The sequence below is a fragment of the Telmatherina bonti genome (genome assembly GCF_933228915.1).
Source record: "Telmatherina bonti genome assembly, chromosome: 8".
NCBI lineage: Eukaryota > Metazoa > Chordata > Actinopteri > Atheriniformes > Telmatherinidae > Telmatherina > Telmatherina bonti.
In genome coordinates this window covers 105640-177728 of record NC_136626.1, presented here as the reverse complement: position 1 = coordinate 177728, position 72089 = coordinate 105640, and the positions used below count along the sequence as shown (strand labels likewise).

General features: G+C 46.7%; 1 protein-coding gene across 2 annotated transcripts; it reads right to left on the bottom strand.

Annotated features, from left to right (window-relative positions):
* Nucleotides 1–34037: 34037 nt before the first annotated feature.
* Nucleotides 34038–49934, bottom strand: LOC306759078 (ELAV-like protein 1). 2 transcript variants are annotated; one of them, XM_079244572.1, is made up of 8 exons: nt 49799–49934; nt 45654–45715; nt 43281–43352; nt 42922–43090; nt 38427–38530; nt 37762–37915; nt 36297–36522; nt 34038–34686 (listed from the first exon to the last, which is right to left on the bottom strand). In XM_079244572.1, exons 2-8 carry the CDS (start codon nt 45687–45689, stop codon nt 34368–34370), a joined length of 1080 nt encoding a protein of 359 aa, XP_079100698.1. In that variant the 5' UTR covers nt 45690–45715; nt 49799–49934; the 3' UTR covers nt 34038–34367. The 2 variants fall into 2 exon arrangements, with proteins under 2 accessions (XP_079100698.1, XP_079100699.1); XM_079244573.1 differs by lacking the exons at nt 38427–38530; nt 43281–43352; nt 45654–45715; nt 49799–49934 and having other exon boundaries at nt 42922–43057.
* Nucleotides 49935–72089: the final 22155 nt, after the last annotated feature.

The following is a 72089-nucleotide window of genomic DNA, read 5'->3' as shown; positions in this document are numbered from 1 at the left end:
GAATGTCTTTCCCACTGTGCCATCAGCTTCCTTTCCCCCCCCCTCCCTCCCACCCAAACTTTTTTTTTTTTTTTTTTTTTTTTTTTTTTTTTTTTTTTTTTTTTTTTGTCGTCACCTATAACCTCCACCATTCTGGATTTTTCCAAAATTGTTCTTCCTCACTTCCCCCCCCCCTTTTTTTTCCCTTTTTTTTGAGGGGGAGGGCATCCCATGCCAGGCATGGGGATCGATCCAGTCCTGCCCGCTTGGCAGGCGGATGTCTTCCCCATCTTACCACGTGCATTGCTGATTGAGTATACATCTCCAAATTACCATTTTCCGTTCCAATTCCCCCCCCTTTTTTCCCAAAACCCCCCCTCCCCCCCCTTTTTTCCTTTTTAACCAATCCCTCCCCACCATTTTCCCTCCAAAATTCAAACTGGTTCAATTATCCTATGGCCTTCTTGCCTGAACCACGGCTCCGCCCGGGAATTCTTCCTCCTCCAATCATCATAGTTCGGGGATGGGTATCACTATGATTTCCCATCCCTGGGCTATATATATCAGTTACTGAGGCCAGCATTCCCTTTAATACCTCTGATGAAGCAGCATCTCTGCGAAACGTCAGGTTTCACACTGCTCAACTGACCCTCACCCTTGGTTTTTTATAGCCTTTTAGTGTGTTTCACCACACACTATTTTAAATTGTTTTAATACTTTGTTTTTACCAGTTTTTTACCTTTTTTAATTAATAAAGATAGTTTTTAATTGCTAGTGGGGGTTTCGGCCTCCTTGGGCCCCCGGGCTCCTCCCTGTGGGATCTACATCTGCCTCACTAATCCTCTTTTGAGTATCAGTCTGCTGCAATAGCCTACAACCATCAGCCATCAACTCCATCTACGACCTGGAATGTTGACCCGACCAAAAGAGGACAACGCACCGACTCCGTGCTAAGGTAGGCCACCCCCTAGCAACTAACATGTTTTTTTCCAGGACCAGGGCAGGCCAGGTGAGCAGTGGGGGGACCAATGCTCGGCCTCAGACACACTCACCACCAACACGACGCGAACCACTGTTACCACCACCACCGCTCATGTCACTACACCCAAACCCCCACTCACACTCTAGTACAGTGAATAGATACCATCAGAAAAATACTTACCATCACCAACATTCCTCGTCACACCATCTTAGACATACCATACACACACCCTATCAAACACTTGACCCAGCCACACGAAACATCACCAAACAATACTTCAAACTCATCCAGGCAGTTCACCACAAAGAAATCATAGACACTTCCATTACATCCCAAACATTCCCTGTAGGAATGATGCGTCAGGTCCATAAACTCACGGACTTCATTAAACCATCTACGCCCTGCGAAGCCACTCAAGCTAAGGTAAAACAAAACACAACAGTATGGATGCGTAACAATATGACTATATTACATGAACATTATACTTCTGTCATCTCATCCCTGATAGACACACCACGGAACCCACTAGCCCTCCAGATAGCCATCAGCTGGGCTAGGAAACGATACTACACTCGCCTTACATCTGCAACCATAAAAACAGTAGAAGACATTCTCAACATTCACCCTGCGGACACACAACCTGTAATCAACACTGCGCACACATTACCGGATCCACCTCATAACCCAGCAGTTTCTAGGATTATATCCAACCCACCACCTCCTCTCCGCACAGGCACCCGCTCAGACAGACCCCTCACCCCCATTTTGGAAGAGGAGGAAGAATTCCCGGCACTCCCACGAGCAAAAATTCCCCATAAACTGTCCCTATATCTTGGCCCCAAACCAACCCTCACAGAGGATTTCACCCGCCATTTTAGACAAACAGAACTGGATCAGAACCCATTATCTCGACCCACAGCCCTGACAGATCTCCCCAGATGCTCCTCCCATCACCTCTCACCCATAGCGAAGTTAAAGCCACCTCAGGACCATACTGATACAGTTAAGGCCCCACGGCAGACCCCATCACATCAATTACCCATATATAGGGAGACCTCTCAAAGCCTCCCTCACCAGACCATCAACCCTACCAGACCCAGAATTACAGCAACATCTTCCCCAGTTCCTTCCATGCCACAGGCTTCTACACCCCTACCCCAGAGACCTAGGCGCCTCACATTCTCTTTACATACACAGAAACCGCCTGAGTCTACCTATTTGGATCCAGAACTTTCTCCCATCTCCCCCGCAACCAACCACATTACAGTACTTACACCTTCTTCATCTGTAAACTGCTCTTTTCCGCCATCTTCTGTTCCACAGCCCAATAACCAGGAACCACAGCTAGACTCCAACCATTCCTTTATCACAGAGCCAACTAGGGCCCGGACGGTTGCAGCCCAGGTCCATGAAAGGTCCACAAAACAGGTTAAATTCATACAGAATCAAATCTTGGACACCATTTCATTGTCAAAATCCAACCCTTCTGTAATATCTAATGTTTCCACAACAGCTAATGATCTCATCTCCTTTGATTCACCCCCAACAGAGGTGGCGGAGGGCCGGATGACTGTGCATGGGCAAACAGATTCCCGGGGCTACAACAACCGCAGGGGAGGGGAAACACATATGATGATTGGGCCCATGAAGGTCAGAATGACCACCCATGCCCACTCTGAACCCTCCCCTGCGACTAGCCCTGGTCCTGTCCCAGTGCCCAGTCGGACTGCCCCTGCCTCCTCTGGCCCCTCCCACACTGATCAACCCGTGCCGGACCTGGCCGGCAACCGCCCGGGCCCCCCCATTTTACAGTCCACACTACTTTCCTCCCCTCCAAAATTCAAAACAACAACACACTTGGCCAGACCCCACAGGAAGCTACAGGACTGGTCCTTCAGGGTGAGGAGGCCTGTAGTCTTCCTGGGGGACTCCAATATTAAACGGATTCCATATTACACCAACCCCAACCTTCAACTGGACAGTTATCCCGGAGCAAACCTCTATCATTTCGTAAAGATATGTGAAAAGACAGTACCCAATCCAGCCACCAAAATTGTAATATTTTCCATAGGAATTAACAACAAGGATCAGGACCCTAAACAAACATCTATAAAACAGCTTAAAGCTCTCTACAAACAGGCACAGTCTACCTTCCCCAATGCAGATATCTACTTCCCAATACTTAACTTTTCACCTCACCTTACAGACAGACAACAGGAAAACCTCAAGCTAATCAACAATACCATTGCAACCCACTTTCCGTTCTTGGCTGAAATTCCCCACGATACATTCCAGACTGCCGACGACAATATCCACTGGACTACCGCAACTGCCCAAGCCATCTTCCAGCACTGGTGCAAACAGCTAAATTTATAGATACTTCCCAAACCAATCCGGTCACTATTCATGCTCACACTTCACAGTCTGATATACGGCATTTCTTTCCACCCCAAAAACCCACCCACCAGGGCACCGTCGTTACCCCCCATCCAACAACTCCAGTCTCAACCAATACAGTCTCAAACAGGACCCCACCCCTTGCACCCCTCAATTTAGGATGGGATTCCACTTCAACAGTCTTGAATTTGTCAAAATTATTCACCCCTTCATCCACTCAGGTCTCCGTCCTGGAAAGGGGACTTTCTTTTATTCCCAAACCTAAGCACGCAGACTGGGAGGAACTTCAGAGGGACCTCCATAAATATCACAGGCGCTTGAAAATCATTGATCACTTCCACAAATCAGCTAATAGCAATAAAACTCTGTTCACATCACCATCCACCTGGGAACCAGCCTTATCCCAGGTCAACAAAGCCATCCAAACTCTCATTCTATCTGACAGGCAGTCATTTCATTCGTACCACCCCCAAAGGGACATCCCGGATAATTTGACACCCCATGAGCGGAGAGCTCTGAAAGAGCTTTCCCATAACCCCAACATAATCATAAAACCGGCAGATAAAGGTTCTAAAATTGTTATTTTAGATAGACAACAATACCTTTTCGAAGCCAATAGACAACTCACGGATTCAAAATACTATAAACCCATCACAGAAACCGTACAATTACACGCCCAGTCACAAATCAGAAGCATCATTCATTCTCTCTATCAGCGCAAACTCATCACAGCCAAACAGAGGGATTATCTATTTGGACCGGATCAACCACGCCCCCGACAGTTTTACCTTCTACCAAAAATCCATAAAGACCCCTCCACTTGGACCATTCCCTCTGAGGTTCCTCCCGGCCGTCCCATTGTCTCGGACTGTGGTAGCTCCACTTACAACATCTCTCAGTACATAGACCACTTTTTAGGCCCCCTCTCCACAAAACATCCCAGTTATATAAAGGACACCTATCATTTTCTCAACATAATCAGACCCATGGCGGTCCCAAATAAGGCCTTCTTGTTTACCCTGGATATTGATAGCCTTTACACAAACATAAATACTCAACACGGCCTACAAACCATTCATTCTATTTTCCACAGATACCCAGACCACAATAGACCAGACAGACATATTTTGGACCTCCTCAAAATTTGTCTTACCAACAACGACTTCACGTTCAATAATAAACTATACTTACAGATTCATGGGACCGCCATGGGCCAAAGATTTGCACCTTCATATGCAAACATCTACATGAGTGAGTGGGAGCGAGGAGCACTCGCCAAGTGTCCCCATAAACCTCTGCTCTTCCTTAGATTTCTAGATGATATCATAGGTATATGGCATCATGACATTTCTCTCTTCCAACAGTTTTTGGACATCCTCAATAACCATCATCCATCCATCAAACTCAAATCCACCATTGATCCCCACCAAGTTAATTTTCTTGACACTACAGTATATTTCGAACCCTCCAATAATTCATACAATCGCCTATTTACAAAAGTTTTCTTCAAGGCTACGGACACACATGCACTTCTCCATAAATCCAGTTATCATCCCAAACACACCTTCCGGGGTATCATCAAATCTCAGATCATCCGTTTTCACCGCATCTGTTCCAAACCCTCGGATTTCTCACACGCCACTCAAACTCTCTTCAAAGCCCTCAGACACAGAGGCTATTCCAAACGGTTTCTGCGAAAAATAAAAAACGCCACTTTGGCAGCACTCGCTCCCACTCACTCTCCCAACTCTTCACAACACTCATACCCCCCCAGGGGGAGGCAACCACTACCTAACGATTCCACACCCTTTTCCACTAACCCCAACCATTTCCCATCCCTTTTCTCCGTCCCTAACCCCAAGCCCCTCCCTCTCTTTTCCACTCCCACACACTCTGCTGACCCATCGTCCCTCTTCTCCAACCCCAACCCCAACCTCCCGCCTTCCTTCCCTTTCTCTTCCACCCCCACACACTCTCTTGACCTACCGCCCCCCTTCTCTAACCCTAACCCTAACCCACCCCTTCCATCCATCCCTAACCCCAACCTCCTGCCTTCCTTCCCTTTCTCTTCCACCCCCACACACTCTCTTGACCTACCGCCCCCCTTCTCTAACCCTAACCCTAACCCACCCCTTCCATCCATCCCCAACCCCAACCTCCCGCCTTCCTTCCCTTTCTTTTCCACCCCCACACACTCTCTTGACCTACCGCCCCCCTTCTCTAACCCTAACCCTAACCCACCCCTTCCATCCATCCCTAACCCCAACCTCCCACCTTCCTTCCCTTTCTCCTCCACCCCCACACACTCTCTTGACCTACCACCCCCCTTCTCTAACCCTAACCATTCCCCACCCCTTCAATCCATCCCTGACCCCAACCCCCTCCCTTTCCTCCCTCTCCTTTCCATCCCCACACACTCCCCTGACCTACCTTCCCCCTTTTCTAACCCTAACCACTCCCCACCCCCTTCTTGCTCCCCTAACCCCCTCCCGTCCCTACCTCTCCTTTCCATGCCCCAACACTCCCCTGACCTGCCTCCCTCTTCAAACCTTAACCATCCCCCACCCCCTTCTTCCTCCCCTAACCCTAACCCTTCCCTACCTTTTCTTTCCATCCCCCAACACTCCCCTGACCTGCCCCCCTCTTCTAACCCTAACCACCCCCCACCCCTTTCTTCCTCTCCTAACCCCGTGCCTTCCTTACCTCTCCTTTCCATCCCCCAACACTCCCCTGATCAGGCCCCCTCTTCTAGTCCTAACCATTCCTCGCTCCCTCTTTCCTCCCCCAACCCCAATTATTCCCCTCCTTTACCTTCTCTATCTGTGCACCTTACCACTGACCCCTTCCTTGCAGAACCTGACCTGGACCCATCCCACTCCCCAACACAACCTACCCCTATTGCCCTCACCCTTACTAGCTGCTCCCCAGCACAAGGGATCGGCCCCATTCCTCAGCACTCCACCTCCCCGCTCAAACTTCTTCCGTTTGTCAGCACCTTCTCTCACAGATTCACAACCCTTCACAAAACTATTAAGTCCCACTTCCAGGACCTGAGACTCCAATATCCACCAGTCCATAATTATAGATTCATCACAGCCTATAGGAAAAACTCAAATCTCCAAAACATTCTGGTTCACTCAGCTTTCACTGAAAATAGAAAAACGGCCCCCACACAATATGAGCACTTATACATTTCTCGTAAATTTATTTCCAACCCCCATAGTGGCAAAAGTCTACCCGTATCTCTCGCCCATTCCTTGCAATCTAGAAATACAGTCTATGCCATCATCTGCACAGTCTGCAATAAACTTTACATAGGGGAAACCCGACATTCCATCCTCACCCGTCTCAAACAGCACCTGTACAACATTGGGGAAGGTAGACTATCCACCCCCTTAGTCAATCATTTTCAGCTACACCCAGTTCACAATCTCAGAATCTCCGGCTTGGAATCTAATGACAGATGGTCTACATACCAACGGAAAAGAGCAGAAAAACACTGGATCCACACACTAGCAACACTCACCCCACATGGACTGAACCTAGCATCATAACATCTTCTGATATCTCCATTACTTCAACAGTGCCTTCCTTTGGTCATTCCTTTTTTCTCCTCTCAGCATTTCTTTCTCCTCCACTTTGCCCCTCCCCTCAGGGGTGGACGTCTCCCGCTGCGCCGGGGGACCAAAACATCCCCTCTGGTGCACCTGGGAGAGGTCCACCCCACATTCTCCCTTCCCCCACCCTTTTTTTTTTTTTTTTTTTTTTTTTTTTTTTTTTTTTTTTTTTCTTCTCTTTCAGTACAGCTCTCTGGGGCAGGTGTCCTCCACTGTGCCAGGGGATTGAACCAGGTCCCTCTGGCTCACCTGGCGGGCACCTGCCCCATTTGGCCAACAACATTGCTCCCTTACCACAATCACTCACATTACAATTCCTCTCCCCTTCTTTACAGATAAAACATTGTTTATTTCTTTTGATGCAGTGCCCCCCCTTTTCTTTCGGTGCGGCTCTCTGGGGCGGACTTCCGCCACGGTGCCGGGGGATCGAACCAGGTCCCTCTGGTTCTCTTGGCGGGCGCCCGCCCCATTCTGCCACCAACATGGTCAACAGCTCCACCTATTAAATATCAACCACTACACAACTACTACAACCCTTGCAATAATTTCCAAGTCAGTAGGCCAGTGCCATAAACCATAAACATGGTAACCCTGAACCCCAACCCCAACCCCAACCCTAACCTAGCCCGTGCCACTGACTTGGACCTGGTTCATACCACTATTTATCATCTTTTCCATAAATAGAAACCTCAACTCCTGTATATTCTACCTGAAAGTTCTGGATCCATGCCTCTCAGTTTAATAACCTTGACTTGGGGAAATTGCACCAGTGATGAATGTCTTTCCCACTGTGCCATCAGCTTCCTTTCCCCCCCCCTCCCTCCCACCCAAACTTTTTTTTTTTTTTTTTTTTTTTTTTTTTTTTTTTTTTTTTTTTTTTTTTTTTTTTTTGTCGTCACCTATAACCTCCACCATTCTGGATTTTTCCAAAATTGTTCTTCCTCACTTCCCCCCCCCCTTTTTTTTCCCTTTTTTTTGAGGGGGAGGGCATCCCATGCCAGGCATGGGGATCGATCCAGTCCTGCCCGCTTGGCAGGCGGATGTCTTCCCCATCTTACCACGTGCATTGCTGATTGAGTATACATCTCCAAATTACCATTTTCCGTTCCAATTCCCCCCCCTTTTTTCCCAAAACCCCCCCTCCCCCCCCTTTTTTCCTTTTTAACCAATCCCTCCCCACCATTTTCCCTCCAAAATTCAAACTGGTTCAATTATCCTATGGCCTTCTTGCCTGAACCACGGCTCCGCCCGGGAATTCTTCCTCCTCCAATCATCATAGTTCGGGGATGGGTATCACTATGATTTCCCATCCCTGGGCTATATATATCAGTTACTGAGGCCAGCATTCCCTTTAATACCTCTGATGAAGCAGCATCTCTGCGAAACGTCAGGTTTCACACTGCTCAACTGACCCTCACCCTTGGTTTTTTATAGCCTTTTAGTGTGTTTCACCACACACTATTTTAAATTGTTTTAATACTTTGTTTTTACCAGTTTTTTACCTTTTTTAATTAATAAAGATAGTTTTTAATTGCTAGTGGGGGTTTCGGCCTCCTTGGGCCCCCGGGCTCCTCCCTGTGGGATCTACATCTGCCTCACTAATCCTCTTTTGAGTATCAGTCTGCTGCAATAGCCTACAACCATCAGCCATCAACTCCATCTACGACCTGGAATGTTGACCCGACCAAAAGAGGACAACGCACCGACTCCGTGCTAAGGTAGGCCACCCCCTAGCAACTAACATGTTTTTTTCCAGGACCAGGGCAGGCCAGGTGAGCAGTGGGGGGACCAATGCTCGGCCTCAGACACACTCACCACCAACACGACGCGAACCACTGTTACCACCACCACCGCTCATGTCACTACACCCAAACCCCCACTCACACTCTAGTACAGTGAATAGATACCATCAGAAAAATACTTACCATCACCAACATTCCTCGTCACACCATCTTAGACATACCATACACACACCCTATCAAACACTTGACCCAGCCACACGAAACATCACCAAACAATACTTCAAACTCATCCAGGCAGTTCACCACAAAGAAATCATAGACACTTCCATTACATCCCAAACATTCCCTGTAGGAATGATGCGTCAGGTCCATAAACTCACGGACTTCATTAAACCATCTACGCCCTGCGAAGCCACTCAAGCTAAGGTAAAACAAAACACAACAGTATGGATGCGTAACAATATGACTATATTACATGAACATTATACTTCTGTCATCTCATCCCTGATAGACACACCACGGAACCCACTAGCCCTCCAGATAGCCATCAGCTGGGCTAGGAAACGATACTACACTCGCCTTACATCTGCAACCATAAAAACAGTAGAAGACATTCTCAACATTCACCCTGCGGACACACAACCTGTAATCAACACTGCGCACACATTACCGGATCCACCTCATAACCCAGCAGTTTCTAGGATTATATCCAACCCACCACCTCCTCCGCACAGGCACCCGCTCAGACAGACCCCTCACCCCCATTTTGGAAGAGGAGGAAGAATTCCCGGCACTCCCACGAGCAAAAATTCCCCATAAACTGTCCCTATATCTTGGCCCCAAACCAACCCTCACAGAGGATTTCACCCGCCATTTTAGACAAACAGAACTGGATCAGAACCCATTATCTCGACCCACAGCCCTGACAGATCTCCCCAGATGCTCCTCCCATCACCTCTCACCCATAGCGAAGTTAAAGCCACCTCAGGACCATACTGATACAGTTAAGGCCCCACGGCAGACCCCATCACATCAATTACCCATATATAGGGAGACCTCTCAAAGCCTCCCTCACCAGACCATCAACCCTACCAGACCCAGAATTACAGCAACATCTTCCCCAGTTCCTTCCATGCCACAGGCTTCTACACCCCTACCCCAGAGACCTAGGCGCCTCACATTCTCTTTACATACACAGAAACCGCCTGAGTCTACCTATTTGGATCCAGAACTTTCTCCCATCTCCCCCGCAACCAACCACATTACAGTACTTACACCTTCTTCATCTGTAAACTGCTCTTTTCCGCCATCTTCTGTTCCACAGCCCAATAACCAGGAACCACAGCTAGACTCCAACCATTCCTTTATCACAGAGCCAACTAGGGCCCGGACGGTTGCAGCCCAGGTCCATGAAAGGTCCACAAAACAGGTTAAATTCATACAGAATCAAATCTTGGACACCATTTCATTGTCAAAATCCAACCCTTCTGTAATATCTAATGTTTCCACAACAGCTAATGATCTCATCTCCTTTGATTCACCCCCAACAGAGGTGGCGGAGGGCCGGATGACTGTGCATGGGCAAACAGATTCCCGGGGCTACAACAACCGCAGGGGAGGGGAAACACATATGATGATTGGGCCCATGAAGGTCAGAATGACCACCCATGCCCACTCTGAACCCTCCCCTGCGACTAGCCCTGGTCCTGTCCCAGTGCCCAGTCGGACTGCCCCTGCCTCCTCTGGCCCCTCCCACACTGATCAACCCGTGCCGGACCTGGCCGGCAACCGCCCGGGCCCCCCCATTTTACAGTCCACACTACTTTCCTCCCCTCCAAAATTCAAAACAACAACACACTTGGCCAGACCCCACAGGAAGCTACAGGACTGGTCCTTCAGGGTGAGGAGGCCTGTAGTCTTCCTGGGGGACTCCAATATTAAACGGATTCCATATTACACCAACCCCAACCTTCAACTGGACAGTTATCCCGGAGCAAACCTCTATCATTTCGTAAAGATATGTGAAAAGACAGTACCCAATCCAGCCACCAAAATTGTAATATTTTCCATAGGAATTAACAACAAGGATCAGGACCCTAAACAAACATCTATAAAACAGCTTAAAGCTCTCTACAAACAGGCACAGTCTACCTTCCCCAATGCAGATATCTACTTCCCAATACTTAACTTTTCACCTCACCTTACAGACAGACAACAGGAAAACCTCAAGCTAATCAACAATACCATTGCAACCCACTTTCCGTTCTTGGCTGAAATTCCCCACGATACATTCCAGACTGCCGACGACAATATCCACTGGACTACCGCAACTGCCCAAGCCATCTTCCAGCACTGGTGCAAACAGCTAAATTTATAGATACTTCCCAAACCAATCCGGTCACTATTCATGCTCACACTTCACAGTCTGATATACGGCATTTCTTTCCACCCCAAAAACCCACCCACCAGGGCACCGTCGTTACCCCCCATCCAACAACTCCAGTCTCAACCAATACAGTCTCAAACAGGACCCCACCCCTTGCACCCCTCAATTTAGGATGGGATTCCACTTCAACAGTCTTGAATTTGTCAAAATTATTCACCCCTTCATCCACTCAGGTCTCCGTCCTGGAAAGGGGACTTTCTTTTATTCCCAAACCTAAGCACGCAGACTGGGAGGAACTTCAGAGGGACCTCCATAAATATCACAGGCGCTTGAAAATCATTGATCACTTCCACAAATCAGCTAATAGCAATAAAACTCTGTTCACATCACCATCCACCTGGGAACCAGCCTTATCCCAGGTCAACAAAGCCATCCAAACTCTCATTCTATCTGACAGGCAGTCATTTCATTCGTACCACCCCCAAAGGGACATCCCGGATAATTTGACACCCCATGAGCGGAGAGCTCTGAAAGAGCTTTCCCATAACCCCAACATAATCATAAAACCGGCAGATAAAGGTTCTAAAATTGTTATTTTAGATAGACAACAATACCTTTTCGAAGCCAATAGACAACTCACGGATTCAAAATACTATAAACCCATCACAGAAACCGTACAATTACACGCCCAGTCACAAATCAGAAGCATCATTCATTCTCTCTATCAGCGCAAACTCATCACAGCCAAACAGAGGGATTATCTATTTGGACCGGATCAACCACGCCCCCGACAGTTTTACCTTCTACCAAAAATCCATAAAGACCCCTCCACTTGGACCATTCCCTCTGAGGTTCCTCCCGGCCGTCCCATTGTCTCGGACTGTGGTAGCTCCACTTACAACATCTCTCAGTACATAGACCACTTTTTAGGCCCCCTCTCCACAAAACATCCCAGTTATATAAAGGACACCTATCATTTTCTCAACATAATCAGACCCATGGCGGTCCCAAATAAGGCCTTCTTGTTTACCCTGGATATTGATAGCCTTTACACAAACATAAATACTCAACACGGCCTACAAACCATTCATTCTATTTTCCACAGATACCCAGACCACAATAGACCAGACAGACATATTTTGGACCTCCTCAAAATTTGTCTTACCAACAACGACTTCACGTTCAATAATAAACTATACTTACAGATTCATGGGACCGCCATGGGCCAAAGATTTGCACCTTCATATGCAAACATCTACATGAGTGAGTGGGAGCGAGGAGCACTCGCCAAGTGTCCCCATAAACCTCTGCTCTTCCTTAGATTTCTAGATGATATCATAGGTATATGGCATCATGACATTTCTCTCTTCCAACAGTTTTTGGACATCCTCAATAACCATCATCCATCCATCAAACTCAAATCCACCATTGATCCCCACCAAGTTAATTTTCTTGACACTACAGTATATTTCGAACCCTCCAATAATTCATACAATCGCCTATTTACAAAAGTTTTCTTCAAGGCTACGGACACACATGCACTTCTCCATAAATCCAGTTATCATCCCAAACACACCTTCCGGGGTATCATCAAATCTCAGATCATCCGTTTTCACCGCATCTGTTCCAAACCCTCGGATTTCTCACACGCCACTCAAACTCTCTTCAAAGCCCTCAGACACAGAGGCTATTCCAAACGGTTTCTGCGAAAAATAAAAAACGCCACTTTGGCAGCACTCGCTCCCACTCACTCTCCCAACTCTTCACAACACTCATACCCCCCCAGGGGGAGGCAACCACTACCTAACGATTCCACACCCTTTTCCACTAACCCCAACCATTTCCCATCCCTTTTCTCCGTCCCTAACCCCAAGCCCCTCCCTCTCTTTTCCACTCCCACACACTCTGCTGACCCATCGTCCCTCTTCTCCAACCCCAACCCCAACCTCCCGCCTTCCTTCCCTTTCTCTTCCACCCCCACACACTCTCTTGACCTACCGCCCCCCTTCTCTAACCCTAACCCTAACCCACCCCTTCCATCCATCCCTAACCCCAACCTCCTGCCTTCCTTCCCTTTCTCTTCCACCCCCACACACTCTCTTGACCTACCGCCCCCCTTCTCTAACCCTAACCCTAACCCACCCCTTCCATCCATCCCCAACCCCAACCTCCCGCCTTCCTTCCCTTTCTTTTCCACCCCCACACACTCTCTTGACCTACCGCCCCCCTTCTCTAACCCTAACCCTAACCCACCCCTTCCATCCATCCCTAACCCCAACCTCCCACCTTCCTTCCCTTTCTCCTCCACCCCCACACACTCTCTTGACCTACCACCCCCCTTCTCTAACCCTAACCATTCCCCACCCCTTCAATCCATCCCTGACCCCAACCCCCTCCCTTTCCTCCCTCTCCTTTCCATCCCCACACACTCCCCTGACCTACCTTCCCCCTTTTCTAACCCTAACCACTCCCCACCCCCTTCTTGCTCCCCTAACCCCCTCCCGTCCCTACCTCTCCTTTCCATGCCCCAACACTCCCCTGACCTGCCTCCCTCTTCAAACCTTAACCATCCCCCACCCCCTTCTTCCTCCCCTAACCCTAACCCTTCCCTACCTTTTCTTTCCATCCCCCAACACTCCCCTGACCTGCCCCCCTCTTCTAACCCTAACCACCCCCCACCCCTTTCTTCCTCTCCTAACCCCGTGCCTTCCTTACCTCTCCTTTCCATCCCCCAACACTCCCCTGATCAGGCCCCCTCTTCTAGTCCTAACCATTCCTCGCTCCCTCTTTCCTCCCCCAACCCCAATTATTCCCCTCCTTTACCTTCTCTATCTGTGCACCTTACCACTGACCCCTTCCTTGCAGAACCTGACCTGGACCCATCCCACTCCCCAACACAACCTACCCCTATTGCCCTCACCCTTACTAGCTGCTCCCCAGCACAAGGGATCGGCCCCATTCCTCAGCACTCCACCTCCCCGCTCAAACTTCTTCCGTTTGTCAGCACCTTCTCTCACAGATTCACAACCCTTCACAAAACTATTAAGTCCCACTTCCAGGACCTGAGACTCCAATATCCACCAGTCCATAATTATAGATTCATCACAGCCTATAGGAAAAACTCAAATCTCCAAAACATTCTGGTTCACTCAGCTTTCACTGAAAATAGAAAAACGGCCCCCACACAATATGAGCACTTATACATTTCTCGTAAATTTATTTCCAACCCCCATAGTGGCAAAAGTCTACCCGTATCTCTCGCCCATTCCTTGCAATCTAGAAATACAGTCTATGCCATCATCTGCACAGTCTGCAATAAACTTTACATAGGGGAAACCCGACATTCCATCCTCACCCGTCTCAAACAGCACCTGTACAACATTGGGGAAGGTAGACTATCCACCCCCTTAGTCAATCATTTTCAGCTACACCCAGTTCACAATCTCAGAATCTCCGGCTTGGAATCTAATGACAGATGGTCTACATACCAACGGAAAAGAGCAGAAAAACACTGGATCCACACACTAGCAACACTCACCCCACATGGACTGAACCTAGCATCATAACATCTTCTGATATCTCCATTACTTCAACAGTGCCTTCCTTTGGTCATTCCTTTTTTCTCCTCTCAGCATTTCTTTCTCCTCCACTTTGCCCCTCCCCTCAGGGGTGGACGTCTCCCGCTGCGCCGGGGGACCAAAACATCCCCTCTGGTGCACCTGGGAGAGGTCCACCCCACATTCTCCCTTCCCCCACCCTTTTTTTTTTTTTTTTTTTTTTTTTTTTTTTTTTTTTTTTTTCTTCTCTTTCAGTACAGCTCTCTGGGGCAGGTGTCCTCCACTGTGCCAGGGGATTGAACCAGGTCCCTCTGGCTCACCTGGCGGGCACCTGCCCCATTTGGCCAACAACATTGCTCCCTTACCACAATCACTCACATTACAATTCCTCTCCCCTTCTTTACAGATAAAACATTGTTTATTTCTTTTGATGCAGTGCCCCCCCTTTTCTTTCGGTGCGGCTCTCTGGGGCGGACTTCCGCCACGGTGCCGGGGGATCGAACCAGGTCCCTCTGGTTCTCTTGGCGGGCGCCCGCCCCATTCTGCCACCAACATGGTCAACAGCTCCACCTATTAAATATCAACCACTACACAACTACTACAACCCTTGCAATAATTTCCAAGTCAGTAGGCCAGTGCCATAAACCATAAACATGGTAACCCTGAACCCCAACCCCAACCCCAACCCTAACCTAGCCCGTGCCACTGACTTGGACCTGGTTCATACCACTATTTATCATCTTTTCCATAAATAGAAACCTCAACTCCTGTATATTCTACCTGAAAGTTCTGGATCCATGCCTCTCAGTTTAATAACCTTGACTTGGGGAAATTGCACCAGTGATGAATGTCTTTCCCACTGTGCCATCAGCTTCCTTTCCCCCCCCCTCCCTCCCACCCAAACTTTTTTTTTTTTTTTTTTTTTTTTTTTTTTTTTTTTTTTTTTTTTTTTTTTTTTTTTTGTCGTCACCTATAACCTCCACCATTCTGGATTTTTCCAAAATTGTTCTTCCTCACTTCCCCCCCCCCTTTTTTTTCCCTTTTTTTTGAGGGGGAGGGCATCCCATGCCAGGCATGGGGATCGATCCAGTCCTGCCCGCTTGGCAGGCGGATGTCTTCCCCATCTTACCACGTGCATTGCTGATTGAGTATACATCTCCAAATTACCATTTTCCGTTCCAATTCCCCCCCCTTTTTTCCCAAAACCCCCCCTCCCCCCCCTTTTTTCCTTTTTAACCAATCCCTCCCCACCATTTTCCCTCCAAAATTCAAACTGGTTCAATTATCCTATGGCCTTCTTGCCTGAACCACGGCTCCGCCCGGGAATTCTTCCTCCTCCAATCATCATAGTTCGGGGATGGGTATCACTATGATTTCCCATCCCTGGGCTATATATATCAGTTACTGAGGCCAGCATTCCCTTTAATACCTCTGATGAAGCAGCATCTCTGCGAAACGTCAGGTTTCACACTGCTCAACTGACCCTCACCCTTGGTTTTTTATAGCCTTTTAGTGTGTTTCACCACACACTATTTTAAATTGTTTTAATACTTTGTTTTTACCAGTTTTTTACCTTTTTTAATTAATAAAGATAGTTTTTAATTGCTAGTGGGGGTTTCGGCCTCCTTGGGCCCCCGGGCTCCTCCCTGTGGGATCTACATCTGCCTCACTAATCCTCTTTTGAGTATCAGTCTGCTGCAATAGCCTACAACCATCAGCCATCAACTCCATCTACGACCTGGAATGTTGACCCGACCAAAAGAGGACAACGCACCGACTCCGTGCTAAGGTAGGCCACCCCCTAGCAACTAACATGTTTTTTTCCAGGACCAGGGCAGGCCAGGTGAGCAGTGGGGGGACCAATGCTCGGCCTCAGACACACTCACCACCAACACGACGCGAACCACTGTTACCACCACCACCGCTCATGTCACTACACCCAAACCCCCACTCACACTCTAGTACAGTGAATAGATACCATCAGAAAAATACTTACCATCACCAACATTCCTCGTCACACCATCTTAGACATACCATACACACACCCTATCAAACACTTGACCCAGCCACACGAAACATCACCAAACAATACTTCAAACTCATCCAGGCAGTTCACCACAAAGAAATCATAGACACTTCCATTACATCCCAAACATTCCCTGTAGGAATGATGCGTCAGGTCCATAAACTCACGGACTTCATTAAACCATCTACGCCCTGCGAAGCCACTCAAGCTAAGGTAAAACAAAACACAACAGTATGGATGCGTAACAATATGACTATATTACATGAACATTATACTTCTGTCATCTCATCCCTGATAGACACACCACGGAACCCACTAGCCCTCCAGATAGCCATCAGCTGGGCTAGGAAACGATACTACACTCGCCTTACATCTGCAACCATAAAAACAGTAGAAGACATTCTCAACATTCACCCTGCGGACACACAACCTGTAATCAACACTGCGCACACATTACCGGATCCACCTCATAACCCAGCAGTTTCTAGGATTATATCCAACCCACCACCTCCTCTCCGCACAGGCACCCGCTCAGACAGACCCCTCACCCCCATTTTGGAAGAGGAGGAAGAATTCCCGGCACTCCCACGAGCAAAAATTCCCCATAAACTGTCCCTATATCTTGGCCCCAAACCAACCCTCACAGAGGATTTCACCCGCCATTTTAGACAAACAGAACTGGATCAGAACCCATTATCTCGACCCACAGCCCTGACAGATCTCCCCAGATGCTCCTCCCATCACCTCTCACCCATAGCGAAGTTAAAGCCACCTCAGGACCATACTGATACAGTTAAGGCCCCACGGCAGACCCCATCACATCAATTACCCATATATAGGGAGACCTCTCAAAGCCTCCCTCACCAGACCATCAACCCTACCAGACCCAGAATTACAGCAACATCTTCCCCAGTTCCTTCCATGCCACAGGCTTCTACACCCCTACCCCAGAGACCTAGGCGCCTCACATTCTCTTTACATACACAGAAACCGCCTGAGTCTACCTATTTGGATCCAGAACTTTCTCCCATCTCCCCCGCAACCAACCACATTACAGTACTTACACCTTCTTCATCTGTAAACTGCTCTTTTCCGCCATCTTCTGTTCCACAGCCCAATAACCAGGAACCACAGCTAGACTCCAACCATTCCTTTATCACAGAGCCAACTAGGGCCCGGACGGTTGCAGCCCAGGTCCATGAAAGGTCCACAAAACAGGTTAAATTCATACAGAATCAAATCTTGGACACCATTTCATTGTCAAAATCCAACCCTTCTGTAATATCTAATGTTTCCACAACAGCTAATGATCTCATCTCCTTTGATTCACCCCCAACAGAGGTGGCGGAGGGCCGGATGACTGTGCATGGGCAAACAGATTCCCGGGGCTACAACAACCGCAGGGGAGGGGAAACACATATGATGATTGGGCCCATGAAGGTCAGAATGACCACCCATGCCCACTCTGAACCCTCCCCTGCGACTAGCCCTGGTCCTGTCCCAGTGCCCAGTCGGACTGCCCCTGCCTCCTCTGGCCCCTCCCACACTGATCAACCCGTGCCGGACCTGGCCGGCAACCGCCCGGGCCCCCCCATTTTACAGTCCACACTACTTTCCTCCCCTCCAAAATTCAAAACAACAACACACTTGGCCAGACCCCACAGGAAGCTACAGGACTGGTCCTTCAGGGTGAGGAGGCCTGTAGTCTTCCTGGGGGACTCCAATATTAAACGGATTCCATATTACACCAACCCCAACCTTCAACTGGACAGTTATCCCGGAGCAAACCTCTATCATTTCGTAAAGATATGTGAAAAGACAGTACCCAATCCAGCCACCAAAATTGTAATATTTTCCATAGGAATTAACAACAAGGATCAGGACCCTAAACAAACATCTATAAAACAGCTTAAAGCTCTCTACAAACAGGCACAGTCTACCTTCCCCAATGCAGATATCTACTTCCCAATACTTAACTTTTCACCTCACCTTACAGACAGACAACAGGAAAACCTCAAGCTAATCAACAATACCATTGCAACCCACTTTCCGTTCTTGGCTGAAATTCCCCACGATACATTCCAGACTGCCGACGACAATATCCACTGGACTACCGCAACTGCCCAAGCCATCTTCCAGCACTGGTGCAAACAGCTAAATTTATAGATACTTCCCAAACCAATCCGGTCACTATTCATGCTCACACTTCACAGTCTGATATACGGCATTTCTTTCCACCCCAAAAACCCACCCACCAGGGCACCGTCGTTACCCCCCATCCAACAACTCCAGTCTCAACCAATACAGTCTCAAACAGGACCCCACCCCTTGCACCCCTCAATTTAGGATGGGATTCCACTTCAACAGTCTTGAATTTGTCAAAATTATTCACCCCTTCATCCACTCAGGTCTCCGTCCTGGAAAGGGGACTTTCTTTTATTCCCAAACCTAAGCACGCAGACTGGGAGGAACTTCAGAGGGACCTCCATAAATATCACAGGCGCTTGAAAATCATTGATCACTTCCACAAATCAGCTAATAGCAATAAAACTCTGTTCACATCACCATCCACCTGGGAACCAGCCTTATCCCAGGTCAACAAAGCCATCCAAACTCTCATTCTATCTGACAGGCAGTCATTTCATTCGTACCACCCCCAAAGGGACATCCCGGATAATTTGACACCCCATGAGCGGAGAGCTCTGAAAGAGCTTTCCCATAACCCCAACATAATCATAAAACCGGCAGATAAAGGTTCTAAAATTGTTATTTTAGATAGACAACAATACCTTTTCGAAGCCAATAGACAACTCACGGATTCAAAATACTATAAACCCATCACAGAAACCGTACAATTACACGCCCAGTCACAAATCAGAAGCATCATTCATTCTCTCTATCAGCGCAAACTCATCACAGCCAAACAGAGGGATTATCTATTTGGACCGGATCAACCACGCCCCCGACAGTTTTACCTTCTACCAAAAATCCATAAAGACCCCTCCACTTGGACCATTCCCTCTGAGGTTCCTCCCGGCCGTCCCATTGTCTCGGACTGTGGTAGCTCCACTTACAACATCTCTCAGTACATAGACCACTTTTTAGGCCCCCTCTCCACAAAACATCCCAGTTATATAAAGGACACCTATCATTTTCTCAACATAATCAGACCCATGGCGGTCCCAAATAAGGCCTTCTTGTTTACCCTGGATATTGATAGCCTTTACACAAACATAAATACTCAACACGGCCTACAAACCATTCATTCTATTTTCCACAGATACCCAGACCACAATAGACCAGACAGACATATTTTGGACCTCCTCAAAATTTGTCTTACCAACAACGACTTCACGTTCAATAATAAACTATACTTACAGATTCATGGGACCGCCATGGGCCAAAGATTTGCACCTTCATATGCAAACATCTACATGAGTGAGTGGGAGCGAGGAGCACTCGCCAAGTGTCCCCATAAACCTCTGCTCTTCCTTAGATTTCTAGATGATATCATAGGTATATGGCATCATGACATTTCTCTCTTCCAACAGTTTTTGGACATCCTCAATAACCATCATCCATCCATCAAACTCAAATCCACCATTGATCCCCACCAAGTTAATTTTCTTGACACTACAGTATATTTCGAACCCTCCAATAATTCATACAATCGCCTATTTACAAAAGTTTTCTTCAAGGCTACGGACACACATGCACTTCTCCATAAATCCAGTTATCATCCCAAACACACCTTCCGGGGTATCATCAAATCTCAGATCATCCGTTTTCACCGCATCTGTTCCAAACCCTCGGATTTCTCACACGCCACTCAAACTCTCTTCAAAGCCCTCAGACACAGAGGCTATTCCAAACGGTTTCTGCGAAAAATAAAAAACGCCACTTTGGCAGCACTCGCTCCCACTCACTCTCCCAACTCTTCACAACACTCATACCCCCCCAGGGGGAGGCAACCACTACCTAACGATTCCACACCCTTTTCCACTAACCCCAACCATTTCCCATCCCTTTTCTCCGTCCCTAACCCCAAGCCCCTCCCTCTCTTTTCCACTCCCACACACTCTGCTGACCCATCGTCCCTCTTCTCCAACCCCAACCCCAACCTCCCGCCTTCCTCCCTTTTTTTCTCTCCGCCTCCTTCTATTTTGTCCCAATTAATAATAATGTCAGCTGCAGGTCTTTCCTTTTTGGGGGGGGTGTCCTCTACCACGCCGGGGAATTGAACCATTCCTTCTGGCTTGGTTGACGGACACCCACCCCACTTTCCCACTTACGCCATTGACATAGCTCCGCTCACACCCCCATTCACCGTCCACACCACCATTTATGACAGATTTTTTTTTTTTTTTTTTTTTTTTTTTTTTTTTTTTTTTTTTTTTTTTTTCTCTCTCTTCTTTCAAAATTCTTGTTCTTTTGCCTCCTGCAGTCCCATTCTGGCACTTGGGGCGGGCATCCTCTGCTGAGTCGGGGAGTTGAACTCTGTCCGGCCGTGTGCAGGGGTGGATGCCTGCCCCACTTGGCCACCAACACAGTTGCCCTACAAATCCATAGTTATGGGCATATCGTACCTCTTTCTTTTTATTTTATTGATCACTTTTTTTTTTTTTTTTTTTTTTTTTTTAAATATTAAAACAAAAAATTGGAATTCGTCAAGGCTCACAAAACAGTATTTCTTGGCCCTATCGGTTTTATGTCAACTTTCTGGGGTGGGCGTCCCATGCCATACCGGGGAATTGAACCATTCCAGCCGGTGTGGATGACGGACGTCCACCCCACTTCACCGCCTCATAGTCACCGTCTTCTCTTCAGTTTCCAATTTCCATTCCAGGATTGAGCACAACTTCATAATCTTTACATATCTTACAATAATCCTCAAGTCAGTCGGCCAGTGCCCAAAACCCTAACAGGGGCAACCCCAAACCCCAACCCAAACCCCAACCCTAACCCCTAACCCTAACCCTAACCCCTAACCCTAACCCTAACCCCTAACCCCTAACCCCTAACCCTAACCCTAACCCTAACCCCTAACCCTAACCCTAACCCTAACCCTAACCCTAACCCTAACCCTAACCCCTAACCCTAACCCTAACCCCTAACCCTAACCCTAACCCTAACCCCTAACCCTAACCCTAACCCTAACCCTAACCCTAACCCCTAACCCTAACCCTAACCCTAACCCCTAACCCTAACCCTAACCCTAACCCCTAACCCCTAACCCTAACCCCTAACCCTAACCCTAACCCTCAGACACAGAGGCTATTCCAAACGTTTTCTACGAAAAATAAAAAACGCCACTTTGGCAGCACTCGCTCCCACTCACTCTCCCAACTCTTCACAACACTCATACCCCCCCAGGGGGAGGCAACCACTACCTAACGATTCCACACCCTTTTCCACTAACCCCAACCATTTCCCATCCCTTTTCTCCGTCCCTAACCCCAAGCCCCTCCCTCTCTTTTCCACTCCCACACACTCTGCTGACCCATCGTCCCTCTTCTCCAACCCCAACCCCAACCTCCCGCCTTCCTTCCCTTTCTCTTCCACCCCCACACACTCTCTTGACCTACCGCCCCCCTTCTCTAACCCTAACCCTAACCCACCCCTTCCATCCATCCCTAACCCCAACCTCCTGCCTTCCTTCCCTTTCTCTTCCACCCCCACACACTCTCTTGACCTACCGCCCCCCTTCTCTAACCCTAACCCTAACCCACCCCTTCCATCCATCCCCAACCCCAACCTCCCGCCTTCCTTCCCTTTCTTTTCCACCCCCACACACTCTCTTGACCTACCGCCCCCCTTCTCTAACCCTAACCCTAACCCACCCCTTCCATCCATCCCTAACCCCAACCTCCCACCTTCCTTCCCTTTCTCCTCCACCCCCACACACTCTCTTGACCTACCACCCCCCTTCTCTAACCCTAACCATTCCCCACCCCTTCAATCCATCCCTGACCCCAACCCCCTCCCTTTCCTCCCTCTCCTTTCCATCCCCACACACTCCCCTGACCTACCTTCCCCCTTTTCTAACCCTAACCACTCCCCACCCCCTTCTTGCTCCCCTAACCCCCTCCCGTCCCTACCTCTCCTTTCCATGCCCCAACACTCCCCTGACCTGCCTCCCTCTTCAAACCTTAACCATCCCCCACCCCCTTCTTCCTCCCCTAACCCTAACCCTTCCCTACCTTTTCTTTCCATCCCCCAACACTCCCCTGACCTGCCCCCCTCTTCTAACCCTAACCACCCCCCACCCCTTTCTTCCTCTCCTAACCCCGTGCCTTCCTTACCTCTCCTTTCCATCCCCCAACACTCCCCTGATCAGGCCCCCTCTTCTAGTCCTAACCATTCCTCGCTCCCTCTTTCCTCCCCCAACCCCAATTATTCCCCTCCTTTACCTTCTCTATCTGTGCACCTTACCACTGACCCCTTCCTTGCAGAACCTGACCTGGACCCATCCCACTCCCCAACACAACCTACCCCTATTGCCCTCACCCTTACTAGCTGCTCCCCAGCACAAGGGATCGGCCCCATTCCTCAGCACTCCACCTCCCCGCTCAAACTTCTTCCGTTTGTCAGCACCTTCTCTCACAGATTCACAACCCTTCACAAAACTATTAAGTCCCACTTCCAGGACCTGAGACTCCAATATCCACCAGTCCATAATTATAGATTCATCACAGCCTATAGGAAAAACTCAAATCTCCAAAACATTCTGGTTCACTCAGCTTTCACTGAAAATAGAAAAACGGCCCCCACACAATATGAGCACTTATACATTTCTCGTAAATTTATTTCCAACCCCCATAGTGGCAAAAGTCTACCCGTATCTCTCGCCCATTCCTTGCAATCTAGAAATACAGTCTATGCCATCATCTGCACAGTCTGCAATAAACTTTACATAGGGGAAACCCGACATTCCATCCTCACCCGTCTCAAACAGCACCTGTACAACATTGGGGAAGGTAGACTATCCACCCCCTTAGTCAATCATTTTCAGCTACACCCAGTTCACAATCTCAGAATCTCCGGCTTGGAATCTAATGACAGATGGTCTACATACCAACGGAAAAGAGCAGAAAAACACTGGATCCACACACTAGCAACACTCACCCCACATGGACTGAACCTAGCATCATAACATCTTCTGATATCTCCATTACTTCAACAGTGCCTTCCTTTGGTCATTCCTTTTTTCTCCTCTCAGCATTTCTTTCTCCTCCACTTTGCCCCTCCCCTCAGGGGTGGACGTCTCCCGCTGCGCCGGGGGACCAAAACATCCCCTCTGGTGCACCTGGGAGAGGTCCACCCCACATTCTCCCTTCCCCCACCCTTTTTTTTTTTTTTTTTTTTTTTTTTTTTTTTTTTTTTTTTTTCTTCTCTTTCAGTACAGCTCTCTGGGGCAGGTGTCCTCCACTGTGCCAGGGGATTGAACCAGGTCCCTCTGGCTCACCTGGCGGGCACCTGCCCCATTTGGCCAACAACATTGCTCCCTTACCACAATCACTCACATTACAATTCCTCTCCCCTTCTTTACAGATAAAACATTGTTTATTTCTTTTGATGCAGTGCCCCCCCTTTTCTTTCGGTGCGGCTCTCTGGGGCGGACTTCCGCCACGGTGCCGGGGGATCGAACCAGGTCCCTCTGGTTCTCTTGGCGGGCGCCCGCCCCATTCTGCCACCAACATGGTCAACAGCTCCACCTATTAAATATCAACCACTACACAACTACTACAACCCTTGCAATAATTTCCAAGTCAGTAGGCCAGTGCCATAAACCATAAACATGGTAACCCTGAACCCCAACCCCAACCCCAACCCTAACCTAGCCCGTGCCACTGACTTGGACCTGGTTCATACCACTATTTATCATCTTTTCCATAAATAGAAACCTCAACTCCTGTATATTCTACCTGAAAGTTCTGGATCCATGCCTCTCAGTTTAATAACCTTGACTTGGGGAAATTGCACCAGTGATGAATGTCTTTCCCACTGTGCCATCAGCTTCCTTTCCCCCCCCCTCCCTCCCACCCAAACTTTTTTTTTTTTTTTTTTTTTTTTTTTTTTTTTTTTTTTTTTTTTTTTGTCGTCACCTATAACCTCCACCATTCTGGATTTTTCCAAAATTGTTCTTCCTCACTTCCCCCCCCCCTTTTTTTTCCCTTTTTTTTGAGGGGGAGGGCATCCCATGCCAGGCATGGGGATCGATCCAGTCCTGCCCGCTTGGCAGGCGGATGTCTTCCCCATCTTACCACGTGCATTGCTGATTGAGTATACATCTCCAAATTACCATTTTCCGTTCCAATTCCCCCCCCTTTTTTCCCAAAACCCCCCCTCCCCCCCCTTTTTTCCTTTTTAACCAATCCCTCCCCACCATTTTCCCTCCAAAATTCAAACTGGTTCAATTATCCTATGGCCTTCTTGCCTGAACCACGGCTCCGCCCGGGAATTCTTCCTCCTCCAATCATCATAGTTCGGGGATGGGTATCACTATGATTTCCCATCCCTGGGCTATATATATCAGTTACTGAGGCCAGCATTCCCTTTAATACCTCTGATGAAGCAGCATCTCTGCGAAACGTCAGGTTTCACACTGCTCAACTGACCCTCACCCTTGGTTTTTTATAGCCTTTTAGTGTGTTTCACCACACACTATTTTAAATTGTTTTAATACTTTGTTTTTACCAGTTTTTTACCTTTTTTAATTAATAAAGATAGTTTTTAATTGCTAGTGGGGGTTTCGGCCTCCTTGGGCCCCCGGGCTCCTCCCTGTGGGATCTACATCTGCCTCACTAATCCTCTTTTGAGTATCAGTCTGCTGCAATAGCCTACAACCATCAGCCATCAACTCCATCTACGACCTGGAATGTTGACCCGACCAAAAGAGGACAACGCACCGACTCCGTGCTAAGGTAGGCCACCCCCTAGCAACTAACATGTTTTTTTCCAGGACCAGGGCAGGCCAGGTGAGCAGTGGGGGGACCAATGCTCGGCCTCAGACACACTCACCACCAACACGACGCGAACCACTGTTACCACCACCACCGCTCATGTCACTACACCCAAACCCCCACTCACACTCTAGTACAGTGAATAGATACCATCAGAAAAATACTTACCATCACCAACATTCCTCGTCACACCATCTTAGACATACCATACACACACCCTATCAAACACTTGACCCAGCCACACGAAACATCACCAAACAATACTTCAAACTCATCCAGGCAGTTCACCACAAAGAAATCATAGACACTTCCATTACATCCCAAACATTCCCTGTAGGAATGATGCGTCAGGTCCATAAACTCACGGACTTCATTAAACCATCTACGCCCTGCGAAGCCACTCAAGCTAAGGTAAAACAAAACACAACAGTATGGATGCGTAACAATATGACTATATTACATGAACATTATACTTCTGTCATCTCATCCCTGATAGACACACCACGGAACCCACTAGCCCTCCAGATAGCCATCAGCTGGGCTAGGAAACGATACTACACTCGCCTTACATCTGCAACCATAAAAACAGTAGAAGACATTCTCAACATTCACCCTGCGGACACACAACCTGTAATCAACACTGCGCACACATTACCGGATCCACCTCATAACCCAGCAGTTTCTAGGATTATATCCAACCCACCACCTCCTCTCCGCACAGGCACCCGCTCAGACAGACCCCTCACCCCCATTTTGGAAGAGGAGGAAGAATTCCCGGCACTCCCACGAGCAAAAATTCCCCATAAACTGTCCCTATATCTTGGCCCCAAACCAACCCTCACAGAGGATTTCACCCGCCATTTTAGACAAACAGAACTGGATCAGAACCCATTATCTCGACCCACAGCCCTGACAGATCTCCCCAGATGCTCCTCCCATCACCTCTCACCCATAGCGAAGTTAAAGCCACCTCAGGACCATACTGATACAGTTAAGGCCCCACGGCAGACCCCATCACATCAATTACCCATATATAGGGAGACCTCTCAAAGCCTCCCTCACCAGACCATCAACCCTACCAGACCCAGAATTACAGCAACATCTTCCCCAGTTCCTTCCATGCCACAGGCTTCTACACCCCTACCCCAGAGACCTAGGCGCCTCACATTCTCTTTACATACACAGAAACCGCCTGAGTCTACCTATTTGGATCCAGAACTTTCTCCCATCTCCCCCGCAACCAACCACATTACAGTACTTACACCTTCTTCATCTGTAAACTGCTCTTTTCCGCCATCTTCTGTTCCACAGCCCAATAACCAGGAACCACAGCTAGACTCCAACCATTCCTTTATCACAGAGCCAACTAGGGCCCGGACGGTTGCAGCCCAGGTCCATGAAAGGTCCACAAAACAGGTTAAATTCATACAGAATCAAATCTTGGACACCATTTCATTGTCAAAATCCAACCCTTCTGTAATATCTAATGTTTCCACAACAGCTAATGATCTCATCTCCTTTGATTCACCCCCAACAGAGGTGGCGGAGGGCCGGATGACTGTGCATGGGCAAACAGATTCCCGGGGCTACAACAACCGCAGGGGAGGGGAAACACATATGATGATTGGGCCCATGAAGGTCAGAATGACCACCCATGCCCACTCTGAACCCTCCCCTGCGACTAGCCCTGGTCCTGTCCCAGTGCCCAGTCGGACTGCCCCTGCCTCCTCTGGCCCCTCCCACACTGATCAACCCGTGCCGGACCTGGCCGGCAACCGCCCGGGCCCCCCCATTTTACAGTCCACACTACTTTCCTCCCCTCCAAAATTCAAAACAACAACACACTTGGCCAGACCCCACAGGAAGCTACAGGACTGGTCCTTCAGGGTGAGGAGGCCTGTAGTCTTCCTGGGGGACTCCAATATTAAACGGATTCCATATTACACCAACCCCAACCTTCAACTGGACAGTTATCCCGGAGCAAACCTCTATCATTTCGTAAAGATATGTGAAAAGACAGTACCCAATCCAGCCACCAAAATTGTAATATTTTCCATAGGAATTAACAACAAGGATCAGGACCCTAAACAAACATCTATAAAACAGCTTAAAGCTCTCTACAAACAGGCACAGTCTACCTTCCCCAATGCAGATATCTACTTCCCAATACTTAACTTTTCACCTCACCTTACAGACAGACAACAGGAAAACCTCAAGCTAATCAACAATACCATTGCAACCCACTTTCCGTTCTTGGCTGAAATTCCCCACGATACATTCCAGACTGCCGACGACAATATCCACTGGACTACCGCAACTGCCCAAGCCATCTTCCAGCACTGGTGCAAACAGCTAAATTTATAGATACTTCCCAAACCAATCCGGTCACTATTCATGCTCACACTTCACAGTCTGATATACGGCATTTCTTTCCACCCCAAAAACCCACCCACCAGGGCACCGTCGTTACCCCCCATCCAACAACTCCAGTCTCAACCAATACAGTCTCAAACAGGACCCCACCCCTTGCACCCCTCAATTTAGGATGGGATTCCACTTCAACAGTCTTGAATTTGTCAAAATTATTCACCCCTTCATCCACTCAGGTCTCCGTCCTGGAAAGGGGACTTTCTTTTATTCCCAAACCTAAGCACGCAGACTGGGAGGAACTTCAGAGGGACCTCCATAAATATCACAGGCGCTTGAAAATCATTGATCACTTCCACAAATCAGCTAATAGCAATAAAACTCTGTTCACATCACCATCCACCTGGGAACCAGCCTTATCCCAGGTCAACAAAGCCATCCAAACTCTCATTCTATCTGACAGGCAGTCATTTCATTCGTACCACCCCCAAAGGGACATCCCGGATAATTTGACACCCCATGAGCGGAGAGCTCTGAAAGAGCTTTCCCATAACCCCAACATAATCATAAAACCGGCAGATAAAGGTTCTAAAATTGTTATTTTAGATAGACAACAATACCTTTTCGAAGCCAATAGACAACTCACGGATTCAAAATACTATAAACCCATCACAGAAACCGTACAATTACACGCCCAGTCACAAATCAGAAGCATCATTCATTCTCTCTATCAGCGCAAACTCATCACAGCCAAACAGAGGGATTATCTATTTGGACCGGATCAACCACGCCCCCGACAGTTTTACCTTCTACCAAAAATCCATAAAGACCCCTCCACTTGGACCATTCCCTCTGAGGTTCCTCCCGGCCGTCCCATTGTCTCGGACTGTGGTAGCTCCACTTACAACATCTCTCAGTACATAGACCACTTTTTAGGCCCCCTCTCCACAAAACATCCCAGTTATATAAAGGACACCTATCATTTTCTCAACATAATCAGACCCATGGCGGTCCCAAATAAGGCCTTCTTGTTTACCCTGGATATTGATAGCCTTTACACAAACATAAATACTCAACACGGCCTACAAACCATTCATTCTATTTTCCACAGATACCCAGACCACAATAGACCAGACAGACATATTTTGGACCTCCTCAAAATTTGTCTTACCAACAACGACTTCACGTTCAATAATAAACTATACTTACAGATTCATGGGACCGCCATGGGCCAAAGATTTGCACCTTCATATGCAAACATCTACATGAGTGAGTGGGAGCGAGGAGCACTCGCCAAGTGTCCCCATAAACCTCTGCTCTTCCTTAGATTTCTAGATGATATCATAGGTATATGGCATCATGACATTTCTCTCTTCCAACAGTTTTTGGACATCCTCAATAACCATCATCCATCCATCAAACTCAAATCCACCATTGATCCCCACCAAGTTAATTTTCTTGACACTACAGTATATTTCGAACCCTCCAATAATTCATACAATCGCCTATTTACAAAAGTTTTCTTCAAGGCTACGGACACACATGCACTTCTCCATAAATCCAGTTATCATCCCAAACACACCTTCCGGGGTATCATCAAATCTCAGATCATCCGTTTTCACCGCATCTGTTCCAAACCCTCGGATTTCTCACACGCCACTCAAACTCTCTTCAAAGCCCTCAGACACAGAGGCTATTCCAAACGGTTTCTGCGAAAAATAAAAAACGCCACTTTGGCAGCACTCGCTCCCACTCACTCTCCCAACTCTTCACAACACTCATACCCCCCCAGGGGGAGGCAACCACTACCTAACGATTCCACACCCTTTTCCACTAACCCCAACCATTTCCCATCCCTTTTCTCCGTCCCTAACCCCAAGCCCCTCCCTCTCTTTTCCACTCCCACACACTCTGCTGACCCATCGTCCCTCTTCTCCAACCCCAACCCCAACCTCCCGCCTTCCTTCCCTTTCTCTTCCACCCCCACACACTCTCTTGACCTACCGCCCCCCTTCTCTAACCCTAACCCTAACCCACCCCTTCCATCCATCCCTAACCCCAACCTCCTGCCTTCCTTCCCTTTCTCTTCCACCCCCACACACTCTCTTGACCTACCGCCCCCCTTCTCTAACCCTAACCCTAACCCACCCCTTCCATCCATCCCCAACCCCAACCTCCCGCCTTCCTTCCCTTTCTTTTCCACCCCCACACACTCTCTTGACCTACCGCCCCCCTTCTCTAACCCTAACCCTAACCCACCCCTTCCATCCATCCCTAACCCCAACCTCCCACCTTCCTTCCCTTTCTCCTCCACCCCCACACACTCTCTTGACCTACCGCCCCCCTTCTCTAACCCTAACCATTCCCCACCCCTTCAATCCATCCCTGACCCCAAGGTCATCCGTAAGGTTATCCAGAATTCATATAGCAGAAAGAGTTACCCTATTTTTGGTTCATTATCCATTTCCACAACCAATGTGGTTTATGCAATAACCTGTTCCCTTTGCAATAAACTCTACATAGGTGAAACACAGCACTCTGTACACACCGGTTTATCACAACATCTATACAACATTGGGAAGGGTCGACTTACCACTTATTTGGTTCAACATTTTCAACTTCATCCACTTACTCACCTTTCAATTTCTGGCATAGACCACAATGATCGGTGGACTTGCGGGCAGGAGGAGAGCAGAGAAAACATGGATCCATAGATTAGGGACCACTGCACCAGGCGGCCTCAATAACCCTTGAAGCTCCATGTACTACAAATTTAGCTGCCGCCTGCCTCTTTATCCCCCCTCAATTTCTTTGCCAAAGAACCCCCCCCATATTAACCTTCCCCCCCGCTCCCCCGGTTTTTTTTGTTTTGTTCTTTTTTAGCACCTTTAGTTTTACTCGGGAGGACAGAACACTATACCTTGTGTTTGTTTTTTTTGCATGTTTCAACTGTGGCACTTAATTTTATCACATTTATGTAGCTTTTTAATATTTAGTACCTATTGACGATTTTATTATTGCTTGCTTTTTTATTCTTGCATAATGGCACTTATTCTTTTATTCCAGGTCCTCTCCTCCCCCAGGCGCTACCTTTCTTTTTTTTTTTTCTTTTCACTACTCTAAAACAGGACTTCTTCCTCTTGCTCCTCCTCCCCTGCTCAGTTACTCTGCTTGGGATTTGAACCAGAGCTCCCCACGTTGTGGGCCCATGACTATCCTCTCTGCCAAATTCCTGATCAGTAGACTTGTGCTTATGCGAGTTTTATCAAAAAAGAACTAACCCCAACCCTAACCCAATCCTAACCTGAGCCCCCCAACCCTTACCTCCCCTCTAACCTTAACCCTTCCCCTCTCCCCTATCCTAACCCTAACCATCTTCCATCCCAGCACGCCTCCCTCAATCCTAACCTGAGCCCCCCAACCCTTACCTTCTTTCTAACCTTAACCCTTCCCCACCACTTTCTCCTAACCCCAACCATCTTCCATCCCAGCCCACCTCTCTCAATTGTAACTTGAACCCCCCTAACCCTTACCTCCCTTCTAACCCTAACCTTTCCCAATTCCTCTATTCTAAGCATAACCATCCTCGACCCTTGGAAAGGCCAGCCACGCTCCCCTTACACGACCTGTTTCAGCGCCCAGACTCCTCCCCTTCATTAGCACCTTTTCTCACAGATTTACCCCTCTTCAAAAGGCAATCAAAAATAATTTCCAGAATCTAAAACTTAAACACCCACCCTTCCATAACCATAGGTTCATCACAGCATACAGAAGGAACCCCAACCTTTACGATATCTTAGTTCATGCGGCCTTCACAGAACATAAACACCCCCACCATCAACTCGATCATTTATTCATCCCAAGGAAATTCATCACCAACTCTCACAGTGGCAAAAGCCTCCCCGTACTAGCTGCCTACTCGCTTTCTTCCAGGAACATAGTCTATGCCATCACCTGCACAGCATGCAATAAACTCTATATTGGCGAAACTCAACATTCCATACTCACCCGTCTCAAACAACACCTGTATAACATTAGGGAAGGTCGACTGTCCACCCCCCTGGTCAATCATTTTCAGCTTCACTCCATAGAACACCTCACAATTTCTGGATTAGAATCAAATGAGAGATGGACCATCAGACAGCGGAAAAGAGCAGAAAGACATTGGATTCATACACTGGTTACACTCACCCCATATGGCCCCTTAATAACCCCACAACCTCTCTTCCCCCTTCGGTTTTTTTCTTCTTCTGCCTTTTTCTCCAAAATACACTCCTTTCTTTTCTCCTCCCTGTGTTAGGAGCTTTGTTCCCCAGCAGACACTGCTGGACCTTTCTGGGGTGGGCATCTTTGGCCATGAGAGGGGGGGGGGGGGGGGGTTGAACCTCTACCCTCCTGCGTGGCCGTCTGATGCCCACCCCATTTTGCCAACAACATGGTTGATTTAGCAGCCTCTATATCGGCCTTTATTTCTCTCCCACTGCCCCCAAATATATATTTATATATACTTTTTTTCCCCTCAAAAAACAAATCCCTTCTTTTTTCTCCCTGTGTCGGGAGCTTTGTTCCCTGGCGGATAGTGCTGGGCCTTTCCAGGGTGGGTAATCTTGGCCGTGACCGGGGCTCGAACCTCGCCCGCCTGCATGGCTGTCTGATGCCCACCCCACCTTGCCAACAACATAGTTGATGGAGCAGCCTATATATCGGCCTTTATGTCCCCCCAAAATCTTTTTTTTTTGTTTTTCTTCCCTCTTCTTTCATTTCCAGAACCTGGCTCTTTACCATCTGTCCATAACTCACAATAACCCCCAAGTCAGTAGGCCAGTGCAAAAAAACCATAAACATGGTAACCCCGAACCCTAACCCTAACCCTGTTGGCCTGTCTAATCCACTTTAATGCTAAAATGTGCAGATTCTGACTGTTAGGTGGCGATTCTGGATGTGTATGTCCAGTAGGTGTATTTGTTTATGTTAATTCCTTTAATTATCTGATGTGGATAGCTTGTTTATTGTTAATATTTACAGAACTGTTACAACACTGAGTGACCATAATAAAGTGCCTGGCCGTTAAGCCTGGTTAAACAAGATACCTGCGCTGTGTAGTTAATCTGTGTCCTGACCGACACCCTCATCTGGTCTTCTGCAAACTGCAATATGAATTGGCGCCCAAGTGCTTTCCATCATAACAATGATCATGTCTGTTAATGTTGGAAATGGCAAGTGTATGTGCAATCACTTACTTAAATGTGTTACATTTTATCTGGATATGTATCAGCTGTTCACCTTTACCAGACTGCTACACTGTCAACACACCACCTTCTGATATTCTCTGAAAACATTCCTTTTCTAACAGCTGAGCAATGTGACGACCAAGATGAAAATGTTGGCTCATGGAGGCTACAATGATTATTAAAAAAAAAAAAAAAAAAGCAGACCATGACGGCCATTAACATAAAGGGGCCATACTCTGTCACAGCTGGGTCTACTGATAACATCAGGAGGAGGGTGCGTGGTCAGCCTGAAGGATCTATCAGGTGGAATAGGCTGGCCCTGTGCTAAACAGCAGACACAACACAGTCTAGGTCACAGGTGTCAAGCTTCAGTCCTCGATTTTGTAAGTTGTGTCCTGCAGGTTTTTGTAGTCTCCAACACACCTGACTGAAATAAAGAGGTTGACAAGAAGCTGTTGGACCAACTGATTTGGATCAGGTGTTTGTAAAGATAAACAACAAAGACCTGCTGGATACCAGCCCTCAAGGACTGGAGTTTAACACGCTGGTGATTCTTTTGGAGGTTTTGGATGACAGCTGGGAAATCTTAAACATATTTGCATTTAGGAAACTAAAAGAAACTGAAATGAACGAATAACTCAATACAGCTTGAAAGGTTGTGCAATAATGGCATTGTTTCAAACAGGACGTAACTACTGAGGCCTGTTTACTCAGTAAATAAAAACTGTTTCCATGAACAGGTTTATTCCAGTCAGGATGGACAATAAAAGAAACCGAGCTGCATGTCAGTCAGCTGCTCATTTGTTTTTAATGGAAAATATCAATCACAACTCAGGTCTAAAATGAGTCTCACCTTGATCTGTGAGGAATCCAGAAGTGTGTGTGTGTGTGTGTGGGGGGGGGTGTCAGATGAATAGGATGTAAATAAATTCAGGAGGGTCGACACAGTGTCTTTGGACCAACAGCTATCAATGGACCTGTCAATCACCCTGCCAGGGGAAATGACAGCTGGGAGCAAACAAAGAACTGCATGCTGGGAACAAAATAACTTGCACTAAAGTCACAAAATGAACCACTATTTAACTACAATGTGACGGTCCATCCTCCCTTCACTGGCTCTTCACTTGTGTCCCTTGCTGGTTTTGAAGGACACCTGCAGGACTTTGTCTCCTAGACGGTACCCGTTCAGGCTGTGGATCGCCATGGCAGCTTCTTCGTAGTTTGACATGGTGACGAAGCCGAAGCCTTTGCACTTGCTGGTGCTGAAGTCTCGGATAACTTTCACGTTGACAACGGCACCGAACGGCCCAAACATCTGCCAGAGCATGGCCTCATCTGCATCCTGCCCCAGGTTGTAGATGAAGATGCACCAACCAGAGGATGCGCTACCGGAGGCTCCGCCCCCTCCTCCCATGTGGTCGACGCTCATTGGAGAAAATCTAAAAAACAAAAAGAATCATATAACTGAAGCCGGTTGTTTTATTCCTAAAATATAAACTTAATTAAATCCTGATCTCGCCTATGAATCCAACTGGCTGCTCTACATCATTCAACCAATCAGAGAAGTATCTGAAAGTGATAAGCGGGGGACTTAGCATTTCTTTAAATATCGTTTCCATTTTTCTGACAGTATATATTACATATTATGGCATTCAGTTATACAAAACATTTAAATCACACCAGAGACCTGAGTTAACTCCAGATTAATCAGATTTATTATTCGTTTCCAAATATTGCATTACAGGTGATTCAGTGGTTTTTTATACGTGCCATTGGATGAGGACCCTGTACCAGCAGGTGGTATACAAGTCATGACATGCTACAGTAAAAACTCAGTCACACTCCCTGTTCACTGCTTGAGGGAAAGCAGAAAGAGGCTGAAACAAAGTGAAATCAGCGGCGTCAGCAGCTCAGGCTAGCTGAAGCGTCAGGCAGTCACATCAGACAAAACCACAACAGGTCAAGTCCTGCGAGTCCACAGAACACACACACACGACACAACTTGTACACAATGTGCTTCAAACCCATCCTTGTCAGATACGTTTCACACCGAGACGTGTCTCCCAGAGACGACGCAATCCATAAACCCTGTCCTGTCCAATGTCCTGCACGCCGTCCACATCCTCTTACCTTCCGTCTCTGGAACTGCAGTAAATAAAACAGAGTTCATGATAGGTCAGGTCCTGGTCCTGACTGAGACCTGGATCCGTCCAGAAGACACAGCTACTCCTACTGTCCTCTCTGTCGATGCAGGATTCACCCAGACACCTCGCTCTGCTGGACGAGGACGTGGAACGGGCGTCTCGGTTCCTAAAACATGAAGCTTTACCTCTTCGTCCCATGGTGACCTGCTCATCACGCAGTAAAGGTCTCTGCAGCATCACTGCAGACATTCTGGACATCTAGCGCCTCCAGGAGGCAGCTGGACATGTTACTGACATACCTGATGATGGACATCACTGGTTGTCATGGAGACATAAACATCAGCTAAACAGGAAATGACTTTCTGGATCTCAACTCTTTCAGTCTCACACTGGTCCAGACTCATCCAACACACTAAGCTGGCAGCACTATGGATCTGGTCCTGACCAGGAACTGGTCCACAGCTGATCTGCCAGTCCCCCCCCCTGCATCTCTCAGACCACCTCCTGGTCACATTCTCAGCCCTCCTTCCTCATGACACTCAGGAGGCTCCAAAGCTGGTTTCCTAGCACAGAAAGCTGGGATCTCTAAGCCTTTAACTGTCTGCTCAGCCTCCCGCCACGCTGACTGCAGACATGTTGGCTTCCTGTTTTACTGAAAAGGTTGCTACCATCAGGAATCACTTCTCTGAGCCCGATTGCCCCTATATGTAACAGTACAACTTATGCCAAGTCGGGCAAACGGTCCAAAAACATCACAAAGACTGCGACTTCTTGTGTGGCTGAGGACATCAATACAGTCTGCAACATCGTCATGGAGATGTTCTAGAAAAATATCATAGTATGTTTTGACAATGTTGCCCACCCCTACTGATGACCTGCTTCAGTGATGAGCGAGTCAAACAGACCTGAATCTTTGTGCCTGGTGATGAACTGGACCTCCGAAGCGTCGCGATTGGCCATGGTACATCTGTGACATCATCTGGGAGTTCCTTGCTTGATTGGGGTTGGCAGCAAACTTGACTGTGATTGGTTCAGAGCTACCAGCAGGCGTGTGTCCATTCAGATGTTTGACTGCATCCTCAGCCTCAGACCTCTTATCAAAGCGGATAAAGGCCACGCCCCGAGACACACCTAAACAGCCAATGAGATGGTAGATGATCATTAAAGGGCTCTATTATGCTATTTAGAGTTTTTTACAGTGTTTTTGTGATGAATACTCAGGCAAGTATGCAACGTCTCGATCACATAAACACGTCTGAGCTTTCCAGCATGTCTTCAGTTCCCATGCCACTGAAAGCGACTGATTTTACAGGGTGTTTTTCTACTTCAACATCCCAATGACATCTAAGGCATTTTTATCTGTGACCGGCACTTCACTGCAGACTGCTGGATGAACAGGGTCCAGCATGACGGGATTTGCTACCAGGCTTCTGCTGAAAGGAGGGTCTGTTCCGACAATCAAGGACCACATTTCCCATCCTGAGACACAGGCTGGAAGTAAAACCGAATTACTTAAACGTTGGTTTTGTTTGATCAGGATAAAAACATCCCGGTGATAAGCTACTTGAGACAACAGATGTACACGGCATTGTGCTACTTTTGCCACTTGTACACTTGGTAACGGGAACATTTACAATTATAAAAAGCGAGTGAAAAACGGCAAACGACATTATTTCAGACTATAGCTGGAAAGCCAGGGTTAAACAGATACGTCCTGCTGCATTGTTAATACAGGTTGGATGAGTTCACTCATTTTTGGGGTCCGATTCGGGATCAAACGTACAGCTAGATGTTTGGTGTTTACATCATTTCCAGAGTAACTACTTTGGGTTTGTTTTCCATGTCTGCCAGTGTTTCTATGAACACTGGCAGACATGGACTCGGCCCTATAGTTGACCAGTTACTGTGGTACCGTGCAGGGGAAGACCTGGCTCTCTTTCTGGAATGTAAAACTCAGTTCCCCTCAACTCAGGATTAAAAAACTCAGTTGTCACACAAACTGGTTTCTGGAACAGGTCCCAGATGCTTGTTCTGGTTCAGACACTGATGTCTGGTCTGGTTTTGGGTTTCCTACCTGTATCTAAAGATTAGTGGTTATGTCAGTGTCGTAATGGGGAATGCCAAGTCATTATTGATACATCGTAATTGGAGAAAAAGAGTCTGGTTTTATTTCAAGACTTCAGCTGTGAATTAAACCGGGTTATCAGTTTCCACTGACCCATGACTTTCAGTCGCAGCATTATTGAGGCACTGTCAACAGGATGATTACTAAGTTTGTTCATTCAATTTAATCATTTAATCATTTAAATAATTAATAATAATTTGTTGGAGTAAGGTTCTATATACACTCTGATAACATCAGTGAATTACCAGAAGCCTGGTCCACCAGAACTCTGGAGTTGATGATTCGTCCAAAGGAAGCAAACATGTCTTCGAGGTCCTGCTGACTCAATGTTCTTGGCAAACCGCTGATGTAAAGATTCGCATCTTTGATCATGTCTGAACTCGGCCGGGCGTATGAAACCTACATAGAGGTGAAAAGACATTACTCAGATCATCAATCTCTGACAAAAAACAAAATAAATTGACAAAAAAAAAATAAATTCAATACAAAAATGCACAGTTGCAGTCTTAAAATAAAAAAACATTATTTAGAATAAATTCAATAGGTAAAAATAAAATTAACAGTTATTCAGAATTTTTTCAAGCAAAAAAACAAAAAAAAACAAAAACAAACAAACAAACAAAAAAAAAACAATATAAAAGCACCCAAACAAGCTCGGGTTCATTTTAAAATAAATAAAATAAAGCATTACTTGACAAAAAAAAAAAAAAAAAAAAAAGTTTGGCACATAATCTGACTGAACTCAAGAAAGTCCCAGGATCAGTGCCAACGTGTCAGAAACACAGAAACATGACAGTTTGAAAAATACCTTCATCCGTCAGACAGTTTGCTGGTGAGAGCGCCTTCGACTGTCCAAGGAACATAATATCAGGTCAGACAGGAAAATAAAAGAGCACCCGTGGCACATTACCTTGATAGTTTTAGACTGTAGCCTCAGGCCATTGAGGGTACTGATAGCCCTCTCTGCATCACTAGGGTTAACAAAGTTAACAAAGCCGTAACCTAAACTGTGGCCTAGAGAAACACAAAGGAAAACAATAAAATAACAAAACTGTCCACTGCAGCCGTTACAGATTCTGGACAGAAAGAAACAAAAACACAGAGTTCAGATGTCTTCCAGAAATAAACAGTTCAATAGGAGTACAGAATTCAGCTCAGACTTTACAGCGTTGCAAAAACAATCTGAACAAACCCAGAAAGCTCGTCTTCCGCCCGGCAACATCAACATATTAGCGCCACAATGAAAAACTACAACCGCCAGGTAAAAACCACAAACGCCCCAAATTGGCCCAAAACTAAACATTGTACGGAAATGTCCCGACGATTTCTTCATTTGTTCAGATTTAAAACTTCAGGATAATAAACTCTTACAAACATCGTGAAAACCTGAAAAATAAACAAGAAAGGTGAAAAACAAACATATGAACAATTGCAAATTAAAACATTTTTTACAAAAAAAAAAAAATTCCTTTTGATAGAAACAAAATATCGATCATATCTGTGATTGGAAGATTTTACATCATCTTGAAGAATTAAACTGATTTCACTCACATCTGACAAAAACCATGAATATCAGAAAAACAGGAAAACATCAAATCTTTTTAAATACAGGTGTTTAAATTAAATTACAACAAATTCACTAGTGGAAAAAAAACAATACTTTTATTCAATACATCCGTCCTGACAAAAAAATTAATCTTAAAAGACAAAATTACTGAGTTTAAAAAGAATAAAACCAAAACATGGAAGTGGAAATTTCTCCAAAATCACAGTGAAATCGAATAAAATGAAATCATGAAAACCAGAAATATTAAACACTGTTTATTTGTTTAGTGGAAGAAAAGTAAAGATTAGGAATGCCGCAAGCTTTTCCTGGTTAAATTAAACTTTGGAAAATCTGGGATCTTCTCCTGGTTGAACGGAGATGAAATTCTGAAACACTACAAAACAAACACATCCGTCCTGATGGAAAAAAAACAAAACAAATTTATTCTAAAACAAAATAATCAAGTTTTTTAAAAAAAAAACAAAACAAAAAAAACAAACAAAAACACATAAAGTGGAAATATTTAGAAGACCAGCTGAAGAACAGAACCCAGAGAAAGTAAACAGAATATTTGTCAGAATAAAACTAAATTAGCCTCGGGAATGCCGCAAGATCATCTTGCTCTAACTAAATCATGCTCAGGGATGCCACAAGCTTTTCCCATTTAAGATCAGGAACACCGTCGGCTTATTTTACTGAAACATTCAGGAACGCCGTCGGCTTCTTTTACTGAAACATTCAGGAACGCTGTCTGCTTCTTTTACTGAAACATTCAGGAACGCCGTCGGCTTCTTTTACTGAAACATTCAGGAACGCCGTCGGCTTCTTTTACTGAAACATTCAGGAACGCCGTCTGCTTCTTTTACTGAAACATTCAGGAACGCCGTCGGCTTCTTTTACTGAAACATTCAGGAACGCTGTCTGCTTCTTTTACTGAAACATTCAGGAACGCTGTCTGCTTCTTTTACTGAAACATTCAGGAACGCCGTCGGCTTCTTTTACTGAAACATTCAGGAACGCTGTCTGCTTCTTTTACTGAAACATTCAGGAACGCTGTCTGCTTCTTTTACTGAAACATTCAGGAACGCCGTCTGCTTCTTTTACTGAAACATTCAGGAACGCCGTCGGCTTCTTTTACTGAAACATTCAGGAACGCCGTCGGCTTCTTTTACTGAAACATTCAGGAACGCCGTCGGCTTCTTTTACTGAAACATTCAGGAACGCCGTCTGCTTCTTTTACTGAAACATTCAGGAACGCCGTCGGCTTCTTTTACTGAAACATTCAGGAACGCCGTCGGCTTCTTTTACTGAAACATTCAGGAACGCCGTCGGCTTCTTTTACTGAAACATTCAGGAACGCCGTCGGCTTCTTTTACTGAAACATTCAGGAACGCCGTCGGCTTCTTTTACTGAAACATTCAGGAACGCCGTCGGCTTCTTTTACTGAAACATTCAGGAACGCCGTCGGCTTCTTTTACTGAAACATTCAGGAACGCCGTCGGCTTCTTTTACTGAAACATTCAGGAACGCCGCCAGCGTATTTTACTGAAACACGCCGGCGTATTTTACTGAAACATTCAGGAACGCCGTCGGCTTCTTTTACTGAAACATTCAGGAACGCTGCCGGCGTATTTTACTGAAACATTCAGGAACGCCGCCGGCGTATTTTACTGAAACATTCAGGAACGCCGTCGGCTTCTTTTACTGAAACATTCAGGAACGCCGCCGGCGTATTTTACTGAAACATTCAGGAACGCCGCCGGCGTATTTTACTGAAACATTCAGGAACGCCGCCAGCGTATTTTACTGAAACATTCAGGAACGTCGCCAGCGTATTTTACTGAAACATTCAGGAACGCCGCCGGCGTATTTTACTGAAACATTCAGGAACGCCGCCGGCGTATTTTACTGAAACATTCAGGAACGCCGTCGGCTTCTTTTACTGAAACATTCAGGAACACCGCCGGCGTATTTTACTGAAACATTCAGGAACGCCGCCGGCGTATTTTACTGAAACATTCAGGAACGCCGCCGGCGTATTTTACTGAAACATTCAGGAACGCCGCCAGCGTATTTTACTGAAACATTCAGGAACGCCGCCAGCGTATTTTACTGAAACATTCAGGAACGCCGCCAGCGTATTTTACTGAAACATTCAGGAACACCGTCGGCTTCTTTTACTGAAACATTCAGGAACACGTCGGTTTATTTTACTGAAACATTCAGGAACGCCGTCGGCTTATTTTACTGAAACATTCAGGAACGCCATCGGCTTCTTTTACTGAAACATTCAGGAACGCCGTCGGCTTCTTTTACTGAAACATTCAGGAACACGTCGGTTTATTTTACTGAAACATTCAGGAACGCCGCCGTCGTATTCTACTGAAACATTCAGGAACGCCGTCGGCTTATTTTACTGAAACATTCAGGAACGCCATTGGCTTATTTTACTGAAACATTCAGGAACGCCGTCGGCTTCTTTTACTGAAACATTCAGGAACGCCGTCGGCTTATTTTACTGAAACATTCAGGAACGCCGTCGGCTTATTTTACTGAAACATTCAGGAACGCCATCGGCTTCTTTTACTGAAACATTCAGGAACGCCGTCGGCTTCTTTTACTGAAACATTCAGGAACACGTCGGTTTATTTTACTGAAACATTCAGGAACGCCGCCGTCGTATTCTACTGAAACATTCAGGAACGCCGTCGGCTTATTTTACTGAAACATTCAGGAACGCCATTGGCTTATTTTACTGAAACATTCAGGAACGCCGCCAGCGTATTTTACTGAAACATTCAGGAACGCCGTCGGCTTCTTTTACTGAAACATTCAGGAACGCCGTCGGCTTCTTTTACTGAAACATTCAGGAACGCCGTCGGCTTCTTTTACTGAAACATTCAGGAACACGTCGGTTTATTTTACTGAAACATTCAGGAACACGTCGGTTTATTTTACTGAAACATTCAGGAACGCCGCCGGCGTATTTTACTGAAACATTCAGGAACGCCGCCGGCGTATTTTACTGAAACATTCAGGAACGCCGCCGGCGTATTTTACTGAAACATTCAGGAACGCCGCCGGCGTATTTTACTGAAACATTCAGGAACGCCGCCGGCGTATTTTACTGAAACATTCAGGAACACCGTCTGCTTATTTTACTGAAACATTCAGGAATACCGCCGGCTTTTTCCACTTGAAGATATTCAGGAACGCTGCAGCGTTGTCCTGGTTAAACTGAAGTAGTGCACAGGAAAAGTAAATATAGCAGACCCGTTTTTGAAGTTTGGGAGTAAAAAGTACTACGACAGACGTACTGCGGTGGTACTGCGAGTAGTACTCGGTCAGTACTACAGCGGTGCTGTGTGAGTAGTAGTACTCCGTCAGTACTACAGCGGTGCTGTGTGAGTAGTAGTACTCGGTCAGTACTACAGCGGTGCTGTGTGAGTAGTAGTACTCCGTCAGTACTACAGCGGTGCTGTGTGAGTAGTAGTACTCGGTCAGTACTACAGCGTGCTGTGTGAGTAGTAGTACTCGGTCAGTACTACAGCGTGCTGTGTGAGTAGTAGTACTCGGTCAGTACTACAGCGGTGCTGTGTGAGTAGTAGTACTCCGTCAGTACTACAGCGTGCTGTGTGAGTAGTAGTACTCCGTCAGTACTACAGCGTGCTGTGTGAGTAGTAGTACTCGGTCAGTACTATAGCGTGCTGTGTGAGTAGTAGTACTCGGTCAGTACTACAGCGTGCTGTGTGAGTAGTAGTACTCGGTCAGTACTACAGCGTGCTGTGTGAGTAGTAGTACTCGGTCAGTACTACAGCGTGCTGTGTGAGTAGTAGTACTCTGTCAGTGCTGGAGTTACCTGCTACTTTGTCCCGGATCAGTTTTGCCGACTCCACCTCGCCGACGCTGCTGAACAGGCTCCTCAGCTCGTCCTGACTCATGCTCTGAGGCAGGTAGTTGACGATCAGGTTGGTGCGCGAGTCTTCGTCCTCCATCACCTGCTCCACGTAGCCGTTATCGTACAGCTCCTGAAGCCATGACATCATCGTGTTACATCATCAACACACCTGTGGCTCTCACACAGCAGCCCGACCAGCACAAGGTCTGATGGCAGGATAACGTAGACTATTCCGTAACCAGGATCCAGATCAGATCTGATGTAGGTCCAGTTGTCAGAGCAGGTAACGTGTCTGCAGCCAATCAGAAGGCAGCACTCACCTTTGCAGCAGCTCCTTTTGAGATGAGCTGGGTGTCTCTGGCTTCGCTCTGAGATGTCTGGACTTCACACACCTGGAAGGACAGGTAAGGTGTTACAGATCAGATACAGAACCGAGCAGGTTTGGAGGAGGAGCTGGACTGAATGTCCTCATCTGTTAGCAGTGAGGTCCACCTTTCCACCAATGGCAGATAAAAAGAGTTTATTTTTGCCGCTTTGGCTCGTGAACCGCGGTGTCTCTGCCTGAAGTCACCAATACAGCTGTGGAACGATGCCCTGCCTACAGCCTCCTCTGATTGGCTGCCACATGCTGTGTAGCCAATCAGCACTGAAGCTTCTCCATGCCGAACGATGCAGCTCCATGGCGCCATGACTGAAGGCAACAGAAAGTAATAATCCTCCTCTATGCTGAAGTTTTAATTACAGACATGATCCAGTTCAACGCCAAGACGCCACATATGGACCACACTAATGCCCCAGCACCATTTTGCTAGTTGCCCAAATTACAAAGAACGTTCCACTGGGTAAAAGCTGGAACGTTCCACTGGGTAAAAGCTGGGCCGTTCCACTGGGTAAAAGCTGGGCCGTTCCACTGGGTAAAAGCTGGAACGTTCCACTGGGTAAAAGCTGGGCCGTTCCACTGGGTAAAAGCTGGAACGTTCCACTGGGTAAAAGCTGGAACGTTCCACTGGGTAAAAGCTGGGCCGTTCCACTGGGTAAAAGCTGGAACGTTCCACTGGGTAAAAGCTGGAACGTTCCACTGGGTAAAAGCTGGGCCGTTCCACTGGGTAAAAGCTGGAACGTTCCACTGGGTAAAAGCTGGAACGTTCCACTGGGTAAAAGCTGGAACGTTCCACTGGGTAAAAGCTGGAACGTTCCACTGGGTAAAAGCTGGGCCGTTCCACTGGGTAAAAGCTGGAACGTTCCACTGGGTAAAAGCTGGAACGTTCCACTGGGTAAAAGCTGGGCCGTTCCACTGGGTAAAAGCTGGAACGTTCCACTGGGTAAAAGCTGGGCCGTTCCACTGGGTAAAAGCTGGGCCGTTCCACTGGGTAAAAGCTGGGCCGTTCCACTGGGTAAAAGCTGGAACGTTCCACTGGGTAAAAGCTGGGCCGTTCCACTGGGTAAAAGCTGGGCCATTCCACTGGGTAAAAGCTGGGCCGTTCCACTGGGTAAAAGCTGGAACGTTCCACTGGGTAAAAGCTGGAACGTTCCACTGGGTAAAAGCTGGGCCGTTCCACTGGGTAAAAGCTGGAACGTTCCACTGGGTAAAAGCTGGAACGTTCCACTGGGTAAAAGCTGGGCCGTTCCACTGGGTAAAAGCTGGGCCGTTCCACTGGGTAAAAGCTGGGCCGTTCCACTGGGTAAAAGCTGGAACGTTCCACTGGGTAAAAGCTGGAACGTTCCACTGGGTAAAAGCTGGGCCGTTCCACTGGGTAAAAGCTGGAACGTTCCACTGGGTAAAAGCTGGGCCGTTCCACTGGGTAAAAGCTGGGCCGTTCCACTGGGTAAAAGCTGGAACGTTCCACTGGGTAAAAGCTGGAACGTTCCACTGGGTAAAAGCTGGGCCGTTCCACTGGGTAAAAGCTGGAACGTTCCACTGGGTAAAAGCAGAAGGGAGAGGTCTGTCTACAGGTTATTAAAATGTGCCCTGAGCTTCGCAGATGAACCAATGGTTGGGGAAACCATTGTTGTATTGGGCTGTTCAACTGGCTCTTGGTTGAATGTTTAAAGCAAACAGCTAATTTGTTCATCTTACCAGTAACACTACTTTGCAGCAGAGGTTCAATAATTTAGACTGCAACTGTATATGATCAGTTGTTATATTGATCATTGATCACTGTACAGTCGGCACAGCTGACGCTGCACAATGACTGTTGTGTTACAGTTTCTGTTCTGCACAAATTCAGTGAGAAGCTGCAATAATTCAGAAACATCATAAAGCGTCTCATAACTTTCATCTGATTGTGGTGCATGCAAACGTGCACATTACGTCTTCTGTTTGTAACAGAGGGATTATTACAGGAACGAACAGGAACTAAAACCTACATTTTTACTGCTCCCAGCACAACACTGGGTCAAACTGGACGCCAGTAGTCCGACCAGAACTTATCGACAACACCCCTCCTGTTTGCTTGAGTTGTTCTCACTCCCAGATGCAAGTAGTGTCTGCTAGTGACGCTGGAATAGAATAGAATAGAATAGAAGCCACGGCGGTGACACCATTATGGACCTCACGCAGAGCCACTATAAACGGCTTCATCGCTCATAAAAGCTTTATTTACAGTTACCATGATGACAGAAGACACCGTCACCATGGTAACAGGACAGGAATGACATTTAGTGGTTTCTTTCATTCTGATGAGCAGACTAACCTTCAGATACCTGATGTGTCCTCGTCTTACTGCCATGGAGACAATCCGGTGACTCGCTGCGTCTGGAAAAAAAAATAGCGATTGAGATCAATAAAGTCATTTTTATCTTCAAACCTGCAAAATAAAGACAAAATGTTTCTGAAACATCAATGCAGGTGAGTCCTAACCAATGCCAGGTTACACAGCAAGGAAGTGTTCACCCAATAGAAAGCTTTTTTATTTACACTGACACAAGACGAACCAAGTCTACGTTACCAGCCAAAGTTCCACCAGTATAGTTTACCAACCACAGTTCCACCAGTCTGGTTTACCAACCACAGTTCCACCAGTCTGGTTTACCAACCACAGTTCCACCAGTATAGTTTACCAACCACAGTTCCACCAGTCTGGTTTACCAACCACAGTTCCACCGGTATAGTTTACCAACCACAGTTCCACCAGTCTGGTTTACCAACCACAGTTCCACCGGTATAGTTTACCAACCACAGTTCCACCAGTCTGGTTTACCAACCACAGTTCCACCGGTATAGTTTACCAACCACAGTTCCACCAGTCTGGTTTACCAACCAAAGTTCCACCAGTATAGTTTACCAACCACAGCTCCACCGGTATAGTTTACCAACCACAGTTCCACCAGTCTGGTTTACCAACCACAGTTCTACCGGTATAGTTTACCAACCACAGTTCCACCAGTATAGTTTACCAACCACAGTTCCACCAGTATGGTTTACCAACCACAGTTCCACCAGTATAGTTTACCAACCACAGTTCCACCAGTCTGGTTTACCAACCACAGTTCCACCAGTATAGTTTACCAACCACAGTTCCACCAGTCTACTTTATCAGCCACAGTTCCACCAGTATAGTTTACCAACCACAGTTCCACCAGTCTGGTTTACCAACCACAGCTCCACCGGTATAGTTTACCAACCACAGTTCCACCAGTCTGGTTTACCAACCACAGTTCCACCAGTCTGGTTTACCAACCACAGTTCCACCAGTATAGTTTACCAACCACAGTTCCACCAGTCTACTTTACCAGCCACAGTTCCACCAGTATAGTTTACCAACCACAGTTCCACCGGTATAGTTTACCAACCACAGTTCCACCAGTCTGGTTTACCAACCACAGCTCCACCGGTATAGTTTACCAACCACAGTTCCACCAGTCTGGTTTACCAACCACAGTTCCACCAGTCTGGTTTACCAACCAAAGTTCCACCAGTATAGTTTACCAACCACAGCTCCACCGGTATAGTTTACCAACCGCAGTTCCACCGGTATAGTTTACCAACCACAGTTCCACCAGTATAGTTTACCAACCACAGCTCCACCGGTATAGTTTACCAACCACAGTTCCACCAGTCTGGTTTACCAACCACAGTTCCACCAGTCTGGTTTACCAACCACAGTTCCACCAGTATAGTTTACCAACCACAGATCCACCAGTCTGGTTTACCAACCACAGTTCCACCGGTATAGTTTACCAACCACAGTTCCACCAGTCTGGTTTACCAACCACAGTTCCACCAGTCTGGTTTACCAACCACAGTTCCACCGGTATAGTTTACCAACCACAGTTCCACCAGTCTGGTTTACCAACCACAATTCCACCAGTATAGTTTACCAACCACAGTTCCACCAGTATAGTTTACCAACCACAGTTCCACCAGTCTGGTTTACCAACCACAGGTCCACCAGTCTACTTTACCAACCACAGTTCTACCAGTCTAGTTTACCAACCACAGTTCCACCAGTATAGTTTACCAACCACAGTTCCACCAGTATAGTTTACCAACCACAGTTCCACCGGTATAGTTTACCAACCAGAGTTCCACCAGTCTGGTTTACCAACCACAGTTCCACCAGTCTAGTTTACCAACCACAGTTCCACCAGTCTACTTTACCAGCCACAGTTCCACCAGTATAGTTTACCAACCACAGTTCCACCAGTATAGTTTACCAACCACAGTTCCACCAGTCTACTTTACCAGCCACAGTTCCACCAGTATAGTTTACCAACCACAGTTCCACCAGTATAGTTTACCAACCACAGTTCCACCAGTATGGTTTACCAACCACAGTTCCACCAGTATAGTTTACCAACCACAGTTCCACCAGTCTGGTTTACCAACCACAGTTCCACCAGTCTACTTTACCAACCACAGTTCCACCAGTATAGTTTACCAACCACAGTTCCACCAGTCTGGTTTACCAACCACAGTTCCACCAGTATAGTTTACCAACCACAGTTCCACCGGTATAGTTTACCAACCACAGTTCCACCAGTCTGGTTTACCAACCACAGTTCCACCAGTATAGTTTACCAACCACAGTTCCACCGGTATAGTTTACCAACCACAGTTCCACCAGTCTGGTTTACCAACCACAGCTCCACCGGTATAGTTTACCAACCACAGTTCCACCAGTCTGGTTTACCAACCAAAGTTCCACCAGTATAGTTTACCAACCACAGCTCCACCGGTATAGTTTACCAACCGCAGTTCCACCGGTATAGTTTACCAACCACAGTTCCACCAGTATAGTTTACCAACCACAGCTCCACCGGTATAGTTTACCAACCACAGTTCCACCGGTATAGTTTACCAACCACAGTTCCACCAGTCTGGTTTACCAACCACAGTTCCACCAGTATAGTTTACCAACCACAGTTCCACCAGTCTACTTTACCAGCCACAGTTCCACCAGTATAGTTTACCAACCACAGTTCCACCGGTATAGTTTACCAACCACAGTTCCACCAGTCTGGTTTACCAACCAAAGTTCCACCAGTATAGTTTACCAACCGCAGCTCCACCGGTATAGTTTACCAACCGCAGTTCCACCGGTATAGTTTACCAACCACAGTTCCACCAGTATAGTTTACCAACCACAGCTCCACCGGTATAGTTTACCAACCACAGTTCCACCAGTCTGGTTTACCAACCACAGTTCCACCAGTCTGGTTTACCAACCACAGTTCCACCAGTATAGTTTACCAACCACAGTTCCACCAGTCTGGTTCACCAACCACAGTTCCACCAGTATAGTTTACCAACCACAGTTCCACCAGTCTGGTTTACCAACCACAGTTCCACCAGTATAGTTTACCAACCACAGTTCCACCAGTCTGGTTTACCAACCACAGGTCCACCAGTCTACTTTACCAACCACAGTTCCACCAGTCTAGTTTACCAACCACGGTTCCACCAGTCTAGTTTGCCAACCACGGTTCCACCAGTCTGGTTCCACCAGCCACGGTTCCACCAGTCTAGTTTACCAGCCACGGTTCCACCAGTCTAGTTTACCAGCCACGGTTCCACCAGTCTAGTCTACCAACCACGGTTCCACCAGTCTAGTCTACCAACCACAGTTCCACCAGTTTGGTTCCTCATTTCATAGCAGAAATTACGTGACAATGAGTAGATATACTGATGGATTTTAAAACCGACAGTCTTACATGTGTTGATGTAGGTAGGTTCATTTTAATCATTATTAAAATGTACATCAGTCTTCTTACAATCAGCTGGAGAGCCTGGAAATCAACACAGCAAGTCAAGAATGTTTTGTAAAACTTCTCCACATATGAAGAGATTTCCCTGCAAAGACCACAGAGACGCCTCGCTGCCGCCATCTTCTCCTGGATCTGAGCCTGCAGCTTTCTGGCCTTTTCTTCTAAACCCTTTCCACCGTCTCCTCCTTCCAGAAAACTTTGTTATGTTAGGGATTTATTAGGGTTTATTTGGGATTTATTAGGGTTTATTTCTCCTGGATCTGGGCCTGCAGCTTTCTGGTCTATCGTTCTAAATGTTTTCCACTCTCTCCTCCTCCAGAAAACCTCATGGAGGTTATATTTAGGCTTTATTTCAACCCTCAGCCTGACAGGAGAAACTCTGACAATGACCCCATCGTTTCATCTTTCTTTCACCTGATGACGTCATCTAACCAGGTAAGAGACAATGGAGTTTCTGCGCTAAGTTTAGAACGGTTCAGTTCTGTTCCGACGACCTGAGTGAACAGAACCAACAGAACCCAGGAAACCCAGGTTTCATCCTGCCAGGAGCTACATGCTAACACTAGCCGCCAACATTAGCCGCATGCTAGCGGCTAATGTTGACGCTGCCAACCACCGTCGCATCTCTTACCTGTTGAGGTGGCGCACAGATGACACAGTCGGGACTCTGGTCTTGATCCGCAGGTCGATGTTGAGCTGAATTTTAAACCGCACACGGAAGATAAAACCTAACCGTTTGTGTCTCCGATGTGCCTAGACTCCGCGCCACACAAAGGAAGGAAGCATCGCGAGACTTCAGCTTCTTCTTCTCGTGCTACGGGATTCTGCGTGCTGCCTCCTGCTGGAAACCGCGAGAACTGCTAGACAGACAAACAGAGACGCCTCTGGACTGGCAGTAGTGGTCCCTCTCTTCAAGAAGTGGGACCAGAAAGTGCGCCATTCGTCACATTCTGCATTTCTGTCAGCAAGATGAAGTTCCACAACATGCCTCCTCCTAACCCTTCAGCTAAAGGGTAAATTGCCAGATGACCAGAAGTTATAGTGTAAAGCAATAAACTTGGCTTAGTTTGTCAGACTGATGTCTCCTTGATAAACTTAATAGCTGCTTCCAAAAGCAGCTGCAACAATAGTTTTAACAATATGAGTAGAATATATTAAACTAAGTTTTCTCATTTCTTACCTTTATGTAACCGGTCTAACTCTGCACCGTCTTGCTACGAAATCTGCGTTGTGTATTGTGATGAGAGATGATGCGGGGACCGCTGCACACTCAAAAATAGAGGTACCAGTTTGTACCTAAAAAGGTACAAATGCTTGTCGCTGGGGGTGTACTCTTTTGAGAGACATTTCTGTACCCTTCAGTTCTGGTCTATTTTTGTACCTTATCAAGTTCATCCTCAGCTTTTCAAGTTATGTTTTTTATGTTTTCCACAGCATTAGGTCTGGTCCATTCCACTTAGCAATATTATCTTATCTTTAATCTAGAAATAATCTTCAAAAACTCAAAATACTGAACAGACATACACTTAGTTTGCAGCATCTGACCTTCATTGTCTGGTGTAGTAAATGACTGTTAAGTAGTACTACTGTCATCACTCAACTCTGCTCTAGTTTGTAACATTACAGCCATTAACATTACATTTTTCAATGCTGCAGGTACACTTATGGTCAAAATGGTACAAATTTGTACTTTATGTCACTTTGAACCCTTTTTCGTACTCTGAAGGTGCTTCTGGTCTCTTAAAGACCAGTATTGTACTTTTGAGAGAACATTTCTTTAAAATGTACCTATAGGTACAGAAATGTCCTTATCTTGTACCTCTATTTTTGAGAGTGTGCTGTCTTGCAACTGGTGGAGAGGTTTATTCCAGAACCACACTGTTTAAAACTAAATTTGTTCAGTACAGGAACTGCTTTGACCTGGCTTCATCATGCACACTTCTCCTCGGCGGGGCTGCTAGAAAACTCACAACTTACAGTTCATACAAAAAAAATATATATATATATATACACAACATAATAAAACAACTTGGTATTGACTTAGTTATAGATCAGGATATGCCTTAGCAATTTGTTACCCACCTATTACAATTTTATATTCCTGAACATTTTTACAAACTGAGATAACATTCATTTCACAGATATTTTCAGAACTTACAATTATGCACAATATATAAATCCAAAAACCCAATAAAAAAATTGGTAAACTCCCATACCTGTTTAAAACAAAGTTTGATCAGTACAGGAACTGCTTTGACCTGGCTTCATCACGCACACCTTCAACAGGGAAGACAACAGAAAATCCAGCGGAGCGTGTGAAAGACCAGACAAATGCTTCAGCTAACTGTACATCGACAAATTAGCTTTTTCTTTTAAAATAAAAGTTCTGTACTGCATCCAGACTAACATACATAACAAAAAAAAATTGTAGCATAACAACACAACTAGGTATGAGACTGACTGAAATAAGTCTTAAACATATTTGCACATTTTTTCATTATAACAGGTGGAGCCCTTCCCAGACTCACCTCTCCTCAGCGGGTCTGCTAGAAAACTGAGGAGCAGAGCGCGAACAGGAAATTATATCATAACAGGAAACCAGGATCACATTAAGAAAATAAAAGCTTCGCACTAAAATAAATGCATGAAATAAAAATAGGAAAATAGGACAGAATAAAGTGTATATAAAGCAGATTTTTGGTGTGCCCTGTGGGGTACAAGGAATTGGATGGTGAGCTAGAACAAGAGCCTGAACTGCTACCCGGATTGTCTCCCCTACAGTCTGGTAGGAGATTGTTGCAGCCAGCTGCTCTCAACGTTGTCCACTCAAACACACTATGCGCATTTGGACTTTCAGCACTCATGGACTCAAAAAAAACTGATATTTATACATATGGACCACAAACCTTGACTTGGATAACTGGGAGCGAAGACAGCGAAACTGGCTGGATTGAATGAAATCTTATTTGTTGCAACCTTTTGAATAATCTGAACAGCTGTAAATATTGTACATTGTGCCATGTCACTGTTAATAATAATCCACCTGTTATCCAAACTTATAACATTTGTCGCTGTTCACTGTATCCCCACCTCCTCGAGCAGTTACCTAGACTTCTGATTTAATTGCCCAGATTAATAGTCTCTACACTCTTACATATAAGGTTGGCTACAAAAGTGGTGAGCTAGCCAGGAGGTGGCTGTACAGTGATTCAGTTGTCTTTTGCGTTCTTTTCTTCTCCTGTTGTGTTATTTATTTATTTATTTTTTTTGTTTGGTCAGTCTCACCAATCCAAAATCTCATTATGGACATGCTGGAGTCATTGGGTATTAAAATACCAAATGCCGTGTTGGTGAATGGTGTCCCAAAATGGGAGCTTGAGGAAGTGGAAGATTTTCTTCTTCAATATGGGGCTATAGAGCGTTCCATCCCATTAGATTCACCTGCGAGCAAATACCATAACATGCTTATTGTCGAGTTTAAAACCAGTGCACCTTTCGAATTGTTGGGACCTATTTTACCACACACATTCCAAACAGAGAACAATGAATATTGTATTAAAAGACTGTCCAGTATTTATGTTACGGATGTGGGTTGCTTTAAGACAAAGACTTATTTAGCTGACTTAATATGTTGCTAGACTGTCTGGTCAGGACTTTGCAGAAGTGTTACAAGAACTGATGACTCAAATCAGTGATTCAGTGGCTGAGCTGTGACCTGGTAAGACTGAAGGCTCCATTGACGAACAGGCTGGTTCCCCAGAAATCAAGATGGCTGCACCTCCACCTTCCCACAACATGACTGCCTCTCCCTTGTCTGCTCCACATCTCCCACCCAATATCAACATGTCTGCTACTGATCTAAACCCACCAGGGGTGCAGAAGTATGTTGTCGAGCATGTTGTTAGGTGAGATGATATTCGTTCATCTCATAGATTGCGTACGTTCTCTGGAAGAGCACTCCGGCCACAGCATGAAGTGGATTTTGACACCTGGCGTTCTGCTGCAGATCTCATCCTAAAGGATCCTGCCACAACTGGTCTTCAAAAGACAAGACAGATTCTGGATAGCTTGTTGCCACCTGCTGCAGATGTTGTGAAACACCTTGATCCAGATCTGCCTGCTGAACTGTTCCTTCAACATCTTGACTCAGCTTATGGGACGGTACAAGATGGGGAGGAGCTATATGTGAAATTTATGGACACATTACAAGATGCAGGTGAAAAGCCATCTGCTAATTTGCAGAAACTCCAAGTAGCCCTCAGCCTGGCTGTAAGGCGGGGAGGAGTTAAACCCAGTGACGTAAATAGGCACCTGCTGAGCCAGTTCTGCGGAGGATGCTGGGACAAGGGCTTAATTTCTGAGCTCCAGCTGAGGCAAAGGAAAACAAACCCTCCTTCATTTGCTGAACTGCTGCTGTTGTTAAGAACAGAGGGGGATCGGGAAGCCAACAAAACTCAATGGATGAAACGACATTTAGGACCATGCAAGCAACGAGTCTCAGCCCAGGCACAGTTTGCAGTTGAAGAGGAAAAAGGAGTGTGTGCTGCACTGTCCACTCGCACAAAGCAAATGGCGGAAATACAAAAACAACTGGCTGCAGTAACTGCTTCGCTCCATTCCCAGCCTCATCAGTCCTGTGTTCCAAGAGGCTCTTCTACTCCAAAGCTGCATCCGAAATCAAAAGCTGTTTCACATGCTCCATCTTCTAGTCCAAAGCCTGGGTTCTGTTTCCGTTGCGGTGAAGATGGGCACATCAGGCCACAATGTGAGAACCCCCGAACCAAGCACTTGTTGACAAAAAGTGTAAACAGTTCAATGAAAAGAAACAGAAATGGCAAAGACACAATGCTTCGTCTCATGAACATTTAAACTAGATCCAGTTCCTGTCGTGGGACACACAGGAACTGTGCAGGACCTATCCTGTCCCGCAAAGAAGGAGAAGAAGACCACAGTGCATTGTGCGGACCTACACCAGACCAGCCCGGGGCCAAAACCAAGGCTCCCCTCCGGGTTAGTGGAATCAAGATGCACAGCAGAGGTTGGCATTGAAGGTCACACCCATCAGTGCTTATTTGACACCAGATCCCAGGTGACCACAATACCAGTATCCTTTTACAATAAACACCTTCATGATCAGCCAATACATCCTCTTAATGATTTACTTCAGGTGGAAGGAGCTGCTGGTCAAAGTGTTCCTTACCTTGGTTATGTGGAACTGTCTGTTAAGTTCTCCAAGGATTTTGTGGGTAAAAGCTATAACATACCAACCCTCGCACTCGTAGTCCCCGATACACACTCTGACATCCCAGCAACTGTTCTCATTGGCATGAACACCTTAGAGCCATTCTATGAATGTTATCTTGGTGAGAATTTCACATTCACACCTGGTGCTTATGGGTACTGAGCTGTCCTAAAGACTTTGCAACTGCTACATCAGCAGGACCATGGCCACATCGGGGTTGTACGACTTCATAGCAGGACCCCCATGCGTGTTCCGGCCGGCCGCACTGTTGTGATCGAGGGCTCTGCCAAAGTCTCTACTCCACTGTCCAGCTAAAGTATCCTTATGCGACATCCTGCATCCACCCTTCCTGGTGGTTTTTGTGTTAATAGTTGTCTTGTCACGCTTCCGACTCTTTCTCCATGTAAGATGCCCGTGGTCATTTCCAATGAGTCAGAACAAGACACATTTATTCCACCGTTTAGTGTCATTGCCGATTTAGAAACATATCACTGCATTCTCTCAGAACATCGAGTGAGACCACTTCCTGATGATAATCAGCCGCCTATCCTGAATTTCAATTTTGGAGAATCACCATGTCCACCTGAGTGGAAAGAACGAGTCACCAAGAAGCTTAATGCGATACCAGGGGTCTTTTCACAACATGACCTGGATTTTGGATGCACATCTGCAGTACAACATAACATTCCACTCCATGATGGTACAACGTTCAAGCAATGTGCCCGGCCAATCCATCCACAAAATTATGAAGCTGTTCGTCGCCATCTACATGAGCTTCTGGAGGCTGGTGTGATTTGGGAATCTTCTTCCCCCTTTGCATCGCCTGTGGTGGTGGTTCGGAAGAAAAATGGAGAAGTCAGGTTATGCATAGACTATTGCAAATTAAACCTTCAAACGATAAAGGACGCTTATCCATTACCTAATCTGGAAGAATCCTTTTCAGCCCTATCTGGTTCCAAATGGTTTTCAGTACTTGATCTAAAGTCTGGTTATTACCAGAGTGAAATGCGTGAGGAAGATAAGTTGAAGACTGATTTTGTCACTCCCCTTCAATTCAATACAATTCAATTCAACTTTATTTATATAGCGTCAAATCATGGCAATGCCATCTCAAGACGCTTTACAGACAGAGAAGAAAACATAATGAAAGCCAATTCATAACAGCCTATATAAGGAAACCAACAGATTGAGTTGAGTCCAACTCAATCTCCCATCCTGAACAAGCACACTGGCGACAGTGGGAAGGAAAAAACTCCCTTTTAACAGGAAGGAAACCTCCGGCAGAACCCGGCTCAGGACAGGCAGCCATCTGCCTCTGCTGTGTGGGGGGAAGAGGACAGAAAGACAACAGACAACAGGAACTGCTACTCCCGGCCAGGGAGACCTGCTGAGACAGGAGACATACATGTTAATGATGCAACACTGTTATTGGGGGGGGTAAAAGAAAGAGATAAAGAGAAAAAGAAAGAAGCTCAGTGTATCAGGAAATGTCCCTCAGCAGTCTAAACCTATAGCAGCATAACTAAGGGATGCTAACCATCCCTAGCTATAGGACTTATCAAAAAGATAAGTCTTCAGCCTAGTCTTAAAGGTGGGGAGGGTGTCTGCTTCCCTAACACTAACTGGGAGCTTATTCCATAAGAGAGGGGCCTGATAACCAAAGGCTCTGCCTCCTGCTCGGCTCTTTGAGACTCTAGGAACCACAAGTAAGCCTGCAGTCTGCGAACGAAGTACTCTGCTTGGTATATAAGGAACTATGAGGTCTTTGATATATAGTGGTGCCTGGTTGTGGAGGGCTTTATATGTAAGGAGAAGGATTTTAAATTCTATTCTAGATTCAACAGGCAGCCAATGAAGAGAGGCTAAAACTGGAGAAATATGATCTCTCCTGCTGGTTCTGGTCAGGACTCTGGCTGCAGAATTCTGGATCAGCTGAAGGCTTTTCAGGGCATATTTAGGACAGCCCAGTAATAGAGAGTTACAGTAATCTAGTCTCGAAGTAACAAAAGCATGAACCAGTTTTTCTGCATCACTCTGAGACAGAATGTCCCTAATTTTGGCTATATTACGTAAATGAAAGAAGGCTGTTTTAGTAACCTGCTTAATATGTGGGCCAAAGGACAGGTCAGGGTCAAATATTACTCCAAGGTTTCTCACTGTAGCACTGGAAGCTAAAGTAATGCCATCCAGGTTCATTACAAAACCGGAAAATTTAGCTCTGAGTTTTTCCAGATCCAACGAGAATTACTTCAGTCTTATCTGAGTTTAAGAGGAGAAAATTTCTAGACATCCAAGTCTTTATGTCTATGAGACAATTTTGTAGCCTATTGGGCTGATTTGTTTCATCTGGTTTAAAGGATAAGTATAGTTGAGTATCATCTGCATAACAATGAAAGTTTATTCCATGCTGTCTAATAATTTTGCCTAAAGGGAGCATATATAGCGTGAAGAGTATTGGTCCAAGTACAGAACCTTGAGGAACTCCATGACTTACTGTAGTTTGGGAGGAGGACTTGTCATTTACATGAACAAACTGAAGTCTATCAGATAAATATGATTTAAACCAGCTTAACGCTGTACCTGTAATTCCAATCACCTGTTCTAGTCTTTGTAACAGAATGTTATGATCGACTGTATCAAATGCAGCACTAAGATCAAGCAAGATAAGTACGCCCCTTGGCTTTTGGGAGTTTAATCGGATGCCCCAAGGTGTCACCAATGCACCTAGTACATTCCAACGGTTGATGGAACGGTGTAGGGGTGATCTTCATCTACGGGAAGTGCTGGTATTCCTGGATGATTTAATTGTGTTTTCTGACACTTTGGAGGAGCATGAACGCAGACTTCTGAGGGTTTTGAACCGATTGCAAGAGTATGGGTTAAAACTATCCCCTGAGAAATGTAGATTCTTTCAGACCTCAGTTCGCTACTTGGGCCATATAGTGTCAGAGAATGGTGTCCACACTGATCCAGAGAAGATTGAAATAATTAAAACCTGGCCAATCCCAACAAACTTGAAACAGCTGAAATCCTTCCTGGGCTTTGCAGGATACTATCGCCGCTTCATAAAGGATTATTCTGTCATAGCCAAGCCACTTAATGATCTGACTCAGGGATATGCACCCGTACGGAAATCAAAGAGCCTGGGAACTAGCAACCTGCCTTTCCATAATCCAAACCAACCATTTGGAGAACGATGGGACACCAATTGTCAGTGTGCTTTTGAGACATTGATCAAGAAGTTAACTACTGCTCCAGTCCTTGGGTTTGCTAACCCTGGTCTTCCTTACATTCTGCATATCGATGCCAGCGTGACAGGGCTGGGAGCTGCATTGTATCAGGAGCAAGAGGGCAAGTTGCGAGTTATAGCTTTTGCTAGCCGTGGTCTATCGCAAAGTGAGAGCCATTACCCAGCCCACAAACTTGAATTTCTTGCTCTTAAATGGTGGTCACAGAAAAATTCCATGATTACCTGTATGGAGCGGATTTCACAGTTGTCACAGACAGCAACCCGCTGAACTACATCTTGACCTCAGCTAAGTTGGATGCTACAGGACATCGATGGTTGGCTGCTTTGTCAACCTATTCATTTAAGTTTCTGTACCGGGCTGGGAAGCAAAATATTGATGCAGATGCTCTTTCACGACGTCCACATCCGTGCACCAGTGATGAAACTATAAACGACCATGACCTCAAACATCAGTTTGTCTCCCAGCATACAGCTGACTCTGAAACCATCTCTGAGGACATTGTGAGTGCAATCTGCCAGAGTCATCTGGTACGTCTGACACAACCAGATGACCAAGGTCAGATTAATTTCACACTTGTCGAGTCCTTGTCAGTTGCCGCTGATACCCTCCCTGATGGTTGCAGTCCCAGGGATCTCCATCATTTGCTAGTTGTTCCTGTGTTCGACATTAAAGAGAAACAGCATATCGATCCATGTATTGGAGAGCTTATACACCAGATTGAGACTGGAGAGAAGATTCCACCTACTGTTCGAGCGGAGCTTCCTGAACTCCCTTATCTGCTTAGGGAGTTGTCAAGGTTAGAGCTCGTGAATGGAGTTTTGTATCGAAGGAGACTGGAAAATGGGACCCTTTCATATCAATTGGTTCTTCCTGAGGAGCTGCGTCCATTGGTCTTGAGAAGTCTTCATGATGACATGGGTCATATGGGAATCGAACGCACTCTTGATCTTGTTCGTTCAAGATTCTTCTGGCCCAAAGTGGCGATGGATGTGGAGCAGAAGATTAAGACCTATGGTCGATGTGTGCGCAGGAAGGCCTTGCCGGAGAAAGCTGCGCCAATTGTCAGCATAACTACGTCGTGACCACTTGAGCTCCTATGTATGGATTTTTTAAGCCTTGAACCAGATTCCAGCAGCACACGGGACATTTTGGTCCTGACTGATTACTTCACTAAATTTGCGGTTGCCATTCCCACGCCCAATCAAAAAGCTAAAACTGTGGCAAAATGTTTATGGGAGAATTACATAGTCTATTATGGCATTCCAGAGCGTATTCATACTGATCAGGGTAGGGATTTTGAATCCAAACTGATAAAAGAACTATGTGACATTGCTGGAATACAAAAGAGTCGCACAACTCCATATCATCCAAGGGGGAACCCTGTAAAACATTTCAACCGGACGCTATTGGCTATGCTGGGAACCTTGGACCAAAAGCAGAAAACGTGATGGAAAGAACATGTAAAGCCGTTGGTTCACGCCTATAACTGCCCGAGGAATGATGTCACAGGATTCAGACCCTATGAACTTATGTTTGGAAGAACGCCACGCTTGCCTGTGGACCTTGCTTTTGGTCTTCCTGTGCGTGAAGCTAAAACAACTGAATATTCCAAGTATATTCAGTCATTAAGGTCCAGGCTGGAGGAAAGTTTTAAGATGGCATCTAAAAATGCCATAAAAACAGCTGACTGGAACAAAGCCCGGTTCGATCGTCATGTCATTCCATCTGCGTTGGAACCAGGGGATAGAGTTCTTGTGCAAAATGTCCGCTTGCGAGGGAAACACAAACTCTCTGACAAATGGGAACAGGAGGTATATATTGTGGTCCATCGAGCTGGGGATCTCCCAGTCTATAAGGTTAAAGCTGAGACCAGTGATGGGCCTATGCGAACGCTGCATCGAGACCTCCTCCTCCCGTGTTGGTTCCTGAAAGACAGCGAAGACCTGCTAGGCATGGAGACCTCACCGGTTCGTAAACCTCAAACTTGACAGCAGGGCCGGAATACAGAGTCTCCGACAGATTGTCCTGATGAGGAAGAGACTGACCAGAGTGTAGTTTCTTGTGATCTTGGTCCTTCAATATTGCGCTTTACAGTGGAGAAACTTCGTTCTCATGGTTCAGATTCAGGGATTCAGACGAATTCCAGCGTACTGCCGTTGGATCCTCCGGTGGGATCTGAGCGTCATGGAGACATGGTGTCCTCTACAGACATTATCCCACCCAAATTGGTGGGAGTCAGTAGCGAATTGCCTGTGGAGGGCTTACTAGGGAGTGAGGTTGACCCTTTTGAAGATGGATCTCTTAGTGATGATCCCCCTACTGGGTCTACTGACGACTTACCTGCTCCTGATGACTTACTCTCTCCTGACGTCTGCCTGATCCTATCGACTTGCCTGTTCCAGATGATTTGGCTGTCCCCCACAACTACTTGCCTGCTTCTGGAGTCTTAGTTGCTGACTCTTTCCCTGAGGGGGAAAGAGTCAGCATCTACTTTGCCGGACTCTGATGTAGTTGGTATTGCCCTGAGACGTTTGCAACGACGAAGAGCACCGCCCAATAGGCTACAATATTCGGTCCGTGGTAATCCACTGATTTCAGTCGTGCAAACATTATTGCATAGTCTATCTGATGTCCTTTACGGTTGGCCGTCGCTAGCCGCTGCCATGTTGCCTGTAGTTGCCTGTAGTAGACATTCTTCTTGTGCTCGAGGACGTGCAAGTTTTAAGGCGGGGAGGATGTAACCCACATAGTGCTACGAGTATGTGTCGCTATAGTGCCGGATTGTCCTTGAACGCACCGTTTGTTCACGTGACACTTTACAGTGACGTCTGAGCCTGTCCGGCCAATCCGAGTTGCGGCAATTCTTCTTACACGCTGCTGGCGTCTTTCACAGTAGGTGTGTGAGAAACGTCAGAGGAGGCTGCAACAGGTTGGTCCCGAACAAACTCATTCAAACGCTATCAGGTGTTTCTTGTAACTTATGACAGTCATCATATATTTTAGACACGTCTATGCCCGCCGTGGGCGCTGTGAACGTCATTGCAGGCGGACCCCTACCTTGGATTGGTGAGTCTGCCCCAAGTAATGTGTTTAGTTAGCAGTAGCATGTTTGTGGCTGCGCCTACATTGGTGCATCCACTGCTGATGCTGACGCTGCCAGTTGAATGGTTTGATTTTTTGTTTTATGAATTTATGAGTGTTGCACTGTTATGTTTTCTATTATTGTATGTGTTGCTTAAGTAACCTCAACAGATTTTGAAGTGATTTGAACTGTGTGCACCAAGTTAATGGAATTAGTGAAAATAACCAAGGGTTCATGAATCCTGATGATTAGTTTTGACTGATGATTGGCTTTGCTGTTTTGATGCAGGCCAGGTGTGCCCTGTGGGGTACAAGGAATTGGATGGTGAGCTAGAACAAGAGCCTGAACTGCTACCCGGATTGTCTCCCCTACAGTCTGGTAGGAGATTGTTGCAGCCAGCTGCTTCCACCGTTGTCCACTCAAACACACTATGCGCATTTGGACTTTCAGCACTCATGGACTCAAAAAGAACTGATATATATATTTATACATATGGACAATTCTCATCTCTTTGAACCACAAACCTTGACTTGGATAACTGGGAGCGAAGACAGCGAAACTGGCTGGATTGAATGAAATCTTATTTGTTGCAACCTTTTGAATAATCTGAACAGCTGTAAATATTATACATTGTGTCATGTCACTGTTAATAATAATCCACCTGTTATCCAAACTTATAACATTTGTCACTGTTCACTGTATCCCCACCTCCTCGAGCAGTTACCTAGACTTCTGATTTAATTGCCCAGATTAATAGTCCCTACATTCTTACATATAAGGTTGGCTACACATAGCTGAGGGTAGGAACGTAGATCGACTGGTAAATCAAGAGCTTCACCTTCTAACTAAGCTCCTTCTTCACCACGACAGACCGGCGCAGAGTCCGCATTACTGCAGACGCCGCACCGATCCGTCTGTCGATCTCACGCTCCATCCTTCCCTCACTCGTGAACAAGACCCCCGTGATATTTAAACTCCTCCACTTGAGGCAGGACCTGACTCCCGACCCAGAGAAGGCAATCCACCCTATTCCGGCTGAGGACCATGGTCTCAGATTTGGAGGTGCTGATTCTCATCCCAGCCGCTTCACACTCGGCCGCGAATCGCTCAAGCGAGAGCTGGAGATCACGACCAGATGAAGCCAACAGGACCACGTCATCTGCAAAAAGCAGGGACCCAATCCTGAGGCCACCAAGTCGGATCCCCTCAACACCTCGGCTGCGCCTAGAAATTCTGTCCATATAAGTTATGAACAGAATCAGTGATAAAGGGCAGCCTTGGCGGAGTCCAACCCTCACCGGAAACGAATCCGACTTACTACCGGCAATGCGGACCAAGCTCTGACACCTGTCATACAGGGACCGGACAGATCATACAAGGGGGTCCGGTACCCCATACTCCCGGAGTACCCCCCACTGGAGCCCCCAGTGGACACGGTTGAACGCCTTCTCCAGGTCCACAAAGCACATGTAGACTGGTTGGGCAAACTCCTATGCCCCCTCCAGGACCCCAAAGAGGGTATAGAGCTGGTCCACTGTTCCGCGACCAGGACGAAAACCACACTGCTCCTCCTCAATCCGAGATTCGACAATCCGGCGGACCCTCCTCTCCAGGACCCCTGAATAGACCTTACCAGGGAGGCTGAGGAGTGTGATTCCCCTGTGATTGGAACACACGCTCCGGTCCCCCTTCTTAAAAAGGGGGACCACTACCCCAGTCTGCCAGTCCAGCGGTACTGTCTCCGATGTCCACGCGATGCTGCGGAGGTGTGTCAGCCAGGACAGCCCCATAGCATCCAGAGCCTTAAGGAACTTCGGGCGGATCTCATCCACCCCCGGGGCCTTGCCGCCAAGGAGCTTTTTGACCACCTCAGCGACTTCAGCCCCAGAGATAGGAGAGTCCACCCCTGGGTGGACCCACAACGTCCCTAGTTGAGGTCAGCAGCTCCCCATCTCCACTGTACACAGTGTTGATGGAGCACTGCTTCCCCCTCCTGAGCCGCCGGATGGTGGACCAGAATCGCCTCGAAGCCGTCTGGAAGTCTTTCTCCATGGCCTCGCCGAACTCCTCCCACGCCCGAGTTTTTGCCTTGGTGACAGCCGAAGCCGCATGCCGCTTAGCCTGTCGGTACCCATCAGCTGCCTCCAGAGTCCCACAGGCCAAGAGGACCCGATAGGACTCCTTCTTCAGCTTGACAGCATCCCTCACTGCTGGTGTCCACCAATGAGTTCTGGGATTATCGCCACGACAGGCACCAACGACCTTACAGCCACAGCTCCGGCTGGCCGCCTCAGCAATAGAGACACGGAACACAGCCCATTCGGACTCAATGTCTCCCGCCTCACTCGGGACATGGTTGAAGCTCTGCTGAAGGTGGGAGTTGAAGCTCGCTCTGACGGGGGACTCAGCCAGACGTTCCCAGCAGACCCTCACAACACGTTTGGGTCTGCCAGATCTGACCGGCTTCCTCCCCACCATCTGAGCCAACTCACCACCAGGTGGTGATCAGTTGAAGCTCCACCCCCCTCTTCACCCGAGTGTCCAAGGCATGTGGCCGCAGGTCCGACGATACGACTACAAAATCAATCATTGAACTGCGGCCCAGGGAATCCTGATGCCAGGTGTACATATGGACACTCTTATGTTGGAACATGGTGTTCGTTATGGACAATCCATGACGAGCACAGAAGTCCAATAACAAAACATTTGGATTCAGAGGGGGGGGACCATGCCTCACAATCACTCCCCTCCAGGTCTCACTGTCATTGCCCACGTGAGCATTGAAGTCCCCCAGCAGAACAATGGAGTCCCCAGAAGGAGCACCCTCCAAGACTCCCTCCAAGGACTCCAGAAAGGGTGGGTACTCTGAACTGTTGTTCGGTGCATAAGCCCAGACAACAGTCAGGACCCATCCCCCCACCCGGAGGCGGAGGGAAACTACCCTTTCATCCACCGGGGTAAACCCCAACGTGCAGGCACCAAGCTGGGGGCTGATGCCCACACCTGCTCGGCGCCTCTCACCATGAGCAACTCCAGAGTGGAAGAAGGTCCAGCCCCTCTCGAGGGTTCTGGTTCCAGAGCCCAAGCCATGCGTCGAGGTGAGTCCAACTATATCTAGCCGGAATCGCTCAACTTCGCGCTCAAGCTCAGGCTCCTTCCCCACCAGAGAGGTGACATTCCACGTCCCTAGAGCCAGCTTCTACAGCCGGGGATTGGACCGCCAGGTTCCCCGCCCCTTGCTGCCGCCCAGCTCACACTGCACCCGACCCCTACAGCTCCTCCCGCAGATGGTGAGCCCACGGGAGGTGGGGCCCATGTAACCCTTTCGGGCTGAGTCCAACCGGGCCCCATGGGTAAAGGCCCGGCCACCAGACGCTCGCTCTCGTACCCCACCTCCAGGCTTGGCTTCAGAGGGGGGTCCCGGTAACTCGCGTCTGGGCAAGGGAACATTTCTGCCCGTGTTTGTGTTCATCATAGGGGTCTGTGAGCCGTACTTGGTCTGGTCCCTCTCTCAGACACCTGTTTGCCATGGATGACCCTACCAGGGGCATAAAGCGCCAGACAACATTGCAGCTAGGATCTTTGGGACACACAAACCCCTCCACCACGATAAGGTGACGGCTAAGGGAGGGGAACACAAACATAACCTAAAACAAAATACTGACCAAGTTTGGCCCCTTAAAACAATGAAAGGAATGACTGAGATCTCCTACTCACAGAATCTGCCAAGTCTCTGAAGTGAAACGGCTTTTGAACCATGGATTCAATGAGTCGGTTCACTCTCTTACTGACTCTGCCCACTGGTGTCCTGACCTCAGATTCTCTGTTTTCTGAAGGTTGTACTTCTTGTCTAGATTCATGTCCCCAGTCACTTGAAACCGCCTGCGCAACTGATTCTATATCATCCCCCAGACCTGTGGAATGTATCCGACAGCAAGTATCCCCTGCAGATAAAGCAAGTGAGTCTGAGTCAGGTTCTGCAACTAAGCTGAACAGGTTGCTGCCTTTGTCATAACCACCAGTTTCCCTGGGAGGGTTGACAGCATGGTCATCAGCTTGCCAACTTTCGCAGTCTATGTCTAGATGATTTTGGCTTTGCCGAGGTTGTTCTGACAGTCCTCCACCATAACTGTAATGCCTCTCATCCTCTGCTGACCTGTTTAGCATTCACTGGTTTGTCCTTTCCCCTGGGTTATCCTCTTTCTCCAAGGTGTAATCAAAGTCTGCAATGCATGACTCTCCCTCTGTTTCATCCTTCTCTTCCTCGGATGTTCCAACAGACAGGAAGCTGATGTCAAGAAGCAAGTTGCGATGCACTGTCTTGGGGTTCCCTTTCTCATCCTCCAGTTTATATGTGTGTGTCCGGAGATTTCTGTCTTTGACTGTGTACACTGTTACATCCCACTTGTCAGCCAACTTTTTCTTTCCTTTTCCACCTTTGTTTGCAAGTAGCACTATGTCTCCTATGTTTAGATGAGTGCCTTTAACTTTCTTGTTGTATCCCTCTGCCTGCTTGTCGTGTGGTTTAGTGGCATGTGTTTGGGAAATTCTGGCTGCCTCATGAAGATGTGGCATTAGTGTTTTCACATAGCTTTTATGATCGACGATTACAGGATCATGCAAAACCTGCTTGAACATCACATCTACAGGAAGCCTTGGAACTCGGCCAAACATTAGTTGGAATGGGGCATATCCTGTAGTTTCATGTACTGTTGCATTATATGCAAATGTCAGGGTATGTATTTGCTGAGGCCATTTGTGTTTCTCTTTGAGAGGCAAAATTCGGACCATGCTACCAAGAGTTTGATTGAATCTTTCTGTGCCTCCATTCCCCATTGGGTGGTACGGTGTGGTTCATGATTTTGAGACCCCAGATAAAATTAGTTCTGCTATAAGCTTGCTCTCAAAGTTTGCCCCCTGATCCGAATGGATCCGTTCTAGGAAGCCATATATGCAGAACACGTTATCCCACAGTTTCTTAGCTACTTGTTTGGCCGTCTGATTGGTGCATGGGAAAGCATGGGCCAGTTTGGTAAAGTGATCTGTCAGTACAAGCACATCAACCGAGTTCTGCTTGCTACCCTCAGCAGTCCAGAAATCTAAACAAACTAATTCCATAGGAGCAGAGGTTCTGATGCTTGTTATTGGTGCACAAGCATGAGGGTCTGGTGTTTTTGCTAGGATGCATCTTTGGCAACACTTGACATATTGTTTTTTGTCAGATTCCAAGGCCATTCCACTGAAACTGCTCTCCTGTCTGTTACCGATTCCCTCCGGCTTGCCAGATCCACTGGTCAATCCTCAGTTCTGGTCTTGCTGGACCTGCCTGCTGCTTTTGACACAGTGAACCATCAGATTCTCATCTCTACACTCTCTGAGCTTGGAATCTCTGGATCTGTCCTCTCCTGGTTCTTGTCCTACCTCTCAGGAAGATCATTCAGGGTATCCTGGCGAGGAGAAGTGTCCAGCTCACATGAGTTGAAAACAGGGGTGCCTCAAGGGTCGGTGCTCGGCCCTCATCTCTTTTCACTATACACCTCCTCACTTGGTGCACTTATAAGTTCTCACGGCTTCTCCTATCACTGTTACGCTGATGACACTCAGCTTTTCCTTTCCTTTCCTCCGGATGACACAACCGTCTCAATGAGAATATCAGTTTGCCTTGCTGATATCTCTGCATGGATGAAGGATCGCCACCTTCAGCTCAATCTGTCCAAGACAGAGCTCATTGTCTGCCCAGCCAATCCTTCCTTACATCCGCAATTAAGTGTGAAGCTCCACTCTGTCACACTTGTTCCTACGTCTGCTACCTGGAATCTGGGTGTCATGGTGGATGACCAGCTGACCTTTAAGGTCCATGTTGCCTCGGTTGCCCGTACCTGTCGATATGCTCTCTACAACATCAAGAGAATCAGACGTACCTGACAGAACATACGACTCAGCCTCTGGTTCAGGCTCTGGTCATCTCACGCATCAATTACTGCAATTCCCTACTGGTAGGTCTGCCTGCATGCTGGTTAAACCTCTGCAGATGATCCAGAATGCCGCAGCGCGTTTGGTTTTCAACCAACCGAAGCAAGCTCACGTCACTCTGCTGCTAATCGCTCTTCACTGGCTTCTGGTTGCAGCACACATCAAATTCAAAGCTTTGCTTCTGGCTTACAAAACAATAACTCAAATGGCTCCCGTCTACCTTCACTCCCTAATCCAGACCTACACTCCCTCTTGACAGCTACGTTCCATCAGTGAAAGACGCCTCATGTTACCACCAATACGTGGGACTAAATCACCAGCCAGACTCTTTCCCTCTGTTGTTCCACGACGGTGGAATGATCTCCCAAACTCTGTCCGCTCTGCAGAGTCCCTGTCTACTTTTAAGACCCAGCTGAAGACTCAGCTCTTCAAGGAGAACTTCAACACTTAGTATAGCTGTATTTGTTGGAAAGTTGGAGAACTTAGCCCAGTTCTTTGCAACAAACTTTATGATATTAATTCTTTGTATTGTAACATAGGTGACATTATATGGTGGGAAGGGAGTAAACAAAAAACAAAAACAAAAACAACAAAAAAAAAAGCCTGTAGCACTTCATGCAAGGATCTGCATCCAAGTGGACAGTCCACTAGCATCTTCCTACGATGTCCTCTACTGTTTGATTTTGTGCTTGTGTTGTTCTCACTCATATGTAAGTCGCTTTGGATAAAAGCGTCTGAACGACTGTAGAGTAGAATAGAATAGAATAGAATAGAATAGAATAGAATAGAATAGAACAGATTCCATCTTAGGCAGGAAAAATTGCTGTCTTGCCAGATGCAGCATCCGAGCCTGTCCCTGGTGTCTAGCTGTATCATGAATACCATATAGTGCCTTTTCTTTGAGGTCATCAGGCAAAACAAACTGATGTCTTTTATGTTTACTAAGAGGGTCTTTGGTAACCCTATAGAGGACACCATTCTGCATTTTGAGTCTGTCCATTTGCTTAATGAGCGCCAAAGCTTTTGCATCAAATGCCACTCTTTCACGACGTGATGGTCGCCTCCCTTGGATAACAAATGGCATGATCTTTGAAATAGTAGGATCAGACTCCTGGCGATGCTGGAGCTCGTGTAATGTGAACGCAGCGAGTGTGTCTTGGCCTGGCAGCATAAGACTCTGAATTGACTGACATAATTCCACAGCTCTCGTCTCAGCGGCCAGATCCCACTAGTCATGGAAATCTAAAAGAGCCTGAACATCATCACTGTGGAAGTTTTGAGAACCGAGCAGGGACTCTGCCACACTCTGAGCTGGTTTCTCTGCCCTCTGGTACATGACTTTTAGATGGAAGGTGTTCTGGACACCATCTTGGCTGACAGTAACAGCTTCAGCGAGCAAATGGCTGTACTGCTCTGTGATGAGTCTATGACTAATGGTTGTAGCAAATGGGTCTCTACTAAGAGCATCAGCTACTATGTTTTTTGTGCCAGGTATGCGTTTAAGGTCAAATGTGTAAGGCACTAGTTTGGAGACCCAACGCTGTTCACGTGCATTGAGTTTAGGCTTTGTCATGATGTAAGTGAGCGGGTTGTTATCTGTCCACACTGTAAAAGATTGACCTCTCAGCCAGTGACTAAACTTCTTACATACACTCCATTTTAAAGCCAAAAACTCAAGCCTATGGGCTGGATACTTTTTTTTAAAAAACTACTGAGGGTCTTACTGGCAAAAGCTATAGGGCGTGCTTTCTTTTCTCCAGCCGGAATCTCCGATAATACAGCACCAAGACCGTCTAGTGAGGCATCAATGGACAGGATAAAGGGCAGTGTGAAATCTGGATGTGCGAGAACAGCACAATTCAGGAGTTTCTCTTCCAGGACAGAAAATGCTGCATCACATTCACCTGTCCAATCAGAAGGTCTGAGATTTCTGTATGACCCAGCATTTGCGCTTTTCTGGGCTCTTCCCCTCCTGTCTTGTCCTGTAGTCAGGGCAAACAATGGCTTGGCTATAGAAGAACAGCCCGAGATGAAATGATGGTAGTAAAATACCATACCAAGGAAGGATTTTATTCTCTTCACTGATGGTGTGCAGCCATCATTTTCCATCAAGTCAGTTTTAGTCATCTTTGTTATGACCTCAATCTTTTCTGAGTCCACAGATACTCCATTGCCATCTATAATGTGTTCCAAAGACTTGACTGAAGATCTCATGAAGTGACATTTTTTAGGACTGAGTTTGAGATTGTGTAGACGCGGTCTCTGGAACACCACTTCCAGTTGCTCCAAAGCTTCCTGCTCAGTTGAAGCAAATACAAGCATCAAGATAATACAACAGACTGCTGAAATTCAGATTACCAAATATGCTTAACATCATCCTCATGAATGAAGCAGGACTGTTGCATAAACCCTGTGTCATGATTTGGGTTTTTCCATTTGCTTTGTTTTCGGGCTTCCTGTTTTATTTTGTAGTTTTTCCTGTTTAGTTCCCTTGGTTCTTGTTTAGCTTCATAGATTTCCTATTGATTTAGTTCACCTGGGTTCATTTAGTTAATTTGTTTCACCTGTGTCTCGTTTTGTTCTGTGTATTTATATCCCTCAGTTTTTTGTCTTGTTGCTGGATCGTTTCGTTAGGTTTGTTAGTGTCCTTAGTTTGTATCTTGGTTGCTGTAGTCCCCAATAAATCTGGAAATCTGCATCCCTGTTCCGTCTTCTCTGCGTTTGGGTCCACTCCTTCACCATCTCCACTGCCCGCCGTGACACCCTGGGGCATTCTGTTGTACTCATACAAGCCCATTGGAGTTGTGAATGCAGTGTATTTTTTGTCTTCCTCTGTCATCTGGATATTGTAAAACCCTGAAGTCAAATCCATCGTGCTGAAAAAGGAGTTTCCACCTAATGCAGCTAGGCAGTCAGACTGGTGGATGGGCATCTTTTAGTCTTCTTGCATTGAGCCATCTAAAGTCAGTGCAGATTCTCAAACTGCCATCCTTTTTCCAAGCTAACACCAGGGGGGAGGCATATTCGCTCACTGATTTCCTTATTTCCTGCTCCTCCATTTCAGACAGAATCTGTCGCAGTTTTTGATAATGAATGGTGGTACTCTGCGGTAAGGAAGGTGGAATGGTTTTTCGTCCACAAGTCGGATGCGATGTACAAAGTCTTTTGCTTCACCACAGTCCAATGAATGTTTGGAGAAAACATCATAATTTTCTAGCAGTTCAACCAGCTTCATTTTCCCTGCTTGGCCAGTGTGGCACATGTCAATATCAATGTCACTGAGAGCAACTTGCTGCAGTCGCTCCTTGAGATCTGAAGGTTTGGTGTCATCACACATTCCCTCCTGATTGGCTTTTGCAGGTTGACTGGTGCCTTGAAAGACCTCAAAATCTTCTACAGCTAAACACGGAGACACGTCTGCCAATTTACTGTTTCTCCTTAGGGTGATAGGCTTATCTGACAGATTTGTGACCTTCATGGGGACCCACCTATCCCCCCATAATGGTGTGATAACACGTCCAACCATAACATTGTGTGGAATGGACTTGGATGCAGTGGGTTCAATGATCACTCTGCTCCCTTGGGACATGGGGACATTACTTGGCAGCTTACCCCACACCAGATGCTCTTTCCTGGCTGACAAAGTGACTGACTGCTGCAGCTTTACAAGGCCAATTTTGTCTGGAAGCTCCTCAGCTCTCCACCGGGAAGTGTTTGCCATTAAGTCAAGAAACTGCTCACACTCTGGGAGGAGACTGCCACTGGACAGAAGTTGCCAATAATCACTTGTTATTTTCAGTTGATGCATTAGAAATCTGATGACATTTGTGCCTATGATTAAATCATCACATTGGTCAGGCACTACAAGAACAGGGACAACACAGGTTTCTCCAAACAACGTAATTTCCATCTCGTACATGCATTTTGGTGTCCCACCGCAGCCTACCAGCACAATTTCTTTGGTCAAAGGAATGGGATCAGATAGTGCATTCTCACACAGCATGTTCTGCTCTCCTTGTTCACTAAGTGTGCAGGCCATGGAACCTGAGTTCCATCTCCTGTAGTTGGTGCATTTTGTTGATAACAGAAGTGTAAAACAGTTCATCATAAGGGCCCACTCTTTGTGTGTTCTGTGCTATTACCTTGGCACGAACAGGAGCAGCTGCACATGCTTTTATGTCGTGATGTTCAAGATTGTCGTTGTTGAGGGTCTCACCAACTTTACCCACACTTCCCCTCACCGAATGCAGGCCAGTTAGTTTAAATGCTGGAAACCTTGTGTTTGGGAGGTATGCTGGTTCTGAGCTGATTGGCGATTAGGGCAATCTTTCTTTATATGGTTTGGCTGGAGGCATGCCAAGCAGAGACGTTTTTGTCTGCAGTGTACAACGGTGGAGTGTTCTGAGGACTGACAGACTTTGCATGGTGTGATGTGTGCTCGACTGGAGGAGATTGGCCGGCTGGTTGCCTGATTATTCTGTGACAGTGCATGCTCAAAAAGACTCATCAAGGTTTTTAGGCAACTGTCATTACAGGAGGGTCCAGCTGTTGCACTAGTTTCAACCTGAGCCAATGGCACTGCTGATTAATCGGTTGCGGGGGGATTTTCAAGAACAGGGGCCTATGCATGAACTGTAACTGGTTTGGATTGCCTTAATCTTGAGCGCACCTGTTCTCTTGATTCAATCTGGTAGCGATCAATCTGTTCTTGAATCTCACTGGCTGGCCATTTATCAGGTACTTTGAACTTTAGGAGAGCAGCTAAAGAAGGATCTGGACAGTGTTTCACGAACTTCATGACTGCTTCTTGGCATGGGTCCTGTAGGTGCCATCCTAACCTTTTTAAGCCTTCCTCTGCTGCATCAATGGCCTTATTCAGTCGTACCCAATAATCTAGAGGGGATTCTCCTGTTATGGGAATTGTGCTATAGAAATCCGCCATAGGCATGCATGAGTAAGACACTTCACTAAAATGTTGCCTGAGAATACGGTAAATGACCTCTGGATTCTCTTGGGCATTCAGTGAAGGACTGCTCCTGTGTTATCCTAACAATGTCTTTAGCTTTTCCCATCAACCTAGACATTATCTCTGATTGCTGTTCTCCCACTGGTACAGCTAGTTTTTTGAGGTACATTCTCATTATTTCTTCCCACTCAGAGAGAGTGGTTTTGTCTGACCCTTCTCCCCTGAAGGTAGGGGGTTCTCTTACATCAGACTGCAGAACTAACTTTGCACCAGCCAAGTTAAGGTAAGTCGAGTCATGGGGTAACTGACCCACACCACAGTGAGACTGTGTAGCTCTGACATCACTCTCTCCACGTTCCCCCTTAAGATGATCCCGAATAGTTAGCCCAACCTGTTGAGCAATTTGTG

Bases quoted from the DNA above. Each gene is read 5' to 3' on its own strand.
- LOC306759078 (XM_079244572.1), bottom strand. From the start codon at position 45,689: ATGGCAGTAAGACGAGGACACATCAGGTATCTGAAG. The intron at 43,091-43,280 runs GTGAGTGCTGCC...TCATGGCTTCAG, and splicing joins CAAAAGGAGCTGCTGCAAAG to GAGCTGTACGATAACGGCTA. The intron at 37,916-38,426 runs GTAATGTGCCAC...ACCTCTATGTAG, and splicing joins TACAGTCTAAAACTATCAAG to GTTTCATACGCCCGGCCGAG.